The 72,089-nt window shown below is 37.3% G+C and overlaps 7 protein-coding genes across 7 annotated transcripts in view; 4 read left to right on the top strand and 3 right to left on the bottom strand.

Annotated features, from left to right (window-relative positions):
• Positions 1-1,806, top strand: part of LOC136268484 (xanthine dehydrogenase/oxidase-like) — a 23,278-nt gene extending 21,472 nt beyond the window's left edge. Inside the window, exons 28-31 of the mRNA XM_066063840.1 lie at positions 846-1,026; positions 1,077-1,283; positions 1,342-1,508; positions 1,560-1,806. Coding sequence (XP_065919912.1) covers positions 846-1,026; positions 1,077-1,283; positions 1,342-1,404 — 451 coding nt within the window. The 3' untranslated portion in view covers positions 1,405-1,508; positions 1,560-1,806. The remainder of the gene's footprint in view (positions 1-845; positions 1,027-1,076; positions 1,284-1,341; positions 1,509-1,559) is intronic.
• Positions 1,807-17,257: 15,451 nt separating this feature from the next.
• On the top strand, positions 17,258-29,551 carry LOC136268317 (xanthine dehydrogenase/oxidase-like). The gene is made up of 31 exons (XM_066063618.1): positions 17,258-17,704; positions 17,989-18,055; positions 18,110-18,167; positions 19,317-19,413; positions 19,463-19,571; positions 20,743-20,869; positions 20,916-21,034; positions 21,085-21,165; positions 21,213-21,351; positions 21,404-21,648; positions 21,699-21,795; positions 21,851-21,960; positions 22,009-22,199; positions 22,254-22,485; positions 23,149-23,454; positions 23,526-23,645; positions 23,697-23,816; positions 23,878-23,976; positions 24,029-24,092; positions 24,143-24,212; positions 24,262-24,349; positions 24,397-24,483; positions 24,534-24,725; positions 24,780-24,925; positions 24,974-25,055; positions 27,027-27,326; positions 27,583-27,635; positions 28,485-28,665; positions 28,712-28,918; positions 29,162-29,329; positions 29,386-29,551. Exons 1-31 carry the CDS (start codon positions 17,685-17,687, stop codon positions 29,443-29,445), a joined length of 4,035 nt encoding a protein of 1,344 aa, XP_065919690.1. The 5' UTR covers positions 17,258-17,684; the 3' UTR covers positions 29,446-29,551.
• Positions 29,552-33,983: 4,432 nt separating this feature from the next.
• On the top strand, positions 33,984-35,844 carry LOC136268653 (uncharacterized). Its single transcript, XM_066064047.1, has 2 exons — positions 33,984-34,717; positions 35,355-35,844. The coding sequence occupies exons 1-2, from the start codon at positions 34,189-34,191 to the stop codon at positions 35,789-35,791; spliced, it is 966 nt and encodes a 321-aa protein (XP_065920119.1). The 5' UTR covers positions 33,984-34,188; the 3' UTR covers positions 35,792-35,844.
• Positions 35,845-36,318: 474 nt separating this feature from the next.
• On the bottom strand, positions 36,319-50,152 carry LOC136268652 (CCAAT/enhancer-binding protein zeta-like). Its single transcript, XM_066064046.1, has 30 exons — positions 50,047-50,152; positions 49,926-49,994; positions 48,570-48,887; positions 48,235-48,343; positions 48,089-48,189; positions 44,349-44,504; positions 42,411-42,527; positions 42,312-42,357; positions 41,364-41,407; positions 41,219-41,303; positions 41,086-41,170; positions 40,942-41,038; positions 40,173-40,257; positions 40,048-40,127; positions 39,882-39,995; positions 39,768-39,830; positions 39,561-39,641; positions 39,258-39,506; positions 39,151-39,204; positions 39,052-39,104; positions 38,950-38,996; positions 38,879-38,901; positions 38,797-38,830; positions 38,678-38,744; positions 37,354-37,439; positions 37,270-37,300; positions 37,137-37,216; positions 36,700-36,877; positions 36,600-36,654; positions 36,319-36,552 (listed from the first exon to the last, which is right to left on the bottom strand). The coding sequence occupies exons 1-30, from the start codon at positions 50,110-50,112 to the stop codon at positions 36,358-36,360; spliced, it is 2,868 nt and encodes a 955-aa protein (XP_065920118.1). The 5' UTR covers positions 50,113-50,152; the 3' UTR covers positions 36,319-36,357.
• A 5,136-nt stretch (positions 50,153-55,288) lies between these two features.
• LOC136236120 (uncharacterized) lies at positions 55,289-57,266 on the top strand. Its single transcript, XM_066026218.1, has 2 exons — positions 55,289-55,394; positions 55,447-57,266. Exon 2 carries the CDS (start codon positions 55,523-55,525, stop codon positions 57,107-57,109), a length of 1,587 nt encoding a protein of 528 aa, XP_065882290.1. The 5' UTR covers positions 55,289-55,394; positions 55,447-55,522; the 3' UTR covers positions 57,110-57,266.
• Positions 57,267-60,021: 2,755 nt separating this feature from the next.
• LOC136269280 (uncharacterized) lies at positions 60,022-61,035 on the bottom strand. Its single transcript, XM_066064810.1, has 3 exons — positions 60,431-61,035; positions 60,279-60,356; positions 60,022-60,216 (listed from the first exon to the last, which is right to left on the bottom strand). Exons 1-3 carry the CDS (start codon positions 60,990-60,992, stop codon positions 60,203-60,205), a joined length of 654 nt encoding a protein of 217 aa, XP_065920882.1. The 5' UTR covers positions 60,993-61,035; the 3' UTR covers positions 60,022-60,202.
• Positions 61,036-69,027: 7,992 nt separating this feature from the next.
• LOC136269413 (uncharacterized) lies at positions 69,028-69,965 on the bottom strand. The gene is made up of 3 exons (XM_066064970.1): positions 69,450-69,965; positions 69,306-69,374; positions 69,028-69,254 (listed from the first exon to the last, which is right to left on the bottom strand). Exons 1-3 carry the CDS (start codon positions 69,823-69,825, stop codon positions 69,205-69,207), a joined length of 495 nt encoding a protein of 164 aa, XP_065921042.1. The 5' UTR covers positions 69,826-69,965; the 3' UTR covers positions 69,028-69,204.
• Positions 69,966-72,089: the final 2,124 nt, after the last annotated feature.

The raw sequence follows: 72,089 nt of genomic DNA, 5'->3' as shown, positions 1-72,089 counted from the left end.
TGTTATTATTGCTATTAGTTAGTGGTATGCAGTTTAGTGGGCAGAGGGGAAGTCACTACAGAGCATTCATGGTCACTCCCCTGGGCTGTAAAAATCCATTATCACCTAGCAACCAAGTGGTAGTAGAATAAATAAGCCACCACAGCAACCTTTAGGCTCCCTCCTTGTGCTTTCATCTAAACCAAACTTTATTATGGTCAATAAACTACAAGCCACATGACCAATTTGGGCTGTTTGGACAATGGGGGTGCCTGGACAGTGGAGGTGCCTGGAGAATAGAAGTCTAGATAAGGGAGCTTTCACTATCAATTGTCTTTAGTATCGGATAAGTAGGTATTTTTCTGTATTGGTAGAGAGCACTAGTTTGATCATATCATTTTCATTGCATCTGTATATAGATAAAAACACTGATTTGTGTAAAAACAAATTAAACTTCAAAGCCAATTTATGGTTGGCTTTGGGTATATATTTAAACTACAAAAAGAAGTGAAATCCCTGCAAAAGCAGCCAAACTGTATAAAAAGGGTGCGGCCTTCAAAAAGCCTGGGTGAAAAAAGTTATGAAATCAAAGGTGGCGGCCATGAAATGGCTACAATGATGTGGATGATAATAAATTTTAATATTGTCTTTATTAATAAGATTTATTATCATCAACATCATTGCAGCCATTTCATGGCCGCCACCTTTGATTTCATAACTTTTTTCACCCAGGATTTTTGAAGGCCGCACTCTTTTTATACAGCTTGGCTGTTTTTGCATGGATTATATAAATACACATGGCCTAAGAAAGCTCAGATAGAAATTTCTTGCAATCTATGCAGTAGTTATTTTGAACAATTTTGTAGTGTACAAGACCTTGATTATGACTGGGAGACAAAGACTGGAAGATATTATGACTACTTCACATCTGGTGTGGCTTGTAGTGAGGTGGAAGTAGACATGTTAACAGGAGGTCATCACATCATCTCTACTGATATCATAATGGATGTGGGGGATAGTCTCAATCCTGCTATTGATATTGGACAGGTATGCAGTACTATGCACATTACATAGTTACATTTCACATATATACATAGGTGGAGGGGGCCTTTACTCAAGGGGTTGGATTATTTACAATGGAAGAACTGATTTATCTTGAGGGAACAGCCATAAATCCTCGTGGACAAATATTTACTAATGGACCTGGAAATTACAAAATTCCATGTTTTTCTGATGTCCCATTGGAATTCAATGTGTCACTGTTGAAAGGATCTCCTAACAAAAGAGCTATTTACTCATCTAGAGTAAGTTAGAAATGTGATGTGATATGTTCCTACCATGTACACAAACATGATAATCTAGGGGTTGGTGAGCCACCATTGTTCTTGGGAGCATCTGTTGCCTTTGCCATTCGAGATGCAATAACAAATGCTCGAAAGCAAGCTGGAGTCACAGAGTGTTTCACACTAGATAGTCCAGTAACTTGTGAACGAACTAGAATGGCTTGTTCTGATCACATCACCAAACAGGTAGCATATAGTAGATATCTATACCATTGCAATATTGATGTGGTTGCTCAGTTAACAGATTTATGCAAGAAAGATCAGACTACAACAAAGTGGAACATTTTGGTATAATAAACATTTTTGAATAGATTAACCTAAAGAGTTTAATATATGCATATATACTATGTGCTTGATTTTTTTATATTTCTTAATATATCATAATATTATGCCTATATACTAATCCTATGTACAAATTCTTACCTAGAAAATACATGTAGTGTTGGAATTTAAAATTTATGAAGTTGAATCATTGTTTTCATAAGACATCTCATCTATAACATGCACCAAATACTTATAGTCTCATTGTTTGGAGAGCTCATGCAGGTGTTATTGACAGAATGATGCTTACATATGGAACACATGTTAGGCTGCGTGTAGCAGCCATTTCATCTTATGGCTTTCTAAAATGAAGGTATGGGTCATGTGGCCCTACCAATACTTTTCCAATAATATTGGAATTTGTTTAGAAAGTTATGAATTTGTACAGTGAGTTAGATGGACAGGTCCAGACTGAGGATAGAATAATGTAATGTACAGAAGTCGCAAGCAAGTGCAACGTACATAAAAATGTGCAGATAATGTTGTGATGTTGTACAGTTGATTACAATTTCTGGTAATTGTGTCTGGATAAAAAGAATATTTAAGTTGACTCTTGTAAATGGTTGCTTGAATCTATTTGACCTCTGTGTAGACAAATTATTCCTGATGAGAAAAGTTACCTGTTTCAATTTCAACAAAATTAATGAAGTATGTATGTCACTGCCAGGCTCAGGTTGTACCTTCTAACTTTACTAGTGTTGAATGTCCGTTAGTGATACTAGAGTGCATTGAAAAATTATTGCTCACAAATCTTATAATTGCTGCTTTCCTTTGTACTTTTTCTAGTTTATCAATCATTACTAGTATAGGGTGTGAATCTGCAGCTGTTTCCTGCATAGTGCCAGCATAGGTACATAAGTGAGAAGAAATGATGATACAAATTCAAAATACAGCAAAAGTTATTCAGCTAGCGAAAACTACATGATTTCTTTGTACTCAGGGAAGTGCTATGAGAGTTGAGCATAGTACACGCAATGCATGGGGAATATATTTGTCATGGTCAACAAAGTGAGAGTAAGCTTAACTGAGGTACTGAGGTAACTGAGGTTTAACACCAATAACAATTCTTTTCGACAACAACAATAGCAGACGGATCAATAAGGCCATCATATTGCTTGTTCCCATCACATAGCTAAAACTGATGCGGGGGGAGATGATTATTGATTATTAATTATACACTTGGCAGCTTCATTTGCGTATATGATTATGACTGAAAAGCCTATAGCCTAGGCATTCATTTACATACATGCAGCTGCAGATACAACAAACGCAACAAAAGTTAACCACACAAATGTATATCTGAAGTCATAAAATTAGTTCTCAACAGCTGATTATTTTAATCAAATATTTTCCACATTACCCCTTGTAAGATGGTTCCAGTCATTTATCACCCTAGTACCAAAATAGTGGATAAGACATAAACAATGAGCAGAGGGCCTGAGTGAGTTTGCATGCTATACATGACTGCTCTATTAGAGTATCTCGATCTTGAAAGGTGTTAAGACTGTGTACCTTGTTGAAAAAGAATGAATGGATTCCAACCATTTAGTTACCTCTCAGTCAGTCAGTTAAGCTTAACTGAGAGTAAGCTTAACTGAGGTTTATGTGTGGCTGTTTAGAAGTATTGTCAGGTTACTTAGCAATGGAACAATCACGTGAGACACCAAACTGCATGATAATGTAGACTAATCATATTGTTTTAATTTGGTTGACGTCAGATGAAATTCTCATTATTGTTATATGTTATATAGCACATTATTTTATTCCTTGTTTGCCGTCACTGCCCGCAGGTAGCCACACCAAACTTTAAATATTAATTTGATTATGGATCACGTGAATACCCCCCCCCATTTCATGATAGAGGAAGGCACAGAATGACTGAGAGGTAACTAAAAGGTTGGAATCCATTCATTCTTTTTCAACAAGGTACACAGTCTTAGCACCTTTCAAGATCGAGATACTCTAATAGAGCAGTCATGTATAGCATGCAAACTCACTCAGGCCCTCTGCTCATTGTTTATGTCTTATCCACTATTTTGGTACTAGGGTGATAAATGACTGGAACCATCTTACAAGGGGTAATGTGGAAAATATTTGATTAAAATAATCAGCTGTTGAGAACTAATTTTATGACTTCAGATATACATTTGTGTGGTTAACTTTTGTTGCGTTTGTTGTGCTTGTTGTATCTGCAGCTGCATGTATGTAATGAATGCCTAGGCTATAGGCTTTTCAGTCATAATCATATACGCAAATGAAGCTGCCAAGTGTACAATTAATAATCAATAATCATCTCCCCCCGCATCAGTTTTAGCTATGTGATGGGAACAAGCAATATGATGGCCTTATTGATCCGTCTGCTATTGTTGTCGTCAAAAAGAATTGTTATTGGTGAAACATCCAAGTGGCACTATCTATCGCAGATTATTCAGCAGTGATTCGAGTAAGCATTATACTGTAGCTACCTACGTAACTATGAGTGCTTATCCTCCAACCATGCCTCAGACTTACCTTCAGACTAACCATGTGTCAACATGGTTAAGTAGACCTCAAGTGGATGTGTTAAAACAATTCTTAGCACTCAGTCACTGTTAACACCCTGATTAATTTTTATCACCTCATTCGTGTTATGAGTTCCAGTGCCTAACTGGTAAAGTTGACATAGTTGGTCTAGATTATCAGGCAAGGTAAAGGACGAGGTGTAGTCAATGGTCATAGATCATAAGAAATTGCCCAGTGGTGAAACATCAGTGGCACTAGCTCAGATCACCCTCCAGTACTCAACTAGATAGTAAATATATAATAATTGTATGCTGCCGACTTACACATCCTTAGACCTGCGTAGGCAAGTGTTAGCTCAGTATGTACATGCATGGGTCGCAATTGCCGTCTAGATCAAGTGAATGCTATATATCCCACCAGGAACCTGTGAGAAGGCTTAAAACCTGGGAGGATAATGAACTTATTGAATAGTGTGTGTTAATTTTTATAAATTGACCAGTTGTTGACACTTCAAAATTGTGTGTAGGAAGCCAGAGTAGTGTGAAAACTAATTCGATAATATTGATTATGCACTGACTTGAGTGGTGGTCTAATCATAGACTAGTAGTGTTTAATAGTTGGGTTTATGATTGAAGTGAGATGGTAGATATTAGTAATCACTGAAGTTTCCTAATCTTGAACAGCAGTCAACAGTACAAATCTGGCTGGTCTTCCTACCACCAACAGAACAACTGTCAGTTGACATATAAATATGTGCCAACAACAAGCCCATTAGTGTTGTAATATATGGTGCTTATGAGTTCATGACGCACACAACTAATATTTAAAAGAAATTTCTACTGTATATACTAGCTAACTGGAGAATGTATGTTTGTAAAAGTGTGTGAATTGTATGAGATTATGTATGTGTGTGTGTGCTTTTGGACACAGTGGGACTCAAAGGAACAAAACTTGGTTGTGCTGAAGGAGGATGTGGTGCCTGTACTGTAATGGTCTCTAACTACAATCATAAAACAAAAACTGTCAAGTAAACATCACAAGAGATAAATCAGATGTTATGTTGTTATTATTAATAATCATTTCTCAGTCAATGCATGTTTGGCTCCACTATGCTCAGTTGATCGCATGGCTGTTACTACAGTGGAAGGAATTGGGAGTACCAGAACTAAAATACATCCTGTACAGGTATATCCACACAATGCAGCCATTTCTTGGTTACCATCTTTGATTTCATTTTTTGAAGGCTGCACCCTTTTTCACAACTTGGCTGTTTTTACGTGGATTTCATTTCTTTTGTACTCTATAGGCTGGCTTTGGGGTTTATTTTTACCTATGTACATTTACAGACACAATGAAGACAGTATTATAATTGTATTGGATTTGACTTTTTGTTGTAATACTCTAATAGAGTGCACATTATTTTGAGGAATTCTAATAGAACACACAAAGAATGTTCTAGAATTAGATCTATGAAATTATAAAAGTACAGAATTTTCAGCTGTGATAGCAGTGACTCAGTGGTTAAGGGTTTGGGTGTTCAGTATGGAGGTCCCGACTCCCTAGTTCAACCACTAGTAAGTCTTCTGACATTTTCATGCATTACTTTACTCCACAGTGACTGTTCTATCAGATTATCTCGACCCAACTATTTACAATTGTTTGGTTTTTGCCTTTTAACTTTAATTCTTTGTTTTTCTAACCATCAAAGGCACTGTTACAATGGCTAGCCTATGCACACACCAAATTTCAAGTTTTCCCCATAAGCGGTTTACCCTGTAGCCATAACAGAAGTTTGATTTTTGTTTACATGAATATACATTCATAGCACCATGGATAGATTCACTTCAAACTTAGTACATGAATTCACCTTTATATGCTCTTTATCTGTACCAAATTGTGAGATAACCAAATTAAGCGTTTGCATTTTATAACAAGTTTTGTTAAATCTAGGCCCCCTAAACCCCTTAAGAACAAAAACAAACAAAAAACAAAATGAACAAAAAATTGAAATTTTGGCAGCTTGTATCTCACAAATGGCTGGAGCGGATTTAATCAAATTTGCTGTGTGGCCTACCCTACCTGGGGTACAGCTATGTATGATGCAAAAATGATGTACTTTGGATAAGGGATCATGGAGCTATGCAGGTGTGAAAATCATGTTTTCTTTCTTCCTGTCATTGTGTGACGTGCTGGCTTTCTTTGTAGATCTCAACTTCACCTCCACCTCTGTACATCAAAAAACATTGTGTTCAATGGTTTCGTCCAAACACTTTACAAACATTTCTGGAAATTCAGAAATTGGTAATTGTACAAGCCAAATAATTAGATTTGTTTGCATGCATATATAGGTGTTGAGGTGAAATTTAAGAATGCTCATTTTCCTGTACTGCATGGTCTCACCTGCTCAAATACCAGAGATGAATGTATTGAAGGAAACTGATGATGGTTTACTGATTGGAGCTGCTTGCACCCTTAGTGATATTGAAGTGAAGATAAACGAAATGTGTAATCGATTACCTCACCACAAAACAAGAACACTTGTAGCTATCCTGGAAATGTTGAGGTTGTTTGCTGGTCCACAGATCAGAAATGTTGCTGTAAGTGAAGTGTAAATAAAGTTGATGATCAGTTGTGTGTGTAGGTTATAGGGGGTAACATTGTCACAGCCAGTCCCATATCTGATTTAAATCCTATTCTAGTAGCTTCTGGAGCTGTTTTGAATATCACATCCAAAATGGTTAGTTATCATACATATTTAGCTGTTCCCATACTTTGTATGTACACATGTATAGCTCCACAATACTCATGAAAGATAGATGAAAGCTTTTTTGTGTCTTATTGCAAGACAGTTCTTAAACATGAGGAAGTATTGGTGTCACTAGTAATACCCTGGACACAAGAGGTATACATCACTTAACACACTATAACATTATCATGTGATGTGTTACAGCATGAGTTTGTGTATGGTTACAAGCAGTCACTTCGTCGTGATGATGACATTGCCATAGTTAATGCTGGAATGAGAGTAGTAGTTAATGAAGAAGATAGAAAATGGCAAGTGAAGGAAATGAGTTTAGTTTATGAATGGCACCAGTTACAAAAGTTGCCAGTAAGACTCAATCGAAACTAATTGGGAGGTAACACAACCACACACTTAGTGATACATGTTTTATCTTAACTTTTTGTCATAGAGAATGGAATGATTCATTATGTGATGATGCTTGTTCCAGTTAAATTGAAGAAATGAAAATTCCTTTAGATGCTCCAGGGGGGAGACCAGAATTCCAATGTGCCCTAACTGCTTCTTTTTTCTTGAAGTTTTATTTGACAGTGAAAAATGATATCAGTAGCATCCCTCATGAGCTACTGTCAGCTACTAAACCTTTCTATAAAGAACCAACCAAGGCTTCTCTAGGTTTCCAGGTACTTTTAAGGGCATAAGTAGGGGTTTTTCCAATGGCATTAGGAAACCCACTTTTGAAATTTAGAATTCTAAGCTTCCAGCAGGAATCTAACACACTAATAAATAAGTTTAAGTGAGTGGGTAAGTGACAGCATGAAGTATAGCACAGCAATTTAAGTAACATTCTCAGGGAAGGATCTACAGAGTGGACATGTTGAAAGTGTTCTGAAATACTCTAATAGAGCACATTTAAATATCCATGTTTTAAAAGATTTTTTAACATGAGAAGTTTGTTGCAAATAATGTACAGTGTTGAACTTTAGGGTTTTTAAGGAAGGAAGGAATGTTTCTAGACCAGATATAATAGCATTATACATTTACATTATGCAAACTGAGTATTGCTAGTCTGCAATTTTTAGTCATAGACCTCCTGTATTTACATTTATCATTACATGAGTGTCAAGGCACATTCTAGATGGAAATGGTTTGGTATATAGGAATATCTAATCAGCTGTGATAGTTAGAACATTCTGAAATATTGCAATCTATATAATACTCAACCCCACCCCTTTACATGTTGTCCTTTATCATTTCGTAGGATGTTGCAGGTAGTCAACCACATGATGATGTTGTAGGAAGACCATTGATGCACTTGTCAGCCTTACAGAAGAAGCCATTTATGTTGATGACATGCCAAGTTACAAGGATGAGCTTCAAGCTGCTATCATAATTAGCTCACGTCCCCATGCTGAAATACTAGATATTGATATCAGTGAAGCTGCTGAAGTTGAAGGATTTGTTTGTGCTAAAGACATCCCAGAAGGAGGTAGTAACATGACTGGAGTAGTGGGTGTTGCAGATGAAGAAGTGTTTGCAGATAATAAGGTAGTGCTTGTACTTTGTAACAGATACTTAACAATTGTTTCAGGTGACATGTATAGGACAACTGATTGGATTAGCAGTTGCTAAAATCATCCATCAGTGCAACGTGCGGTAAAACCGGTCAAAGTAACATACAAAGATCTACCAGCTATCATCACCATAGAGGTAGATAGTGCATAAGTTTAAAATGTAACTTAATAACTGTGTGATAATTAGGATGCTATTGTTGTTGAGTCATATTATAATAAACCAATTAAGTCTCTCAGTAGTGGTGATATAGAGGCAACATTCACTACTGTTGATCATGTTTTGTCAGGAGAAGTTAGAGTTGGTGGACAAGTAAGCAATACAAGATCTAGTAATGTATACTACATATTAAATGGCATTACTGATTTTGTAGGAACATTTTTTTACTTGGAAACTCAAGCATCATTGGTAGTTCCTAAAGAAGGAGAAATAGAAATGTTTGTATCCACTCAAAGACTGGTGTACTTGTATTGGTGGGTCTATTGAAAAGAAGATCTTCACTGTTGTCACATCCGGATCAATACGGGAGATTATACGAAAGAAAAGTGTATTAGTATCCAATCCCCTACCCTGAGCTTGGTGGCATTAGTGTGTGTCGATTGTACTGGTCTCTGAACTTGTTGTATTTTGGCAATGGACTTAGCTGCTAAGGCTCTAGCTGAAGATAGATTAAGCACTAGTTCCTCATGGTAATCAATTAATTCAGTGACGTTAGGTGATCTTGTTGGCAATGTGGGGGTGATGGCAGTCAAACTCAAACAGTAAGAATGATGTCTTGCTGTGAATCATCAGGTAAAATCCCATCTGAAAGGTAGGGATTAAGAGTAGAATCACTAAATTGTTGTTCATGGAAACTATCACTGGAACTAGTAACATTGTTAAGATCTTCCTGTAGCAAAGTACTGATGCTTGCGATGTCATTACTGAAGATGTGAGCTATTTGAACCTCCTCACTTGTTCCATCATCAACTGGTGGCTTTTCTTCCCTGGTCTATGTAGGATTTCTATGTGTCTTATGCCACTCCCATATACCTTACTCCACCATCTTGCATGTTGTCCAATCAAGTTGGGTGCTCCTAATACTGCCTTCACTGTGGCATGATCTGTTATCACTGTTAAATTATGTCCATACAGGTATTACCTAAAGTGAGTAATGGCCCATACTACAGCTAATGTCTCCAGGTTAGTAATAGCATAATTAGCTTCAGTAGTTGATACTGATCTACTAGCATAGGCCACAGGGTGTAGTTTATTGTCTTGCTGGTGCTGTGACAAAACAGCACCAAGACCACTCTTGCTGGCAGCATTTGTTTCCAAGACTAAATCTCTACTAAAATCTGGGTATAATAATATTGGTGGAGTTAGTAACTTGCACTTCTTTAAGGTTTCAATAGCAACCTCACACTCAGCTGTCCATCGAAATTATGCACCTTTCCTGGTCAAAGCATAAAGTGGGTGTGCTAACTTGGCATAGTTCTGTATAAAATGTCAGTAATGTGACGTCAGTCCCAAAAACTGTCTAAGGTGCTTCAAATTAGTTGGGACAGGAAATTATTTTACCACAATTAGATTACGTTCACTAGGTTTCAGTCCAGCAGGAATGATTAAACGTCCTAAGTACTTCACTTCATCACAAACAACACTTACATTTTGTAGGGTTTAGCTTCAAACCAGCTGTTCTCAGACGTCCAAACACAATTCTCAAATGACTAACATGTTCTTCTAATGTGGCTGAGTACACAATAACATCATCCAAGTACACTGATACAGACTGTAATCCTGACAACACCCTCTGCATTAACTGTTGAAACACTGCTGGTGCATTCATTACACCAAAGGGCATCACTCTAAATTCAAACAAATCCTGGTGGGTAGTAAATGCAGTTTTCTCTTGGCTGTTGGCATGTACCTTGATCTGCCAGTACCCTGACGCAAGGTCTAAAGTAGTATAGTACTTAGACTTCCCAAGCTGATCTATTAATTCTAGGTAATGTGGTTTAGTCACAGAGTTAAGGACTCTATAGTCAACAAAAGTGGAGCGTTCCGCCCCTTTTCTTGACACGTACAACTGGACTTGACCATGGGCTGCTGGATAGCCTAATCACACCAGTCCCCTGCATCCTCTCTAGCTGTTCTGCTACCTCCTGGTGAGCAGCATATGGTATTCTCCTTGCAGCTTGTTTCCTAGGTAGTTCATCTCCTGTATCTATCTCATATCACCTCTCGTATTCTTCTAAACTAAAAACATCATGGTAATCTGATAAAAGCTCTTCCAAAGGTAAGTAGTGTCCCTCTGACAACTGCTCTTTTGTACTCCTCAACAGGTTGTTTAGCTGCTGCCGTCTCCACTTCATACGTTCACTACTCACTGGTGCTGAGACACAAAACACATTTAGTTCATCTGGCAGCTGTTGCCTCTCTTCACCATTATACTGATAATCCATTAGCTGTAGATATATAGGTAGCACTATCGAGTTAGTACAGGCTCTTGTTGTGTACAGTGAACTACTTCTGCTTCACTAACATGACCCAACTCCATGCTTTTATTAAGTTGACAACTTGAACTACTGTTGTTCACTATAGCTGTAGCATCCTTCTTTACTTCTAATAAGCTTTCTCATCAACTTGTAGGGCTTGGTCCAATGACTTTGTTAGCTCCAATAGAACTGTGCCCTTAACCTGGCTAACTTGCACTGGAACTGTGACTAAGTTATTGGCAGGTAAGCAAACAGACTTAATAAGACTTACTCTTAATTGTTGTGACAATTCCCCTGCTCTGAGGGACCACTTCCCCGGTAGCTTCACTGGGTTTCTCTGTTGCACTCTTCTTACTGGCTACTGCTGTAACAGCAGGCTGGTTCACTCTCTCCATCTGTAAGGTAAGCCCACCAGCAACTCGCTGTGCCAATTCTTCAGTCCTTGGCTGTTCCACTGGTACAGTTCTCTTGCTTATCACAGGTGTGGTATCACCTTCACAATCACTGTTACTAGTAGGTCTGGGTAATGACATCTCTGCACAGACTGAACACTAGGGTGATAGGACACTATGCCCAGTTGACAACACACCGATTCAGACAAAAGCAATTGATCTGGGGCTACCAGTTTAACATACACAGTTGTACAAATTACTTTTTTATGTGTAGATCCATTTGTCCATCCAAATTGATTGGCTTTTGATCATAAGTACAAGCTTTCAGGTCTGCAGGTTTAAGGCTGCTATCCTCCAATTTTGCTGTTTCCACTATGTGATAAAATAAATCACCTCTGATAATAGTGATGTCTGATCCGGTGTCTATTAGACCAGTTACTGGAACTCCTACTTTTACTTCTACACAGCTTGACTGCTTCTGCTTGGGAGTGTAGTATCTGGTACGTATCATCTTGTTTCCTTTAGCCTCTGGTGTAGTTTTCTGTAATTGACTTTCTGTCTTGTTCTTATGACAATCATGTGCTAGATGGTGTGGGCTGTCACAAACATAACATCATAATGATTTCTGTTTTTAAGATTTAGATTTGCTCCAACTACTTCCAGAAGATTTCTGAGAACCACTAGAATTATTTTGAAATGATCTCCTAGTTTCAAACATTATTTTGTCTGTTTTCAGATATTGTTACTTCTTCTTTAATTCAGCAAGCCTCCACTCCTCCTTCTTAGCTGCATTACAAAGCTCTTGGTAGTTTTGTGACCAGATACTGAAGGTGATTCCATTAGAGAATATGACAGGCCCTCATGTAACTGTCGATAAAGCAACATATCTGTGGTTTCAGGTGATAAATTTTCTCTACCAAATGCTGTCTGATAAATATGTTCCAACTGTCTAAGAAAGTCAGATACTGTTTCAGATGATTTCTGGTTGGCGTGGCGAAAGTCTAATGCAGTCAAGGTCTGATTCCCAGGATCTAACCTCTCTCTTAAAGCTTTAACAGTAGAATGGTGAGTTGTCTTATCCTGCAATGCTCGCCCCTTAGGTATCCAGCAAACTGCATTAGCAGCTCATCTTGTGTCCACCCATTCCAAGTGGCTGCTCTCTCAACCAATCATCAAAAGTAACTCGGCTGTCCTCACCAGTAAACTCATGAATTGGGGGTGCCTTACCATGGTGACATTGTGACTGGTTGTCACCTGATGGAGCAGTCAGTGCACAGTTCCAGTTGTTGCTATATACTCCAGCAGAACTGACAGACCTGCTGGTAAGGAAGGGACCAGATGAAATAGTGCTCACACTTGTTACCTGCTCTCCAAGCTGTGGCTGAACATTAGAACTCACCCTTGAATTGCCAGGTACATCTACCTGGTTTGACATTCCATGATGACGTTCTCTACTAAGTTGAATTGATAGTAGAACTCTTGGTAGTGTTGACTGTGTATAGATGGTTGTTGTAGCTGTGCCATGTATTCCTGACTGGAATGATGGTGTTGTTGTTACTGGTTGTCCCACAGTGCCTGCACTCCACACTGGTAGGGTTGTGATCATTAGTATCTTGTCCAAAGGGACCTAAAGGATTCACACTTACCACATGCTCTATATATACAGTTTCAGTACAACTAGACTGACTTACAGTCTGATGTATGTGTCCCTGCATGCAATCTCTCCAGCTTTAATGTAGCCAATTCTATCTCTGTTCTCTGTAGTCTAGAAGTTGGATCTCTTTCTCTTTCTCAAACATCTCACTATCACGAGCCAGCAGCTGTTGGCAGTTATCATGCCGAAGTTGAACAATTTTGTCCTGTCCTCTCTTGACCTCCTCTCTGAGACCTTGTTGTTCTGAAGATGACAGCTGCTGTTTTCTCTAAGTTTGCTACTTTTACCCTCTCCAATTCTAATTCTCTTTCCACCTCCAGTAGCTTACCACTGTGGTCTGACAATTGGAGTCTCAAACTTGTCACTTCCTCCTGGGCTTCAAATAACTGTGTCCAGATATTCACCAATTTCCAAACATGCTCCAAACAGTTTTCTTCAAAACAAAAATTTTCTGCAAGTGAGTTATGCAGTTCATTAGATACCTCAATACTTGCAATACTTTGTGGCTAATGCTATTGAATGGACAACATACTTACCAAATCAAAACTCTATCAATATAATTCCTACCAATTAAACAATATTATATTTATAAAAAATGCACATTTTTTTGAAATATAGTATACCCAGAAGCATTTTTTTGTTTTCAAGAAACTGAGACTTCAGGTAGTTATTCTTGCACTGAGATAATTATGGTTGGCTACTTAGTCATGAGATGCATGAGCCAGCTGTCAAAAAATGGATGAACTTCTATAGAAAGCATTTGCCAACATGTTATTTCCTAGTATCGTTTTATGCCACAAACTCAGTATATATGACCTAATTATTAGCCACCTTACAAGCCTCTCAGGCTGGCCACTATGTTTACGTGGTCATTTTATTGCTGTACTTAACAAAGGTAATTACATATCTACTGTGAGTAAAAATTTTGGTTAGCATTCCAGATCAATCCAGAGACAAAGACTGGACGATATTACGACTACTTCACATCTATATTTGGACTCAAATAAATACAGAAGCATTCTCAGTACGTGACCTGATTTCAGTAAGTATGTTTTTACCTTAGTCTCTACCATGAGTCCAAATAGAGATCTCTGTGAGTTTAACATTCTGCATGGCTTGTTTGACTCTTGTTTCTTTATTTTGTTTCAGCAATCTCTATTCCCATGTTTTAATCATTTTTACACTGGTATTACCGACATTATAACATATGGGGTGCCATTTGTACCAAAATTGTACAAAAATGCCTTATTTATAAACTATAACCATACTTTATAAATCAATGCACTACTTTATAAATCATGAACATATACTTTATAAATCATATGCATGATTTATAAACCATATACCTGATTTATAAACCATATACCTGATTTATAAATCATTGACATACTTTATAAACTATAACATTGATTTATATAAATTATACATGTGATTTGTAAACTATAACACTTATTTGTAAAGTATAAACACTGATTTATAAATTATAATATTAATTTATATATCAATGTACTACTTTATAAGTCATGTGTATAGTTTATAAATCATGTGTATAGTTTATAAATCATGTGTATAGTTTATAAATCATACACATGATTTATAAATCAATCAACATACTTTATGAATCATACATGCATAATTTATAAATCATCATTATGATTTATAAATTGCACATGTCAGATTAATAAATCATAAGTATATTTTACAAACCATCATCACGAGTGACTTAGTTTGGTTATTGTTGTATTTTATAAATCATTGTCGTGCTTTATAAATTTAACACATACCTTACAAATCACATGTACAATTTACTTTTGTAAACTAATACTATGATATATAAATCAATAGTGTAATTTAATAGCCATATGTTGTTGTTTAGTATCGATAGTTAGAATTCATATCAATATTGCTTAGATGTGCATCAAATGGAAAGCATTTGTGGCATGTGATCCAGCACAGGATTCAGCAAACTTAGTACAAGCTTTGGCAGCTGTTGTGAACACTTGCACTAATGAGAGCAACCCAGCAAAGTGGAGTATCACCATTACCAATGCCCCTGTCATCGTCATGGGTAACTCACCTGCCAGTAATTCCACTAATTATGCCACTCTTGCTGGCTACTCTTACATGGTGTAGGATTTGGGCTCAAGCCAATCAGTGACAACAGTGGCATAGTTGGTGGGACCACTGGCAGGGGCATCCGGCAGTAATGGTGATATACTCCACTTTGCCGGGTTGCTCTCATTAGTGCAAGTGCTCACAACAGCTGCCAAAGCTTGTACTAAGTGTGTTGAATCCTGTGCTGGATCACATGCCACAAATGCTTTCCATTTGATGCACATCTAAGCAATATTGATATGAATTCTAACTATCGATACTAAACAACAACATATGGCTACTAAATTACACTATTGATTTATATATCATAGTATTAGTTTACAAAAGTAAATTGTACATGTGATTTGTAAAGTATGTGTTAAATTTATAAAGCACGACAATGATTTATAAAATACAACAATAACCAAACTAAGTCACTCGTGATGATGGTTTGTAAAATATACTTATGATTTATTAATCTGACATGTGCAATTTATAAATCATAATGATGATTTATAAATTATGCATGTATGGTTCATAAAGTATGTTATTGATTTATAAATCATGTGTATGATTTATAAACTATACACATGATTTATAAACTATACACATGACTTATAAACTATACACATGACTTATAAAGTAGTACATTGATATATAAAAATCAGTGTTTATACTTTACAAATAAGTGTTATAGTTTACAAATCACATGTATAATTTATATAAATCAATGTTATAGTTTATAAAGTATGTCAATGATTTATAAATCAGGTATATGGTTTATAAATCAGGTATATGGTTTATAAATCATGCATATGATTTATAAAGTATATGTTCATGATTTATAAAGTAGTGCATTGATTTATAAAGTATGGTTATAGTTTATAAATAAGGCATTTTTGTACAATTTTGGTACAAACGGCATGCACCCCATAATAACAAGCACCTTAATCTGTATGGTGATATAGTCTCATTATTTGGAGAGCTCATGCAGGTGTTAAATGACAGAAGGATGCTTACATAAGGACGTGTTAGGAATTTCCTAGCTCTTATGGCTTTCTGAAATTAAGGTAGTTATAATACCTTTCCAATGTTAGTAAGTTAAGAATTTGTACAGTGAGTTAGCTATAACATATGTAATGTACAGAATTCATAAGCGAGTTTAAACATGCATAAAACTGCATATAATGTTAACTCTTAATTAGATCTTTAAAGTTTTGTAATTTTGTACAGTTTCTGGTAGCTACAATTTAAGGTAAAACAATTATTTAAACAATTATGACTCTTGTAAATGGTTACTTGAATCTAGCTATTTGAGTGACCTTTGGTAGGTAAATTATATTCCTGATGAGAGAGTTCCTTGTTTCAATTTCAACACAATTTTGTACATCACTGTCACGTCAGTCTCTGATTGTCCCTTCTAACTTTAAGTGTTGTCCAGTTCATGCTATTTAACACTGAATCATCAGACACAATCTTGTTGTACTTCTAGTTTATTAATGTATAGGCTAGGGTGACCAAACTACACAGGCATACTCTAATATAGTCTCACGGCGCCCGACCCTAAAAGTGGGTTTGGTGAAACTGTGTACAAAAAGTTTGGCGCTGCCGGAATGTTGGAAGCTCCAATCAGATCGCTCCATTTCAAATTGATTATGTAATGCGTACATTTCAAAAGATTCGCGGCTTACGGTTAATTACATCCGGTAACTCTGCCGCTTAAACTCATTGAGAAAACAGTCATACAATTCTGAGTAGCGCTATTAGTTTGGTGATGCTGTAAGCGGATCTGGTTGAATGGGTGTTGTGACGTAAACAGTGCACTTACGTAACAGTCATCCAATAAACATTCCAGAGCTCAAACTTTTTGTACACAGTTTCACCAGACCCACTTTTTAGGGTCGGGCGCCGCGAGACTAACTCTAATATCAATGGGTCACAGCTATTCAACTAAAACTATAACTCAGTGCTATGTTGAGCCCAGTACCAATGTATGCATATAATTAATATTTGTGTCATAGTCCACAAAGTGAGTTAATTTAGGTACATTTATGTTTTTAGAAGTGGTTACCGGTTTAGCAATGGAGAAATCACGTGAGGCAATGATGATGATGTAATCACGTTGTTTTAAACTTGCTGACGTCAGACGAAAATCTTATTGTTATACGTAATCCAACGCAGTTGAAAGGTTACTCGAACGTTATTGATCCGGTCTGCCGTCGAAAGAATTGTTATTGGTGAAACATCCGAGTGGCGCTATCTATCGCAGATTATTCAGCAGTGATTCGAGTAAGCATTATACTGTAGCTACCTAACTACGAGTGCTTACCCTCCAACCACGCCTCGGACTTACCTTCGGACTAAACATGTGTCAACATGATTAAGTAGACCTCAAGTGGACGTGTTAATCGAAAATCTCTTAACACTCAGTCACTGTCAACACCCTGATTATCACCTCATTCCTCCTGATTATCACCTCATTCCGGTGTTTAATATGATTTCCAGTCCGGTAAAGTTGACATCTAGATTATCAGGCGAGCTCAAGGACGAGGTTTAGTCACTGATCGTCTAGCGTCAAAAGATATCCAGTGGTGAAACATCAGCGGACACATGGTCGAAGTGAAGCTTGAGTGCGTAAGGCTGTATGAAGCCAATTAACTACCTTGTGTTTTGACAATCTTTGCAAGTGCCTCAAGCTCCTTTGATATGACCTTTTACCAGTTAGTCGGTGGAGAGCATTTAAACAAAAAATACAGAGCCTGTAAGAGTGTAAAATATAGAGGAGCAAAACAGAAGAGAAAAACATTATCTTATTTTAATACTCCTATCACTCTGCTATCTTATTTTACTCCTATCACTCCGCATGAATTTTAAAGCTGTCAAGTGCTAGTATACTGCCTTTTATGTATTGCAGGGCATGCGTAATGGAAGACGTTGGAGGTGCAGTTGGTGATGTCACTTTCTTTGTTAATGGCAAAAAGGTAGATTATAAGGGTAGCAATTATATATTTTAAGTGTATATTGAATTGACACAGATTACGTTGAGCTGTCCTAACCCAGAAATGACTTTGTTGTATTTTCTCAGAAATCATTGTAAGTGGTTAGTTAATTTCAGCCAGAGGGGTAGGTAATGAACCAAAATTGCCTACAAAATTTCTAAGATAGAAATATGAGTGCCCATATTAATTTTTATCTTTCAAGAACATTTCCAATTCATCTTTCCCCATAAAATTTAGTACTTCCAAAATTAGTAAATGCATAAAATTCAGTAATTTCATTGGATTTCCATAAATTTTTGTAAACTCCTGTTACATCCATGAGATCATCAACTTTAATCTTTTAAGTGTACAAAATTTCAGGCAACATTAACAATTTAGAAGTGACATACGAAATTTCAGGTTGTTACCTACCCCTCTTTTCAGCATCAGAAATGATGTATCACATAGTAACTGAAAAGCATGTGTTAATTTTTACAAATTGACCAGTTGTTGACACTTCAAGATTGTGTATAGGAAGCCAGAATAGTGAGAAAACCTAATTGGACAACATTGACTTGAAGTGGTGGTCATAATGGTTGGGTTTATGATTGAAAATGACATGGTAGATAATCTTTATACCACCAACAGAGCAACCATCAGTTGATTATGTGCCAACAATAAACCCATTATGTAATATCAAGAGTATATAATGTGGGACATTATATACTCTCGGTAATATACACAGTGGTGCATATTACCACTGTAAAGTTGTATGAGCTCATGGCACACACAACAAAATATATTATTTTTGAAAAAAATTCTACTGTATTAGATATGAACTAACACTATTTTCACATGGACACTCAAAAGTGAGTTCAACCAGGGTTGAGTAACCCACTTTTAACCCAGGTTCAACCCACTTTCTGTTCACAAACAATCGTCAGATGATGGTATTCATTGAGTGGTAATTGTCTTCTAAGCACTTTATGTATTCACCAAAAACTGCAACTCACTTTTACTTTGCAGACCTGAGTTCAACCCCTACTGCTTTCATACTACTTTATAGGGTTGAACTCGCATATGATATTTTATGACTTCGAGGTTCAGCCAGGGTTAAAAAGCTCATATGAACACGTTAACCCGGGTTAAAGTGACCATATGAAAAGGTATAACTGGAGAATGTATGTTTACATAGTATGATGCCTATGTATCCTGTACAGTGTGAATTGTGTGAGATTATGTTTGCGTGTGCCTTTGGACACAGTGGGACTCAAAGGAACAAAACTTGGTTGTGCTGAAGGAGGATGTGGTGCCTGTACTGTAATGGTCTCTAACTACAATCATAAAACAAAAACTGTCAAGTAAACATCACAAGAGATAAATCAGATGTTATGTTGTTGTTATTAATAGTCACTTCTCAGTTAATGCATGTTTGGCTCCACTATGCTCAGTTGATCACATGGCTGTTACTACAGTGGAAGGAATTGGGAGTACCAGAACTAAAATACATCCTGTACAGGTATATAACTGTTATACTGTGTAATGATCCTCTGATACACTGTTCACAGCCATTTCTTGGCCACCACCTTTGATTTTACAACATTTTTTATTCAGGCTATTGAAGGCCGCACTAAGAAGAAATGTAGGTAAAAATAAACCCCAAAGGCAGCCCATAGAGTACAAAAGAAATGAAATCCATACAAAACAGACCACACTGAGAAAAAATGTTATGATTATTGAAAACAGAGCTTATAATTATATTGTTTTGCTTGACTTTTTAGTACTCTAATAGAGCGCACATTTATTTTGAGGAATTCTAATAGAACTCACATAGAGTTTTCTAGAATTTTTATTGGTAGATCTATGAGTAAATTTTAGCTAGAATTTTCAGCCATGATAGCTCAGTGGTTAAAGGTTTGAGTGTTCAGTATGGAGGTCTCTGGTTCAAATGCTGGTGAGTTTTTTGACATTTTTATGCATATTTTTCACCCCACGGTGACTGTTTTATTAGAGTATCTTGACCCCACAATTTACAATTGCTTGGTTTTTGCTTTTTAACTCTGTAGCTGTTACTTCTTTGTTTTTTCTAACCATCAAAAGGCACTGCTACAATGGCTAGCCTATGTACACATCATATTTCAAAATTTTCCATAAGCGGTTCACCTTGTAACCATAACAGAAGTTTGAACTTTTTTCACATAAATATACGTTCATAGCACCATGGATGTTAATCAGATTCATTGTGAACTTAGTGCATGAATTCACCTTTATATGCTCTTTATCTGTACCAGTATTTGAATTACGTGTTTGTGTTTTATAACAAGTTTTTGCAAAGTGTACAAAATAAAATCTAGGGCTCCCTAGACCCCTTAAGAAGAGAAGAAAAATGAGGAAGAAATCAAAATTTTGGCTGCTCATATCTCACAAATGGCTGGGGTGAATTTAATCATGTTGCTGTGTGGCCTACCCTACCTGGGGGACAGCTATAATGCAAAAATGGTGTGCTTTGATTTCCTTTGAAGAAGGGACCATGGAGCTATGCAGGCATGAAAATTGCATTTTCTTTCTTCCTGTCAATATACACACGTGGTGTGACGTGCTGGCTTTCTTGGCCATACAACACACTACCATGTGTGTATAACTGTTATACTGTATAAGATCCTCATATTTTCTGATACACTGTTTATTAGGAACGAATTGCAAAGGCTCATGGATCACAGTGTGGATTTTGTACACCAGGAATTGTAATGTCCATGTATACCTTACTGAGGAATGATGTTATGCCAACTGAAAAAGAAATGGAAAGAGCTTTTGAGGGTTTGTTAGTGAGTTAAAAAGAGGTCACTATATCATTTCCCCTTAGGTAACTTGTGCAGGTGTACTGGCTATCGACCTATACTGGATGGGTTTAGAACATTCTGTTGTAAAGGTGATGGTGGAAATTGTGCTTGTAGCAAAGATGATAACACTGGAGTTATAGAGGTACACGACATGCAATAGAATCATATGCATAAGAACTTATTGTACTTAAGGGACCTTATGCACTGTTTGACCCAACTGAATTTCAACCACTGGACCCAACACAAGAGCCAATATTTCCACCAGAATTAATGGTAACTAGTAAGTTTAATTCACAACTATTTCAGTTTAGTTTGTGTAGATCTCAACCTCACCTCCACCTCTACACATCAAAACAGATCGGGTTCAGTGGTTTCGTCCAAGCACTTTACAACGACTACTTTCAATTAAAGCACAATATTTAGAAAAAGTTAGAATTGTAGCAGGAAATTCAGAAATTGGTAAATTTATAAAAGCCAAATATACTAATGAAATTTTGTTTTGCATGGATAGGTGTTGAGGTGAAATTTAAGAGTGCTCATTTTCCTGTATTGGTCTCACCTGCTCACATACCAGAGATGAATGTATTGGAGGAAACTGATGATGGTTTACTGATTGGAGCTGCTTGTACCCTTAGTGAAACTGAAGTGAAGATGAAGGAAATTTGTAATCGGTTACCTCACCACAAGACAAGAACACTTGTAGCTATTCTGGAAATGTTGAGGTTGTTTGCTGGTCCACAGATCAGAAATGTTGCTGTAAGTGAAGTGTAATGAAGTTGATGGTTGATGATCAGTTGTGTATGTAGGTTATAGGGGGTAACATTGCCACAGCCAGTCCCATATCTGATTTAAATCCTATTCTAGTAGCTGCTGGAGCTGTTTTGAATATCACATCCAAAAATGGTTAGCTATTGTACATGTTTAATTGTTCTCATACTTTGTATGTACACATGTATAGCTCCACATTACTCACGAAAGATAGACGAAAGCTTTTTTGTGTCTTATCGCAAGACAGTTCTTAAACATGAGGAAGTATTGGTGTCACTAGTAATACCCTGGACACAAGAGGTATACATCACTTAACACACTATAACATTATCATGTGATGTGTTACAGCATGAGTTTGTGTATGGTTACAAGCAGTCACTTCGTCGTGATGATGACATTGCCATAGTTAATGCTGGAATGAGAGTAGTAGTTAGTGAAGAAGATAGAAAATGGAAAGTGAAGGAAATGAGTTTGGTTTATGGTGGAATGGCACCAGTTACAAAAGTTGCTAGTAAGACTCAATCCAAACTGATTGGGAGGTAACACAACCATACACTTAGTGTTACATGTTTTATCTTAACTTTTTGTCATAGAGAATGGAATGATTGTTTATGTGATGATGCTTGTTCCAGTTTAGTTGAAGAAATGAAAATTCCTTTAGATGCTCCAGGAGGGAGACCAGAATTCCGATGTGCCCTAACTGCTTCTTTTTTCCTGAAATTTTATTTGACAGTGAAAAATGATATCAGTAGTATCCCTCATGAGCTACTGTCAGCTACTAAACCTTTTCGTAAAGAACCAACCAAGGCTTCTCAAGGTTTCCAGGTACTTGCAGTGGCATAGGGAGGGCACTTTTAAGAAACCCACTTTTGAAATTTAGAATTCTAAGTTTTCAGCATGAACCTAATGCACTAATTTGTATAGCAGCACAAAAGTGAGTGACAGCATGTAGTATAGCACAACTTCCGTGGAAGAGGGGACATGTTGCTAAAAAGATTGAGATACTCTAATAGAGCAGTCAAGTATACTCTAATAGAGCATCCATATACATATCCATGTATTTTAACAGATTTGTTAACATGAAAAGAAAGTTTATTGTTGTGAATAATGTACAGTGTTGAACTTTAGAGTTTTTCATCAAGGAAGGAATGTTTCTAGATAAGATATAGTAGCATTATAAATTTACATTATGTATACTGAGTATGAGCTTATACTTCTAGCCTAAATTTTTTAGTCATAGACCTACTGTATTTACTTGTATCATTAAATGAGTATACTAGACGCATTATTGATGCACTTAATTGTAGTTAGCACATTAGTATATGAAATATAGCAATCTGCTGAGTTTTAAATCAATTTATAATACTCAACCCCCCCCCACACACACATGCCTGCTGGTTGCTGTTAGAAACCCCATTCCCCTATCCCTTAAAAATCCAGGCTATGCCTTGTACTTGAATAATTATATTGCCCTTTGTCATTTCATAGGATGTTGCTGGTAGTCAACCAAGTGATGATGTTGTAGGAAGACCATTGATGCACTTGTCAGCCTTACAACAAGCTACAGGAGAAGCCATTTATGTTGATGACATGCCAAGTTACAAGGATGAGCTTCATGCTGCCATTGTAGTTAGCTCACGTCCCCATGCTGAAATAATTGATATTGATATCAGTGAAGCTGCTGAAGTTGAAGGATTTGTTGACTTCATTTGTGCTAAAGATATTCCAGAAGGAGGTAGTAACATGACTGGAGCAGTGGGTGTTGCAGATGAAGAAGTGTTTGCAGACAATAAGGTAGTGCTTGTAATAAATCTGCATATATACATTACCAGTGTACTTGTGATGGATACTTATCAATTGTTTAGGTGACATGTATAGGACAACTGATTGGTTTAGCAGTTGCTAAAACTCATCCATTAGCACAACGTGCGGCAAAACTGGTCAAAGTAACATACAAAGATCTACCAGCTATCATCACCATAGAGGTAGATAGTGCATAAGTTTAAAATGTAACTTAATAACTGTGTGATAATTAGGATGCTATTGTTGCTGAGTCATATTATAAACCGATCAAGTCTCTCAGTAGTGGTGATATAGAGGCAGCATTTACTGCTGTTGATCATGTTTTGTCAGGAGAAGTTAGAGTTGGTGGACAAGTAAGCAATACAAGATCTGGCAATGTATAATGTATATTAAATTGCATTACTGATTTTGTAGGAACATTTTTACTTGGAAACTCAAGCAGCATTGGTAGTTCCTAAAGAAGAAGGAGAAATTGAAATGTTTGTGTCCACTCAAAATGCTAACAAAACTCAAGTAATGTTAGTTAGTCTTACCAGATTGTCACTATCCTTCTACACATATATAGTTATTAGCTGCTGCTGCATTAGGTGTTCCAGCTCATAAGGTGTCAACTCGTGTCAAAAGACTTGGTATGTAGCTCGATAACTATTTTCTTAATCACTTCAACTTTTTTCTACAGGAGGTGGATTTGGTGGTAAAGAGACACGAAGTTGTATGTTCTCTACTTCAGTAGCCATAGCTGCTAACAAGTAAGACAATCACTTGTATGTTCTATTAGAATTATTGTATATCATACAGACTGAAGGTACCAGTACGTATAATGTTGGATCGTTATGAAGACATGATGACTACTGGAACACGTCATCCTTTCCTTGGTAGATACAAGGTGCGTATAATGACACTTTTATTGTCTAGTATGTTATTGTACTCCAGGTTGGTTTTGCAAGAGATGGAAGACTATTAGCACTTGATTTAAAATTGTATTCTAATGCTGGAAATTCAGTTGATTTGTCTCATCCTGTGAGTCAAAAAGATGAGCTGTAATCATGTACTTTATGGCTGCAGTGTAGGTTTTGGATAAAGCTATTATGCACTGTGAAAATGCCTATCACATTCCTAATTTGACTGTTGTTGGTTATGCGTGCAAGACTAACCTTCCATCAAACACAGCTTTTCGTTCATTTGGCAGACCACAGGCTATGTACATAATGGAGTGTGTTATCAGTAATGTGGCTGATGTGTGTAAACTACCTGTACACAAGGTAGAAATTACACATTAACAGTGTCTGTATGTACTACTGACATTACCTGGATAGGTGCGTGAACTAAACCTGTATCATGATGGTGATAGAATTCCAGCAAATCAAGTTATTGTTGATTTGCATCTTCGACGATGCTGGAGTGAGTTGATGGCCAAGATTAAGTATGATGAACGTACTGCAGCTATTGAGGAATTTAACAAGTAAGTAAATATTAGTATACAGTGATCGTCAATGGTTTCTTTTTACAGGAACAATCAGTGGAATAAACGAGGAATTGCAGTAGTTCCCACACTTTTTGGAACTGGATTCTATCCAAAATTTATGTGTCAGGTTAGATTACATTGTAGTTAATGCATGAGAAAATCTAAATCAATAGAGGATGTGCACTAACTTTACAACCAAAAACAGTCTAATAAAAACGTGATGTTTTTTACGTCACAACAGTGAACAAATGTATTGTAGATATGCGTAGAAAGTGTGAATCGCAAAATGTAGACCAGTTATGAGAGTTTATCCAGCGAGATAGATTCCTTTATGTGTATAACACAGAGTAACTGGAAGGAGGAGCCCCATCCGTAGTTCATGTGGCGAGTTATAGTCTGAGCCGCATTTGCTACCCATACTTTTGTATGGAATTCACGATAGTCATTCACTGTAAAAGAATTTTTTGGGCGTGCCGCTAATCTTATTATATTGATCATTTTTTGTTCAGATACAAGTAATAGTATGTGCATATCCTCTTTCATAATCTTACAGTACGGTAGTACTGTGTAGTAGGAATCATGATGGTTGCACAATCAACTTGACTATTGTACAACTGAAAATTTTGAAGAAAGGAAAATTTGACAAATCCACACTTCACCAGTGTTGACGATATTATTAAATGTTGACAGAAATCATGGATCTAAACATGTACTTTTACAGGTACTTATGGATATTTGACAAATTAAAAGTGGACGAATTTACTTTGTCAATATTCACAAACTTTTTCTTTCATCTGTCATACAGTTTGAAGACTACAGGCTTGATTTCATGTCACTTTGGCCCAAGACATGCCTTTTTTGTCAATTGCAGCAGCTATATGCATAATTTTTTTTCATTTCAGTAGGGATCATAGAAATAAAATGAGGTAAGTTGTCTATAGCTAGTGCACATTTAATTCGTACTTTAGTCACATACAGCCTGTCAATAGTATAGGAATTAAAGTGTAGGCGACCTCCAATAGGCCTTTTCATTCATTTATAGCAGTGGGATGCTGTGGTTAGATTGTGATGAGATAATTGTGGCCAGATTTTCAAAAAAGGGTCTTCCATCCAATTTACCAACATTGATAATCCATAACTTCAGATAGAAAAAAGTTATTGACTTGAACTTTGGTCAGCTGTGAGCAAATATAGCTTGATGAATGGATTCAGGTTTGTATGTAACTAAGTTATGGTCTTCCAAGTTAGTAGAACTGGATGTGTGCCCTTTTTTTGTAAATTCGGTCATAATTGGCCTATGATGTGGATTCCGGAATGCAATGTTGCTTTCAATGACTAATATATACATTACATTGATACTGGCAATGTTTATGCCAGTGAAGCTGCTGTATATATCACTGACCATTTAGTATGAATAGGTAAGTGTTGATGAGTGGTGGATTGTTCCTTGCAGTGCTAATTCACAAGTAATTAGTGAGATTATCAGTTTAGGCTGTCTCAACTTTGTTGCCATGTTAGGTGAATGCTAAGTATTCCATTAGAGTGTATCAATCTTCACACCCCACTCTAAGAAGGATGATTTTGGTGAGATGTCATTCTGTTAGTCTCCTTGGCAGACCATAGTAGGGCATCAGCCTCTAGCCCCTTCCACCCCATTTCTGTTGCTTATGATACCGTTTAGTGGTTTATTCTGTAGGAGTTAGATGAAACTGGAGCATTATGCAATTAAAAGTCAATAAAATTGTTATTGTTTATGAATTCATGCCGAATTGGTAAATTATCTAGTGTAATTGTGTCTGATATAATTTCAGGCAATCTGGCTGCACATTTGCATTAGTAGCAATTATTTTAAGGTGTGTGAAAAGAACAACAAAAATAAATTTAAAATACAACAAAAGTATGCAAAATTTTGGGAGTGGCTTTGTTCAATTTTGTGTGTGAACTGCTCTACCCAGCAGACAACATCACACAATATTCAAATAAGGAAACACAAAGCTACTTATGCATGAAAATTGTGTTTGTTGTGTGCTGACTTTCTTGGCTACATGACACTACCTTGTGTCTTACTTGTATATGTCATGTGATCATTCTAATGTAGGGAGGAGCTCTAGTACATGTGTATACTGATGGTTCAGTGTTATTGGCACATGGAGGAGTGGAAATGGGACAAGGACTACACACCAAGATGGTACAAGTGTGTGCCAGAGCCCTGGGTGTACCCCACAGTAAAGTACACATTAGTGAAATGGCCACCAACACTGTGGCCAATGCAAGTCCAACAGCAGCATCAGCTTCAGCTGACCTATTTGGCATGGCTGTGAAGAAAGCTAGTGAGAAAATTAAAGAAAGGCTGGCTCCTTATATGGAAGCCAATTTGAAAGGGACATGGGAAGAATGGGTATGTTCATACTGTATAGCCTAAATATTTCAAGGGGGAATATTTTCACTGATTTCAGGGTTTTGTGGGTTATCAGCAAAAATTTTATCTTTGAGATATTTAGACCTCCATATAGTCTAATACATTTTGGGAGTGTTTGCAAATCCACGAAAATTTCATTTGTAGCAACATTGCTCAACTTCGAAATATTTGCCCCTCGAAATATTTAGGCTATACAGTATATCGCATGTAATTGTATTTATATAACAATATGTAGGTGACTGCTGCATACTTAGATATGACAAATTTGTCAGCACAAGATTTCTTCAAGTAAGTGTATGTATTCACAATTACAGTGTTTAGACAGGTGAGTGTGTTCAGATTATACTGTAGCTGTACATGGTTTAATTCATATGCACTAATATCATCAATGCTTTGTGTTGAATGGACAACACACTCACCAAATCAAAATCTATCAATATAATTCTTGCCAATTAAACAGTATTATTTATTATAACAAAGTACACTGATAAAAATGCACATTGTTTTGGAATACTAAAAAAAAACCTGAAACATCAGGCTCCCCACCCAGATCAGGAATGGAATGGGACACATTGTAAAGTTTTAGCTCAGCGAAGCAATGGTTTCTCTCATGATGGTAACATCAATTTAGTGTAATAGAACATAGAACTTTAATTTGAGCAAAAAACTTGATACACTTTATGTAATAAAGCAGTCAGGCAATAATAGTAACTACTCTAATAGAACAGTCACTTAAGCTACAGAGCAAACTCCTTTTCAAAATTCCTGTATACACCCCCGATACTCTAATAAAGCAGTTATTCTTACACTGAGATATAATTAAAGTGTTTGGATTGTTGAGATTTCCTTAACTAAGGATCAACAAGTTGTGTGGGCATGAGATGCATGAGCCAGCTGTCAAGTATTTTACAAAATAGTGAACTTCTATAGAAAGCAGTTGCCAACATGTTATTTCCTAGTATTGCTTATGTCACAAACTGAAACTAGTCAGTGTATTTGACTGAATTAATAGCCACCTTCCACAAACCTCATTGTACTATAGGTCACCACAGTTACGAGGTTATATTGAGAGCTGTCCTTAACAAAGCTGATTATATATATATATATATATCTACTGTGAGTAAAAATTTTGGTTAGCATTCCAGATATTGATTACAATCCGGAGACAAAGACTGGAAGATATTTTGACTACTTCACATCTGGTGTGGCTTGTAGTGAGGTGGAAGTGGACATGTTAACCGGAGGTTATCACATCATCTCTACTGATATCATAATGGATGTAGGGGATAGTCTCAATCCTGCTATTGATATTGGACAGGTATACTAGTGCAGGTATATCATATACTCATGGCTGGTTTACACAGGTTGAAGGAGCATTTGCTCAAGGAGTTGGATTATTTACGATGGAGGAACTAATTTTCTTAGAAGAAACCTCTAGAACTCCTCGTGGACAGCCGTTCACTAACGGACCTGGAAATTATAAGATACCTTGTTTTTCTGATGTCCCATTGGAATTCAATGTGTCCCTTCTGAAAGGATCTCCTAACAGTAGAGCTATTTATTCTTCTAGAGTAAGCTAATGTTGAAACTGATGCATTCACGTAAATTGATTGCTCTTCACAATTTTTAAAACCAAAATTAATTTTATGAAGTCTACAATGATTTTTCAACATTGTAATAAATGATTAATACATACTATGCGTGACCCAGAAAAATGTCAATGCTTTTAAATCTTGTATGGTGTTTAGTGGCAGTAAGCTTTATTTCTTAAATGCTTATAGCTCATTGCATTACGATGTATGTAAACATCTTAGGCTGTTGGTGAGCCACCATTGTTCTTGGGAGCATCTGTTGCCTTTGCCATTAGAGATGCAATAGCAACTGTTCGTAGACAAGCTGGAGTCACAGAGTGTTTCACACTAGATAGTCCAGTAACTTGTGAACGGATCAGAATGGCTTGTCCTGATCACATCACCAAACAGGTATACACATAGGACAATAGTAAACATAATATACATAATGTTATTGTTGTTTTAAGGTATTCAATCAGTGGGGAGCAAATTCTGGTACTGCTAAGAGATGGAACATTTTGGTGTGAACATACACGTTGTGTTGAATACTTGTAACCTTTTTAAATACTATAGAGTGTGAAATAATATTTATTTTATTTATCCATTTTATTATTAAATTATGTTGTGTTTAAACATGCAACCTTGTGAGTATATAATACTACCCTATCCTACACACTATGGTTTGTATGTTGCTAAAGTAACAGGGCTATATATACACATGATACTTGTTGCCAACTGTCCAATGCAGATCATGTGAATTGAGGGATTCATGCTTATCATCACTACCATTATGTATATATATAAAAACCTGAGGTAGAGCCATATATTGCAGCTACTCAGAGGCAGCTCCAGGGGATTTCTGAGGTTTCCTAGTTGTGTACATGGTACATAGCTAGATATTATGCTGCAAAGCAGTAGCTAATTATTTGATCCTATAATGTAAACATCAATGTTGCATAGATTCCTTTTAAGCTCTTTATGCTCATAAGTAATTATTTTTCTGAGTTGGAATGATCGAATATTGGCTGATTGTTCTATTAGAGCATGTTGAACTTTTATTCAAGAACTGCAGATTTGATACCTTTTTCAAACCTGCTGGAATAAATTCTGTTCCTAACATTGTTATTTTTCACCATGGCCCTACCAATTAAGTGCAATGCATTTCATAATAGCCAAAACTAGATGTGGGTGGTGGACAGGAAACAAGGGATTGATTTATGTTGCCGCAGCTTTAAAGAATTTTGGTGAAAATTGTTACCAGATTCAAATTCTTGAGGATGCATGCCTCCAGACCCCTTAAGTATGCGTGCAACAGGAAGTCTGGAAACCTGTGTACCAAAATTCCTGGAGAGCTAGACATCTGCAGTTTACCTCGAAAGCTGTTAGTATTACAAAAACGTCTTACTATATAACATATACACTAGACTAGTGGAAAACGTCTGTAAATAACAGTGGTCAAATCATTTACACATTCAACATATACTAGTATAAGATCATGCAGGCACTGATCAATATACAAAACATGCATATGGTTAATTTTTTAAAAGTTTTGTAGGTGTACATGTTGAGCTGAGCCCTGAGAAAACCGCTAAAAATAAAAAGTGAATTTTTCTCAAGAGAAATAGCATTTCAGTCAATTAGATGAACAGTGGTGACAATTGAGGTGTCCAAAGCAGACATGTGCAGTGTTAATGCAAGTTTAGGAAAAGTTTGAAATAGACTATGCACTTTTGTGGCTTCCACACAGGACATGTATATACGGGGGGAGTCTTTGCTTGGCCATAAAAATTAATAATGTATTGGATATTTGGATGAAACATTTTTAGTGGGTCAAACTGTAATACAAATGGGCAAAATTTCAAGAACTTGTTCACTTCCATCTATAAGTTATTCAATGTTTTTGAAGATGCTCACTGCATACATACTAATGTGTTCCCTAGACAATTATTAGTTTAAGCGTAGCCAGAAGAATTATCAGTAGAAGTTTAACTTTTCATCATGACATAATTCAAAATGTTGGGCATAAAAATGTGGAAAAGTGCACTCAAGCAATCATTACGATTTCAGTGTACTAATTTCATGTGAAAATGATATGAAAAGGCTACCAAGGATTGTGTAGTCACAATTCATAACAGTTTCATTACTGTATGTCTCAACAACAGCGCAGTTATATAGTAATGATAATGATATTTCACAATTTTAAGAGTTTTCAGTACAAATTTATTAGTTTTTTAATTACTACCACAGTCCTGCCAAATTATATATGTGAAAAGGTAGTGAAATGAGAATTCACAACACCTAATACACTTAGTAGTTTAGAACCCAGTAGTGTAGTGTAGTATAAATACACCTCCACCATTTTCTAAGTCAGTTAGAGATCAGATCTAAAAAGCTCAGCTTTGCCTCAGATTTTTAAAACCATGAAAATCCTCGTGATTGGTCTCTAACTACAAAATTAGTGAAATTGCAGTACAATAATTTAAAACGATAAGACGCAAACATACTAGTGTGAAATCAAAACAATATTTTGTATACATAAACCACTGCTTAGGATGTTAACTTGTATAGTTGTATCTGCTGCTTGTTCGCTACATTTTTCAACCTAATCAAAGCTGACATTGGGTATTTTTAATAGCCTGAGCTGGTTTGATTATTTGGTGCACCTAAAAATGAAAAACATTTGCATGAACTAGTTGGGCAAAATCACCAAAGCTTCACTTGTGGTAGTTAAGCTTCCTCTATAAAAAATATATGTAAACAATTTATTTACTGTACACATATATAGCTAGTTTGGAACTTTTTGTTGGACTGAGCAGCAAGCATGCAATCAAATCCATTGACACATTGCTAATATTACTCTATGCAGCTGCTATATGTACACAATCTCTTCTTGTCAACAGTAATTCACTCTGAGGTATATACTTGGGAGTCATGCATGAGCTTGGGAGTCTGGGGCATGCCGCCCGGAAAAATTTTGAAAATACAGGCTGAGAAGACTGAAAAGCTGAATTTGGTGACATTTTAGGCACTAAAATTTTACATTAGACTTTTGCTACTGAAATGCTAGACTTTTAAACTGTAATGTTCAAAAATCGTGGACCTTTTTTTACTGAAAAAAGTGGACCTTTTTACTGGACCTTATTCTTCAAGACGGGGGTTCTTCCATAGATGAGGTATATATTATCTTTGTTATAATACACTTCCATTTTTATAGACCTTCAACTGAGCTCACAGCTTTCAGGGGCGTAGCCAGGATTTTTTAAGGGGGGTTCCAACACCAGCATTGAGTTACCAGAAGCAGGGGCCTGGGGGCACAGCCCCCAGCCGCTGAAAGACTTTCAATATTTTAATGCATCAAAACTCAGCAAATTGCTATATTTTATGCAAAAAGTACATATAAGTGCCCCTGGGATGAAGCTAGTACTATAGATAAAGCCACCTAGTGGAAACAGACAGCGTAACACATAGAGACCAGGGATGGATCCAGGGGTTTTCAGAAACCGGTCACGATTGGATTGAGATACTCTAATAGAGCAGTCAGTCACTCTATTGTAGCAGTCACAGTATTCAGAGAAGCAGTGTAGCAAGCTATAAAGTTGTGAATAAAGATTTTTATGTGCTTTATCAGTGATACAAATATTATTTAGTGGAGAATAACCATTCTTAGGAGGTGTCGACCCTTTTTTTTGGTATTCACCTAAAATCTAGCTGTATTTTTTGATCAGAAACCAGTCACCCAAAATCCTGGAGCCACTTATGGAGACACATAATAGTGATCTGTAAGTGATAGTTATATCTCACTGTGGTATAGAAACCATGAATCCACTGATACAAATGGAATGACTTACAATCAAAACAATATAGCTATACAAATATGCATAGCATAAATTCATTTTGTATAACACAAATGATAAATTATTGGAGGTCTATATCTTTAAACACTGCACACCAAAGTTATAGCAGTATAAGGTTATGCTAAGTTTTGCATTTAATGTTAGAATGTCTTCAAAACTTCGTATGGACATATGGATATATAATGAATGTTCTATTAGAGTATACCTGATTGCTCTATTAGAGTATAAACCTGATATTAGAGTTTATAACTGACTGATCTATTAGAGTATATCGGTCTTTTTCACAGTTTTTAAGAGGGCTCACGTTACCTCTGTAAATCCTTCCCTGAGAGATGAATCATGAATGCAAGCTTTATTAATTGCTGTGCTGTGTCATTACACTATATTACTCACTCATTTTGTCTTGCCACACTAAAATTTAATGGTATTTTAGGACCCTGCTTGCAGAAGTCTAAATTTTACAGTGGGGGAGGGTCCTGAACCCCTCGGAACCCCCCCCCCCCTCCCTACGCCCTCCTGGATAAAATTACATAGAAGATTAGCAACAGGAGAACTTTTCAAAGGTACTGTCAAATGCCAATCTATCTCAGGAACATTAAAATCGCCACACAATATCAGTGGAAGGTGAGTAGACACAGTAAAAGAAATTGAAGACATGAACTGCTGCAAATCATCTGCAGAGGAACCAGGAGGAAGATAAAATGTTACAAAGTTAACTTTACCTCTAGAGGTAAGCAGTTCAATCCAGAGCATTTCACAATCAGACTCAAGGTCTTTTCTATGGAATGAAATAAGAGAGGACTTAACCAATACTAAAATTCCACCACCATGACAATTTCTGTCTTTTCGAAAAACAGTGTATCCATTTGGGCTAATCAGGGCATCAGAGATAGACTCGTCAAGGAAAGTCTCAGTCAATGCTACAACATCAAACTGATGAGCATGCATAAATGCCATAAATTCCAAACGTTTGGCGATAATACTCCGAGCATTAAAACACACACAAGACAATCCTGGCTGAGGCGTGATCTGTGGATGAGGGGCAGAGTGACATTTAGAACAAAACCAAGGGTCATCACTGGGATCTTTCAACATTAAATCGTGATCATCTACTGTTAAAGAGCAATCACATGACACATGGATCCACTTGGCACAGCCATTATCTATATATGGTTAAAGTGCTTTGTCAGGGAGTTTTTAAAAATAATTATACTATATTTGGCGCGTGACTGTATGTTCGCGAATGTTCAGGACGGTTCGGGAGAAGACATTGGGTCATGGATTTTTTATAGAAGTCTAGTGCCTATATAATAAATCTCAGGGCCGATCTGCTGAAAAGAAAACTCGGAACAGTTCAAATCATCAGCGAGATCGAGGTTCAGATCAACGAATGCAAACACGACAGCCCTGTGCTGGATGTCTCAAGCGATTGAGCAGACGACTTTTAAGAAGGCTTTCGTTTTGTCTACATCCAAGACATATAACGTTGGTGACAGAGCTGCAAGTGACTCATTAGTATATAGTCTCCTTGGTCTAAAACAATACGGTGTTAAGGTTGACCCTGAACCTTCAGAACAATATTGCCATGACAATCTACATCGAGATCCACCCAACTATATGCTCTGGAGGAAAATCGAGGACTATGATGTTGTGTTGTATGTGATCACAGGAAATTGTGATAATAATGTTACAAGTTGTATCAACTTTCTGGCAGGTAGAAGCAGTTCATTGAAATCAGACTGTGACAAATTTGTTACAATTTTTCTAGACTCACATAGAGTGGCAAAATCTGTTCCATCATTTATGAGACAAAGTGAATCTTATTGGCTATCTTCACACAGCCTAAACTATGAAGATGAAGAATTTTCACGCCTTTGTGAATATCTGATTTATGGGAGCTGCAGGAGAGCCCTGACATCATCACAGCAACATAGTTATGAATCAGGTGCAGCATGCATGCTATAAAACTTGATGATTTCCAATCCATAACGATTGCATGTAGCTAGCCTAAATGATAATCATCAGTGTTGGGGCAATTACTTTTTAAAAGTGACTAGTTACATAATTATTACTTTTAGTTACAGTCCCATAAAATAAAGTAACTATAATAATATTACATGTTATATTACTTTGTGTCCATAGCCTTAAGCTGTCACGTGTGAAACTACCACCTTATCATGTGACATGATTGTGTTGTTGGGCAATGTGTAAATCTTGGTTATAAACAAGGTGATGAAAAAGCTTCATGTTACTTCGTTGTGGCTAGGCGTTACTCAGTGCATAACTAACAAAATTAGTAACTTCGTTATGTAATATTAGACTCGTTACAGTAACTATATTACTTAGGTAACGCATTACATTTGTAAGTAAAGTAACTTGAGTTATATTACCTGTTTTTATTGCGTATTTCGTTATATTACTTAGTTACCACAAAAGCAATAATTATTACATAACGTGTTACCCCCAACACTGATAATCATTTTGGGCATATAAACTTTCTGAAGTTTAATACATAAGCATACACCAGTTTGAACATTGCTTACTGGAGTCTAACTATGTATGCCATGTTCTTTTCATAATAGGATGGCCAATATATGGAAATCACCGGCCACTAATTGTCAAGTTGGTCATTTGCCTGCCAACTACTACATACACGGCCCTAGAAGCCGAGCCTGATGTAGAGCAAGCTAACTGTGTTTTTATGTGTCTCAAAGACTGTACCACACTGGTGAAGTCCTTGCCATCCTGCAGTATAATGTTCCAGAAACTTGCTAGAAATATGAAAGCAGAGTGGGAGGCAGTGGGCAGAATGCTAGGAATTGATGAGGCAAATTTATATACTATTCGACGAGACTATGCTCACTCAGTATGTGAACAAGCTTACCAAATGTTTTATCTGTGGATGACTAAGAACGCCTCAAAGGCAACGATCGGGGCATTAACTACAGCACTGTATGATGCTGGTTCCTTGTACTGGAATCTTTTGAACATTCTAAATGATTATAATTACTATTGGTAAAACTATAATTATTTATTGTATATACTATTAATTTATGTCTGTGGAATATTGAAGGACGAGAAAATTTACATTTGAGTAGGAATGATAGAAATGAAAAGCTATGAATCAAGATGTGATATCATCTTGATTACAGGGCTACTAGCAATAGTATTTTCTCTATATGATCCCTACTCAAATGTAAAATTTCTAATTCACATCTTTGTTTACTTTTTATCACATACTACCATGTCAAAGGAAAACATAGTGAGTGTTAGACACATTAAAAATTACTAGCAAGACTACATGCCAATTACTGAAATGCAAAGTACTATGAAGACACATGATATGTCTGGACAGTAACTTTGCATACAGCTGCATTCTTACTTCTGTACTCACAATCTGCACTCATCAACATGTATCCACTATCTGGCTGTTCACAATAATGTGTGTTATTGAGGTACATTATAGACCACAAATACACTCATGTATATACAACTATACAATCACTTGCCATTTAAAGCCATTCATAAGCTAGTGAACGTGTAATGAAATGTTTGGGTACACAATTAATTTTTTCATGTTATAATTTATTTATGCTTCTTGTTCTTATTTACATTAACCTTAGATTTAGTTCTATACCCAGCCTTATATGGTCTTTTCTTCTTCTGCCATTTTCCTTTAGTTCTATTTTCTTCCCATGAAAGCTGTTTATGTGAAGGATGTTTCTTCCCAAGATGTGTCATTGCAGCACCTCCACCAGACTCATCAAGCAAATGAGCAAACTACACAATAGGAACATGGTAACATCTTCTAACTTTGAGTTAACTACCTCATCAGCATCAGCTAACATGGTTGATGGGTCAAACGATGATCCCATTTTAGTTCTGTGAATAACAAGACTACTTGAGATACTTGTTTGCATTTGATACCTGGATTTCTTTTTCTTTGGTTTAGCTTCTTCCAATTCATCATCACTTTCTTCAGAAGTTAAATTTTCAAACAACAGTTTCTCGTATTCAGCATCAGTAGGCTCCTTAGCCGGGGCTCCATTTTCAGTGAAGCTCTCCACACTCATAGCGTCATCATCCATATCATCATAAGAATATTCTATTAAACATCACAGTATTAATACATCTAGTAAATAATAGTGTACAATACATGCATGCACATAAAAGCAAAGAGTAAAGCCTACGGTAGCTGTATGAAACACGGTGTCAAGTGAGCAACTGGGAATCACCAAGGTTCAAACTGTAGTTAACAGGCTGGTTCTCTAAACGAGATGCCTCACTACAAACAAACACACTGACTCACATACACAAGTGTATACGTCCACACACAGAATATGATACTTTTCTTTGCAACTAACCATTATCTTCTGATTCGCTTTCATCACTTTCTTGTTTCTTTCTTTTCTTTCTTGGTTGTTTCTTCTTCTGATCCAGTTCTCTGTGCATTTAGTACTATATACGATTGCCACAATTGTTATATATTGCTGTTACCTTGCAAAATCTAAATTGAGACTTTCATCCACTAAAACAAATTATTCATTACAAAAGTACAAGAGTATATTATAAGCTACACACTCTGTTCATCCAGATCTCCTCCTATTAGATCTTCATCTTGTATTTTCTTGCTAAGACTTCTCAGTGAAACTTTGCTGATAAAATACCTACGAAAATCAACACAATGATTTACAACAGGAAAAATAATGGGTGCTAGGAAAGAATTACTTCCAGTAGATTTTAAGCATACAAGTACAAGAAAAAAATTAGGAATTTTAAATTAGAGTAGGGACAGTGTATAGTACTGCATTAAATTTATTGAAAGAAGCTGGATTGGAGTAGCTAGTACGTAATGTCCAAATACAGTAAATCAATAGGAAGTGAATATCCCTACTGTGCTACACTCAGTGCAAGGTCATGACTACTAAATACCCTGCTTTTCACAAAACCACATTATTAGAGTTAATCACAGCACTATACTATGCAAGCAAGCAACTAGCATACATAACACATCACTACATAAATTGCTAAACTGTAGTAAGTTACTCTGTGCTGCTTCTTTTGAAGGCATTGTTGCTCCGAATATTACCTCAGAGAAAACACACAAAGCAATACTAACTACAAAACCTTTAGCTAACGCTACTTTTGCTATGCTGGATTCACGTAACTAAACAATGATAGTGTTGGTCACAGGCAGCAAAGAAATGCGTTTAGAAACACAAGCAACTTGGACAGTTAACTTTGCTGGAAAACAATACCTACAAATCACTAAACTATATTCTCTTACACTTGTCTAGTTCGCCACGAGATATTGAACAAGTTGCTCCTGCTGAACAATACCAACTACCACTTCGAAAATCACTGAGCAAGGTGTTTTCAAATAGTTTGGTACTATGCCACATGTATTCGAGTAGTTTGATGCAATGTACACCCGTAGATGGAAGCCCTACTGTAGTCTATTAACACTACCAGCGGAGAACCTTGACTGATGGCTATTGTAAAGAAGGATAAAAGGTAACACAATAGCACGACCATTGTATGTTTATCAAAGGTTTTTCTTAGAAACGTTTCTGTGGAAGAATTAAGGTTGTAGCTGTAGCCAGTTTTCTGCTACGCTTGACTGAAGGAGTTAGGCAGGCAGTAGAAAATTGCGTTGAACATTTTTTTTTAAATCCGTAGCAACTTGACAGAACCGTTTTGGGTCGATCTCAAGACACTTTTGGGCTTAATTTTACCCAACTGATACTGTCATGATGTGAGGAAAAATTGAGGCAGCTTTTGGATTATATTATATCACGGGCCACGCCCACACCTTCGCTGTCCCTACTATGATACAGTACACTATGTCACCTAGATTTTCTTAGAAGTGCATAAGATTATTAATATAGCTGCACATATTCCTTACTTGTAGAAAAACATTTCGTCTTCTCTCACTTCGTTCTCTTTCAGTCTTACGAACTCCCCAGAATTTACTAAAACAACAGATTAACACATTGTACAGCCATGAATAAAGGCTTTTCTCACAAGGAAACTCTTTTCTTGAATGCTTCGGTGTTGGCTATAAAGTTATAACATAAAAAATAGAAATGATCAGTCACTTTTATACCTGCATAATTGATCCTCCATGATCTGATCAAATAACACATCGTAAAATGATATAGGAAATATCAGACTAACCTGACTGTTTTTGCTTGGGGTTTTTGTAAACAAATTTATCCAAAAATCTTGTAAGGAATTATAAATACATCAAGACCGAGTAATAATTATTCCTCAACTCACTTGACTGCAGTGAAATCTTGCAAAGGGTCGCCTTTATAAGTGATATGGTCTCCCTATCAGTCATGTAACATGTTAGCATAGTATTAAGTATGAACTAACTTTAGTTAATGTTGCTGCAAAAGTTCGCACTGAAGGGTGGTAGTGTTGTGACAACTACAGTGTAATCAAAGAACTTAAATAAAATAAGAGCATTTGGTTTAACTAACCATCACTAATTCCCACAAGCAGCTGTGTTCTGCCTTGCAGTAAAGTGGATTTCTTGCCGTAGGAAGGTACAAGATTTTTTTAGAGTCTTCAAAGTTTTCCTCTTGAAGGCCATCAGCATCAGTATCTTTGTCTTCTTCAGTCTGAGTCAACTGAACTACCTCTTCTTCTAATGGAACATCTTTGAAGTGTTCTTCTTCTCCTTCAGTTTCTCTGACAAACGGCCACAAAGATGATTTAAGTTTTAATATCTAAATACCAAAAACAAACTGGCCATGTGTAAACAAACACTATGGGTAAATAACCTCTGAAATCAGAAATAAGCAGCCACATATAAATGGAGGTTGATGGGTGGAGCATATTTGAAGAATTCTTTTTAAAAATGCCTATACACAAAGCATACACATAGTTAAAACACAATACAGAAAAACTATTTGACTTTTGTGGGGCAAAATTATTTCGACCATTCTATTAGAGTATTTTTTCATGTGTGCATATAGAGATAAACTTGCCTTTATTCTGCTTAAGGCTGGATCACACTTCAGTGATTTGAACAAAACATTAAGGAACATTGCCTGAAAATTGTAACCTCAAAATACCAACAGTAGATTTGTTCTTTGCATTACTTGTCCCTTGGAATGCTTCAAGTCTGGATCCAACAACTTGGTGTACAGTGCTCGGTAGAATCTGTCAGATACCTCCTGTCTGGACTCCATTACTTGATAGAGTAACATAAGTGACTATATATTGCACGAGTTGAATTCACAACAAGGATTATTGGTAACTGCTTACTTGTATGCTTGTAGCAATAGGAGAAATGTGTACGACTTTGAATAATGTATTTAGGTGTTCTTCATATGATTTTAATTCACCTGTAACACCATAAAATTATTTATTACCAATAGGTAAACACGTACTCTTAATGAATGGAAAAGCTCTATTAATGCCAGTCAGTAATGCACTCAACATTTTGGCATCAAGTTGACCTTCCTGTATGTAGGTCTGTGAGGTTGATAAAATATTGTGAACATTTATACAAACAAGTATACACACACATAAAACACATGGAAAATACACATGTAACACCACACCACACATGAACACACCAGGAACGTAAATAATGAAATACATCACAAGATTCCATGTTTGAATAATATTAGTGTACAGAGTTGCATGCTCCCTTTTCCATAGGATTTGATGTACTACATCATTCTTATTCACAACTGGGATACAAAGAATGGACCACCACTCCATCGTTTTGTGTGAAGGTAGTGAAGCTGTTTCATAGGAAGGCTGTCAAGTCAAAGGAACAGCTTGAGATAGTCTACTGGGGTAATTTCATGTCACTAGCAAATGTAGAAAGGCTGTCCTCCCATGCCCGTGCTACCATTCTTCTGTTGTGCCATTCAACTTAATTTCCATAAATTCGCTTCGTTGTGCCGGTATTAATCATGACATACTTGAGCAAGCATCTCCATATAAGGAATTTTTAAAAGCTTATTTTTTTATAGTACACAGCAGTCACATTTGAATTTCACTGTTTACGGAGTTACATGCTCCATTGTCCATAGGATTCGATGCGCTCATGCACACATACACCACACACACACACACACGCACACGCACACGCACGCACGCACACACACACACACACACACGCACATACACACAGAGTGATGTTCTTACCTGAAAGAAGACAAAATACACTTTCACCAAGTGCTCCACAAGTTCCTGATTGTCACTACTCAGTACAAACTGATTGATACAACAAACTCCATAATACCTATAACAACATAACAAATGTATGCACGATCCAACACAATAACATACTGTGCTTTAGACTGGATATTTGGTCGACGCATCAACTGTTCGATCTCCTTCAGAACTATCAACTGCATCTTGGGATGTTGGCCAACTAAATGATAACATATTATTGCACAAAATCACATTCCTGCTCACATACCAAGTTTCAGTAAAAAGAAAGCAGCTCTGGAAGCAACACTACGCTCAGGGTCTCCTAGCTTATTAACTAGTTGAGTGAGAAGTTTCTACACAGTAAGAAATGATGATGGCTGTTATCTTGATGAACATATTAACCCAACACACACCTGTTCCTGCTCTGGTTTTTGTACCAGCAGATCATACACATTACCTAGTATACAATAGTAAGAATGTATTCACCACTGTTACTAACAAAGAACAAAGTCCCAGAAAATGAAGTTTAATAAGGCAACAATTGTATATGTCATATTGGAGCTACGGAGCTTTGATTTGATGTGGACGCAGGCATAAAATAGTTATAAAATTATCGCATTTTTGTACATGACGACAACAGTTTGTGTGAATTCTTCACATATACAACATCACATCTGCTGGCATAACAGGAAATACCTAACCAAGCTATTTGTGAAAGATGAAATACTGTATGATGATAACAGCGGCATATAAATCAATATGTAATAAATACCACATCATCAAATTATAAAAAATGGGTCACAGGTGTCAATAGTTGTAACATATCTACTTGTTATATTAGGTACAGCATGTGAGGGAATGTGAACATTATAAGTTGACTTTATAGATCAAGTGCCCTAAATGACCACTTGCATAAAAAGACCACCCCCTATCCAACCTGTAAAGCATAATAGCACATCCAATAGTGACAAAGATTTAGACATTTATAATTTCTCACACGAGTCCCATTAATAATTTGGAATGAATTATATAACCTAATAGGCATGCATGCAAGCTAAAGCAAGATCTGTGAAAGTTTGTATCCTATAAAAATTTGTACACGTGTGGTATCAGGAACTCTTGCAGTGCCCATGAGCCAGGGCTGTAAAACTGGCCACCAGTTACTGTACAAATAATAACTACACGTGGTGATGTATGGAACTAAAGGATGATATCACTAAGGAGAATAGGCATTAAAATTTTTAGTGAAAATATAACTGGTTACACATCAGTAATTCCAGTTAACTGGTCCAGTTAACTGGTCCAGTTTCACAGCACTACTTTTAATATTACACTGTCAATACTACATTCAGTTTACTTACCAACTGTTTTGTTTCTTATATTCATCACAGTATCATGAGATAATGACTACAATTTTATAGCGGTGAGTAATTAGGTTGTCTACCAATATTCCTACTAACTTGTAGTACAACGACGTAAGTAGAATATCTTTCTTTCAAGTTGTCCTCAAAATACCAGCACATCAATGTCTTGTCCCTTTCAATGTTGCTGCACTGTGTTAGCCTCTGTAATGGTTGCTAATGGAGAAAGCAAGCAACAAATAAATAATATACATGCATGTATGATGTATTTATGGTTTGTGTGTGTGTGTGTGTGTGTGTGTGTGTGTGTGTGTGTGTGTGTGTGTGTGTGTGTGTGTGTGTGTGTGTGTGTGTGTGTGTGTGTGTGTGTGTGTTTATGTGATAGTAATGTGGATTGTCATGCGTGTAATGTGGTGTTATTTAAACACCTTATCAGTCAGCATTTCCCTGCAGTGACCCTTGGGTAATCGCTATTAGCCACGTAACACTGATGATGACCACTGGCAATTAATGACCACCAGGTTGGATTACTATATGACAAGCCCAGGATGCCACCTGATGGTATATCATTGGCACACTCCAACCTAGAGCCCAGTAGAGGTTTGACAAGCCTTCACGTGATAGCACCTTAAGTTTGCAGACACAGCTTGGTGAGTACACATGCTGCTAATGGAATTCTACTGGTTTCTACGTGGCTACACCATCCAGTAAACCAGGTTAGCAATGGCAGTGTGTGTGTGTGTGTGTGTGTGTGTGTGTGTGTGTGTGTGTGTGTGTGTGTGTGTGTGTGTGTGTGTGTGTGTGTGTGTGTGTGTGTGTGTGTGTGTGTGTGTGTGTGTGTGTGTGTGTGTGTGTGTGTGTGTGTGCCTTTGCTGCTGTTTGCCTCTCCTCCTTTTGGAAGATCTTGTGGTGACATGCAACCAGGCAAAGCAGGAGGAATGAGTGTACATGTGAGATTTCTGGTATCACTTATCAGTGAGACTAGGTACAGTAAGACCTTAAGTGCCCATACCATCATTGGTAATGCAGTGTATAACTTCCTATGTAACACTAGTCTATCATCTGCTTAGAACACAGTGCCTAGTTTCTGAGTTCATATAACTATATATACCACTTTAGCGTGGGCGTTCAAAGGCGCCGCTCGGTGTTTAACTCACATATTGCCCGGGCAATATCATGGGAAAGCGGTTTGCCAATGACTTTGATACCAAAGAATCGATGCGCTTTGACTCGTTATATTGAGCGACATAGAGCTTTGTATTGTGGGACTCGGTTTTGTAGAGGTTGCTAAGCTTAGTACATAGGCTAAGATAGAGTAGTTGGTTGTTACTAAAGGATAATGAAGGCACAAAATAATTGTTTGGGCGATTGTGGATGCGTATTTCTACCCACCGCGTATCAGCCTTTGAACAGACCACGGAACAGCAAAGCTACTACTGCTACGTTGAAATAGGTTAGTAACTTACAGTTCTAAGTACTTAACTTAATATAATAACTTACTTACTGTCCCAATAGCGAAGTTAGTTGGCTTAACTTAGTACAAAAATGATAACAATATAAACTCCATCCCACAATCGCAAGTTTTCTAACATTGCGTGTTGAAGCATAGTAACGTATTAATGACGTTTTAACGTATGGACAACGTTTTGATGGCTATTAGCCCACGCTATTAAAACCACAATCGATCTTCAGATGCTACTGTATAAAACAAATGGGATGAGTTCTTCTTAGTTCTTTCACCTATTAGGTGAGTGCGCCCCAAGTGATATATATCACTTGTACCATGGCTGCTTGGGATTTTGCTGACATATACACCCGCAGCCCTCGTGCTTTGGGTGTATATATCAGCAAAATCCCTCGCAGCCATGGTATAACTATTACATATGCACAGTAAAGGTTTTGCATGTTTTCACTGTGTGGTATCTGCATGTGTGGTGTGTTTGCATTTGTGTCTGTGCATGTGTACATGTAGACAGACAGACTGATAATTGAGAATCTTTAAAAATGGCATTAATTTACATACACACAATAACCTGCCTGAGCTAGCAGCTTCAACTTTCTATCACTTGGTAGTAATATGTTCAGCCATAGCTCCTGTAGTGTATCAACTGCTAACACTGCTTCCCTCTTGCTCTTCTTCTTCGCCATAGCCAACAGAGCATCGATGGCTCCCAAGTGGTGTAGAGGTGACTCCTGATTAAAACAACTTTATACAAATTTCTTGTGAAACATGAAGGAGAGTAACACCACATTACAGGTGCAGGGGCGGATCTAGAAATTTTCAGAGGGGGTTTCAGGTTCTCTGGAATTGCAACTTCAGCCTAGCTGCAAGTTGAAGACCAAAAAAAAAAAAGGCCACTATGTGGTTTTGAATGCTGTGAAGGTGATTTCAAAGGCAAAAGTATGAAGTTTTGCCAATAGAAAAAGCCATAATATAATACAGTATGCATAACTCTTTGTAACTTTTATCACCCAGACGAATCGTAGGGCAGAAACCCCTCTAAAACCGCCCCTGAGGTGATATCATACAGTACGATAGTTACTGTATAGTAGGGACCACAAAGGAGTAGGTGTGGCCCACAAAATAATATCACTCAAAAAACAGCCTCAATTTCCCCTGACAGCGAAGAGGCAGTATTAGTTAGGTGAAACTAAGCCCAAACAAGCTTTCAGATTGACCCGAAACGTTTTCAACAAGTTGCTATGGAATTTTAAAAATAATTTATTTAATGAAATTTTCTACTGACTGACTAACTGGCTGAGTAACTGACTAACTGGCTGAGTAACTGACTAACTGACTGATGCCTTCAGACAAACGTAACTCGATAACGGCAAAGGCTACGGGTTTGATTTTTTCACTGTTCAACATCGCTTCGGCCTGACAGGTGCCTTTTGGCATACCGCAGTATGTACAATGCATTCTTCATGGACTTACCAGTGTCGTCCTTTGTGTACCATTTTCATCTTTAATGACAACGAAAAGTGTTGGTTTGGCAATAGCACGTGATGGTTTCTCTTCGTAATGGAAATCGTCTGTATTTGTCATAGTGGCTATTTTGATAACAGAGGTGCTTTTCAAACAGTTCTTGATTCGTACGCTGTGTAATGGGTTGAACATAACTGACAACGAAGCGTAATGGATACTTCACTTTTCAGACGATAATTGCATAACTGGGGCGCGGCACCATTTCTTTCTTTCAGTATGCGTGGATTGCAGAGGTACTTTTCGAACAGTTCTTGATTCGAAATGCTGCGTAACGGATTGAGCATAGCTGACAATGAAGCGTAATGGATACTTCACTTTTCAGATGATAATTGGGGCGCGGTGACATTTCAGATACGGTATGCATGGGTTCACCAGTCATAATAATTATATTACAAAAAAAGTTAACAAACAAGTACACAGAATTTTCAACTAGAGTAGGGACCATAGCACATAGATAAAAAGTACTGAAACAAGTTGGAGTAGTGCACGATATTAAATCACAGTAAAACAATAAAAAGTGTTATATCTCTACTGTGCTCAAGATACTATAATGGAAATGTACAGTAGGGATATAACACTTTTTATTGTTTTACTGTGATTTAGTATCGTGCACTACTCCAGCTTGTTTCAGTACTTTTTATCGATTTTTATCGATGTATTATGGTCCCTACTCTAGTTAAATTTTCCTGTGTACTTATAATATATTAGGGATCACGCAGTACTGGGCTTTTTGACTGGCTTTTCAAGTCAAAAATGTCACCCAAAACTAGCCTAGATGTTCCCTCATGACAACTTGGAAGTATTGATTAGGCACAGTCAAGCTGGCCCCAAAAATGTCTTCAGACCAATCCCAAACCCTTCCAAAAGGTTTCTACGGAATTTAAAAGAAAATTCTATTTAACAGAATTTTATTCTGACTAACTAACTGATGCCTCCAGCCAAACATAACTCGACAATGGATATACCTACGGGCTTGATTTCTTCCCTATTCGATGTCGCTTCGTCCCAAATGTGCCGTTTGTAATGACTGACTGTATACTATTGATGATGTAACTATTGTGTCATGTGACCTTGTAATTGGTAATTAACCTTTGGCTGAGGTGCTCTTGCTGTATGTTATCTGAAGTGAGAATAAGTTAATTGTTATTCCTGAATTGTTACATGTACAATACACGCATCATGGACTTGCCTTTGCCCTCCTTTGTGTTCCAGTTCTTTGTGCTGATAATGTAAGGTATTAATTCGCGATAGCGAGATGCGGCTTCCCTGTGGTTGTGTTGGTATCTCACCCGTATTTTCCATAGTGACTGGATTGATTGCAGAGACACTTCTTGCACATACTGTTCTTCGTTTGTAATGCTGTGTAGCAGACTGAAATAGGTAAAAACGAAGCATAATAGCAACCGTTCAATTTCAAGTAGTTAGGGCTCAGTGGTGACTGGATTGATTGCACAGTTGCTTTTCCTACTGTTCTTCATTTATAGCACTGTAAAATGGGGTGAACATAGCTGATAGTGAAGCGTAATGGCTGCTTCACCTTCACGTCAGTAATTGATACCTGGGGCACACGTTAAGACAAAAACATCAACTCTGGTGCCATCCTTTCTTTTGATGTGGTATGTGTGGGTTCACCAGTCATAATAATGTTACAAAAAAGTAAACAAACAAGTATAAGAAAATTAGGAATTTTAAGTTCGTAGGAAAAAAAGTAGGGAAACAAGGGAGATCGCCTACACCTGCAGATATACTAGTGCACATTTACATGTCCACTAGTGTATCTGCAGGTGTAGGCGATCTCCCTTGTTTCCTTACTTTTTATTTCTATGATCCATAATTGAACTTAAAATTCCTTATACTTGCATATACAGTCACTGATACCCTTCCTATCATCCTATCCCCTTATCATATCATCTGGTTATATACTCCACAGTAACTTATCCACTTTTCCACAAATACCTTACAGGCTAAACAAGCCACTAACGTTATAACAAGGCAGTGACTGCTACGTATATGAGAGGCTAAATTCTTTGCTGGCATTTATAGATGTTCTACAGGTGACCACTTACAATACATACTGTACATTTGTATGGAAAAATATTTGGGACCTCGTGACAATGGCCATTATACAAAGGTGACCACTTAATTCAGGTGACCGTTAATTAACACATGTTGCACTGTATAAGGAAAACAATTTTAATTTTAAGTAAAAATCACAGAAAGATGCGCCTGCAGATATACCAGTAGTCATTTAATCCCTGTTTTAGTTATATAGCTTGTTATTGCATATTTTTTACTATTGTATTATTCTTTAACCTTGATATTCTAGTTTTAAATTGGATCAGCAGAAAGCAACTTATGAAGCATTTTCAAAAGGTATGCAACTTTTCCTGTGAATAATGCTTTTCAAGGCAGATCAACAGTTAGGGCTATCTTTCTAATATACCATTTCATTTGCCATTGTTTAAGGAGTAAAATAGTGGCGAAAGACTAACTTAAGTCAACAAAAACACACTAGTGTGTCAGTGAGATTCCAAGGTATGTGCTATATAATGCAATGGTGTGTATATTGAAAACAGCCATGAGTAAAGTAGGGATTAAATGTCCACTAGTAGCTACATCTGCAGGTGTAGTAGGTGACCGCTTCACTTCTACATATGACCCCTACTTGAATTTTGAATTCCTACTTTTCCCTTGTACTTGTGTACATGCCAGCCTGCTGGACTGTTGCACAATGAGGTCACAAAGTAGTGACCAATTCAGACAGGGATCACCACAACACACACAATAATACCTGAACTAGTAATGTACGAGCTGACAGTTTATCAGCAATTGTTCCTGAGGTAAGCACATTCCTCAACCACTCACTATCGGATTTCTTCTTTGTATTTCTCACTACAACATAATACGCAATAGTACGTCTTCACGACATAATCGTACCTTCCTCATAGAGGGCTGCTTCTCTCTCCATCAACTCAGCTCCTACTGAATGAAGATGTTCAAGTACATCAGGTGACACTGAAGTAGCAACTTCTCCAATTGACTTAGCCTAACATGAAAATACCCTTTTAACATTAAATTTTGCAATACTAAAGTGCAATGAAACAAACAAAAGTATAAACCCATATGCAAAAAAATGAAATAGGCGGGATTTTAACAATAATAATGAAATAGGCGGGATTTTAACAATATAATAAATCCGTGCATGTAGATAACAAGAGTACCACTACATGTAAATTACACTAAACAACATCTCATTTAATTACACACATTACCTGATCATACCACCTGCCTTCCATCGTTCCACTACCAATCAACAACTTGTTACGGTGTTTCCCTTTGATATTCTTCAGAGCAACTTCAATATTACTTGTAAGAACCTTCACTTCAGAGGAGGGTACACCATTGTTCTCTTGTTGTTTCTTGTTGAGTTTTTTATTATCTTTTTTAGTTGGAGGTTTCTCTTTCTTTGCTGGAGGCTTGCTTTCTTGTGATGAGACAACAATTGTCTTTTTTTCTTTTTTCTTCTTGTCTTCAATGCCTTCTTCTACAATAACACCATCAAGCCCAATGCTGTCAATAAATTGTGCAATCTAGAAAAAAATGGGATAGTCTACAGTTAAAGAAATTTTGCAAAGATGTAATATAAATGAATGGGATGAATCAGTCATGGCTACCAAGTATATTACCAGTGAAATTAATAGAATACAATAAGCTGAAGCAAAGAAGATCATCACTTGACATACAAATTTAATCCCTAGCTACTTTTTTGTCAACATAAAATAGCAACACTTTACAAAAGCACCAAACACTACCTTGTGCTTTTCACCACCAGTCATGCAAATGATCAATGGATGATACAGTAAGATGTCATAAAAATGGCTTTGATATTGTGGGACTTCAAAGACCCCAATTGTTACACAGTCATTGAATAAGATAATATGTGACCCGCTGAACAAAAACCAGGAATTTGAGGAATGTACGAAAATGACTGGTTTTTGCTCAGCAGGCACATACAGTTAAGTATAATGAAGTGAAAAAAAGAAGCTACTGGATAAAAGTAAATTCTTAATTATTTCTCTACAGAAATGCACACATTTGAGTCAGTTTGAATTGCAAACATGTAAATACGATCATAGTAAAAACAGTTCTCCCCTACTACACCATACAGTGAAACCTCTAAAACCCAACGGCATCCTCACTAATCTTAACACAATTATCTTGAACATCAGATTATAGAATATTAATTTGTGATAATAGAATGTAAATGTTAACAGTCCATACCAACATGCTACCAGAACACTATAAACAAAAATCTCTATTATTTCACCAATGATTTTTTTCTGGGATTTTGCAACTAAAATGCAAAAATCATTTTTTACACATATCTGCAAAAATTTCATCCTTCAAAGATTTCCACTATATACTGATCATTTCAAAACACAATACGAGGTGCTCAACAAACCATTTATTCAATAATTGTGGATTGCTTTCTTCTCATGGGGGTGTGTAGTTTTAAATAAATCAGTGTATGGTGTTATGTACAATTTAAACAGCCAGACAGTTTTAATCAAGTGGGGTCATACTGGTGATGGCAAGTCTTGTTTCTAGCACTTATCATGTAGCTATACCTCTTGCTGGCTGATCACTGTTCGGTCTGCTTGAGATTTGCTACTGCTCTGCAGCAACTTTAGATCTTTCTGTTTAACATAATAAAATACTATTTAACAACAAACAACGAATAAAAGCTACCTCGGTACCCCCTAGAGGCGCTATCAGATCTAGGGTTAATTCTTCCTCGTTAAATTCTTCGTCCATGTGAATTATTCTAATTAAAAAACACCATGGCGGATCTCGCGTGACCACTGAGTGCACTTAAAGGGCGCGCGCTAGTTGATTGTGACGTAGGTAAAACCATTGAGTACCCGGCGAGGTACCCGGATGGCCGGGTAGGCCGCATGATATTGCAATCTCTTTATCACTACTACTACTACTACGCTAGTCTGGCTATAGTCTCGTCCCCACACCGTTTTTTCCCTTTTGTGGCCGGAGAAAAAAACCCGGAAAAAAATGAAGAGGCTAACTGAGCCATAGATTATCATGAACCATGGTAGTGGTTCATAATAGAGATTGCATGTTTTTTTCCAAAATCACTCAACTAAACACTGCCTTAGGAATCTTTTCCAACCTCAAAAGAAGCCTTAGAAGTTAATTTGGAAGAAGTTTAGGTCCACTAGCAAAGATGAAGTCAAATTGACAGAGGACTCGACTCGATAAAAGTACATCCATTTTGAACCATTTTCAGGGCTTCCCACAGGGGGGACTGGGGCATTTTGTCCTGGGCCCGTTGAATACCTGTTAAAAGATCAATATACTCTAATAGAGCAGTCAAGATCTATGCAGCAGTCACCGTATTCTTCAGAAGAGCAGTGTAGTAAGCTATGCATGTAGTTATAAATAAGGAGATATAGTTGGTGAGGGGCAGCTATTGTCATTGTTGGCTCATAATGACCTTTTTTCTGAAGTTGTGATTCAGAGTGGAACCCTCCTTGTACATGCCCCTATGGCCCCACTTTAACTCTTTGCCCTGGGCCCCTTAATTTCTCTGGGTGGCCCTGACCATTTCGTTCTATTTTTTCCACAGGGCTAGAGCAAAATGTGAATACTTTTTGGGGATAAAAACTTCGTAACTTTCCTTCCTATGTCTTTCTTCATGCCCATGACCTATTATTAAATACATATTGCAATGTTAACATTCGCTTTCAAGCTAATTTGCTTCTTTTAGGTTCGCTTTGCCATTGATCTTCTGACTTAGTTTCTGCAAGGGTAATCAACATGTTAATATGTGTCGATTCTATTCACATTAACATGTTCATTGGAAACCTTATCATTACCTAACCACAGTATATTAAGCTCATACCGGAGTAGCAATGTTGTTGTTACTTGACTTATTGTGATCACCTAACTGAAGCTATACTACTGCTACCCACAGCATGCTATACATTGCCTAAAGTGGGATATATCAAAGCTGTGTAATACAAAGTATACATTCAGTAGTAAGGAAACAATACATTAGTGTTTGATAACACTGATAGTATTAACTAACTACTAATGTACATGATAACTGACTTGATACTGAGTAATATCAAGCACCACCAGCACCTCTAAATATTATGTTAGGTATCCATATTTATAAAAAAGTAAACAAACTAGTGGAAAAAGTAATTCAAAAAAATTAAAACATGGGAATAGAGATCGCTGAAAAAAGTAAAGAAACAAGAGTCAAACAAGCCAGCATGTTAAATACACAGAAATTCTATTTGGACTCAAATAAACATTTCTACAGAAGCATTCTCAGTACTTATCTGCTCCTAATTTATAGGAGAAAATACTGTTTTTTTTCTTAGTTTCTATCATATCCATTGAGTCCAAATAGAAATCTCTGTGTTTTTAACATGCTGGCTTGTTTGACTCTTGTTTCTTTACTCTTTTCAGTGATCTCTATTCCCATGTTTTAATTTTCTTTACACTAGTATGTATTCCCTACTTAATATATAAGTTATGCACAAGCATACACAGAGAAGTAGAAAAGGTAGTTATGTAGGCTGAATTCTCTATAATTTTTATCCTCTATGATTTTCAGCTCATTCACTCTGTAAGATCAAGATACTCTACTACAACAGTCAAATACTCTAATAGAGCAGTCAGACAGATACCACTGAGTCAGACTGCATGCATTATTTGATTATTATTATTTACCTCAGTATAAAAGATAAACATACACATAAATCAAAAATAACAATTATATAATCTTAATTATAGATCTTTTGAATCAGGGACTTTGGCTAAGTTACAGGTCACAAGATTGTTCAGTCCATAATGAGAGAAAAAAGAAAATCGATACGAGGTCTTGGACAATGAGAGTGGTTGCAGATTAAAAGGGTGGTAATTTCTTGTCTTGTTAGACATAATACTCTTAATGCATAGTATATGTAAGTAAGTAAATAGATCAAAGATTATTTGGCCAGTCGCCAACAGAAGGAGGTGATTGTGAGAAATGAGGAGTCTGAATGGTATGATGTGATTAGTGGTATCCCTCAAGGGTCAGTTTTGGGACCTCTTCTCTTTGCTATCTACGTTAATGATTTACCCGAGACAGTTAAGAGTTTAATTTTCTTTTTGCTGATAACACTAAAACTGTTTCTATGTATCACGTGACTTGTGACTTAGATATTGTTCAACTTCAAACTGATGCTGACAACTTTTTTGAATGGTCAAAGACCTGCTTATTGATATTAACAACAAATGTAAAAGTATGAGAATTGGGATATCAAGTGTTACATCTTACAGTTACCTTATTGATGGTGAACCCCTTTGTAGTACCAGATCTAGGAGTTGTGATTTGCCAAAACCTCAAATTTCACCAGCATGTGCAGCTGTAGCAATCATATTCTGGGACTAATTAGTAAGTGCTTCTAACACCTTGATGTTGACTCCTTACCAGTTTTATATAAGACTCTCATTTGTCCTATTGAATATACAAATTCTGTATGGGGCCACATTATATCACAGATCAGAACATGTTAGGAAAAGTACAGAAGAGAGCCACCAGACTTGTACTTTCTTTGAGGTAATTGCCCTATGCTGAGCACTAATCACACCTCAGACTGGTAATCTCTGTACTATAGAAGGAAGCGAGGAGACATGATTTTAGTGTATCAGGTCTACTTAATGTTGATGCTTCATTCTTCTTCTCCCCAGCTACTTAACACATCTACAAGAAGTCACAATTAGAATATTATAAGGAGACTTTTAACAAGTTTGGAAGGGCCTACACAATTTCGAACAGAGTATACTGGAATAGTTTACATTGTTAATGCTGATTCATTAACCTCATTCAAGAATCTTTTAGATGAAGTAGGATTCACAGGCTGTGCCTTTTTCCAGAAATTAATACTAATACTAAAACGTACGTATCTCACAGACATTCTGGGATATGAGCATGATGCTGCATATATACTGTAGTGACTTGTATTAATTATGTAAGTAGGTTATAGTTAATAATTGTAATGTATTATCATGATGTAATGGCAAGTGATGAACTCATGGATGTTGCTTGTATAGTGTGTGATTTAGAACATTGATTTGTAATATTGATGTATGATTACACTCCAGCAGAGTACGACAGAAGAAGGATTCGAACACCTGCCACCAATACCAAGCTTATAGCCACTTACCAGATTTTCATATTGTAGTATTAAAGAGACTCCATCACACTATATGCAGTGTGCATGATGCTCCATTATAGCTACTTATAGGTGATATATTATAATTAAATGTAAATGGCAGTGGCCATGGCTATATCATGGATTAGAGGGTAAATCAGTTGAAATGCAGCTCAGAAATGTGTAGTACATTTCACTCAACATAACGACTGCCTGCTATCATGCTTTTTATAAACTGTGAATCAAGGCCTAATAGTTTAGGAAAGCACAGGAACTGAACCACTAGCTATATAGTCCCATAGATATAGCATTATGAACTTTGCTACTACTTGTCGTATCATTTTGCCCACTGTTCAATATAGTTTTACATCATTGTAATGCAGCCTATGTTTAGCGGAGATGTTGAATTATTTATTTATAAATGTGTAGCTATGATGATGTGAATGCTTGTGGACATACAATGTGGACCTTTTGCTGGGGCTACTGTAACCTTGACTGTAACAGTGGTCACATGATCTCAGTTTTAGTAGCTACACTTGGCAGTGTCTTGCCATAATAGTTAGACTTAATTAAGACTTTCCACATGTGTGCTGATGAGATGATGGTGTTCTCCTTTTATTGAAAAATAATCAGTTGCCACCATTGTGTGCTAGTTTGGCATGTGATGAACACATCATCAAGCTATATGTGCATATGCATGTAGGCCCAAACAAAGCTACACTCATCATGGTAACTACAGTGTATAGCTCTAGTTAATACAACAAGGCCACAGATGGACTATTAGCTCCCAATTGAGTGTCCAGATTTATAAGCATGCAGGTCTCCTTATTTTCAAGTGTTTACAGCCAAGTAATTCCTGTGTACTACTATTAAATGTATAATCTAGGAGTTGCTGCAGGAAAGTTTTGCTGGTTGTGGGCATAGGTAGCTAGCTATTATCAAGAGTAAAATGGAAAGGGATGAGGGAGAGATGGAGAGATGGAGAGTCTCCATTATTTTGATATACATATTACCACCAGAGAACAATACCATGAAACACCTATGGATAATCCCCATGAAAGTCATTTCATGGATATTTCATGGTAATATCCATGCCATGAAATACTCATGAAAACTGAGTGGAGATTTCATCAAGGCACTGACAAATTATTTCATGGTACAAGAAAATTTTCATGGTTGCAGTGCCCATGAATTGTCAAATTTTCATAGGTAGTGTCCATGAAAACTACATGAAATTTCATGGTTTACCTCATGGCATTTTCCTAGGCTGTTCTCTGGTAGTGTATAATATCTGTGCCCTGCATGGGGCTGAGGACTAATAGCTACAGAGTGAGTAGCTGACTACGTAATGACACTCATATAGGCTACAAGATCTAGAGCTAGTGTTCACACTATTAGCTAACGATAAACTCTATATAGCTACTATAGTACTAGCTTTTATGGTGGTAATTCTTCAGCAAGAATTTTGCTCCAATTTATAGCTATTTAGACTATTTTTCACTCCCGGGGGCCTTGCCTCCCGTCTTATTTTTTCATGACTCACTGCAGTAACACCTGTCACTATTGTCAGAGTCCACACACAAAGATAAAGCTACCAAACCACAAAGACCTATAGCTAACCGCAAGCCATTCAAAGAGCCGGAACGCCCCTGCATGATCCCCTTTGTCTGCTGTTTCCTAGCTACACGAGAAGCTACTATGTGTGAAATATGGACAAAAACGAAAATTATGGAGATCTCCAAAGTATACTATTGACTCTTCCAACAGAGTTGTTAGTCTATATATTCACGTTTTTACCGACTTCACGTGAACGTGTGAACTTACGGTACGTTTCAAGCAAACTTCGAACAGTGAGTGAAACACCATCATTGTGGAGTGAGTTTGTTTGGCCTTATTACCACTCCGGTGATGAAAGTTGTGTTAATAGTGTATTGAAGGTGTGTGGAGTAGCTATCAAGAAGTTATCTTTCCCTGATCACGTGACACCAGCAACACTTGTGAACATGACCAAATATTGCAGCAATGTTATAAGTTTGAGTATACCAACGACCAAGTTAGATCCTGAGCAAGTAGGACAAGTTGTACAACACTTGGGTTGTCTACAGAGGCTGGACATTCAATGGAACTTTGATATTAAACAATTGCTATTGCCGCTAACCAGTAGTTTTAAAGAGCTGACAGTCAGAGTTCAAATAATGAAAAGTGGAGACAATTATGAAAGAGAATCTATTGATTCATGGCTCCAGTATTGGATATCAGATGGATTTAGACCACAAAATATTAGTATTGTTACAGAGCATGCAAACGACTTCTTTTGGACCCCACTTTATGATAAACTGTTGGAGACATGGACAACGTCAAAGTTTCTACCTGGATGTAATGGTCAAATTAAATTTTACACCACCACAAAAGCTTCTCTTCATCTTTTCACTGTTGCACCACAGTTTCAGTTTGAGTTTGGTGAGTCAGCTTGTCTTCCTCATGTGAACGCCAGTCAATTTGGATTACTAGGATTAAAAAATGATTTATTAGTACTAACTAACTGTACTCGTTGTGGTGAGACTGTATATATGGCAAAGATAGACAACTATAAAACTTTCTTTTATGAAGATCAACTTGTTAATAGTAATATTGCTAACCTCAATTTTTTGACTGATTTTAATCTTTCATATGAAATTTCATTTAGTTCAGAACACTTGGAACAGCTAGCTATAATGTGTCCTAACCTACAGAGGCTAAACTTGTGTTGTGTTTGTTATTGTTTGAAGAGTTTACAAGGCCTACGTGCTATTGCTAGTCACTGTCACAGCCTACAAGGACTAAACTTGATGGACATACCAGTTACAGAGGTGGAGAACCATCTTCAATTGTGGGAAATACTGAGTGACATGCAGTTGACCCACTTAGCATTGGATTTGTGCCTATTTGTATCATTTGTAGATAAAGAAACACTAATACATTTGTACAAGAAATGTACATGCTTAGTGGCATTAGAATCTTCTGTACCAAACTGCCAACAGTGCTGGAATATTTTCACTGATAATAGTGTATCACTGTTCTCCTATTTTCCAATGCTCACACATTGTGTATTTAATGTTGATCGCCACTGTTGTGGAACTGGTCTTCAAAACATGATCGTCAGCTGCAACGAACTAAAATGCCTATATTATTTTGATCGTTTTGGTAGACTATCTCTGTCATTAGCACACAACAGTAATTTACAACAGTTATATATTAATGCTGGTCGTACTGATATCCCAGACAACTTCATGAGTTCATTGTCAGCTCATGGTGGACTGGTACATGTAGTGTTGTGTGTGAGATCAGTGACCAGTGAAGGCATTACTGTACTTGTAGTGAACTCTCCTAAGTTAATGACATTTCATGTAATTATATACCAACTACTTTGTGATAACATCGGGACAGGAGTCAATGTGAGTGAGTTTGAGTCTAAAATTAAAAAAGATTTTTCATATAGACCACTGTTCAAATTGGAAAGATGTAAAATAATACAAAGAGATCTTGCCACTAATATTGACCAGCAATACTATGAACACAGCACTGATTTGCTATCATTGTGGCAGTACTAAACAATTACAGCTGGCCAGGTATATATACGTAACAGAGTTATGTTTTGATTTAAAATATTTTTATAGCTATACTACTACACATTATTTTGTTAAATATTTTGTATCATTTCCTATTTCCTGTACATTGATACACAATGAAACATTTTATTGCAGTAAATATTATCATGTGTTTCTTGTATTCCAAAACATGTGATCAATATTACATGAACAAGACATGTGATCATTATGTTCTAGGAGATTTCATAGTTAAATAGTTCTTGGGAAACTGAGGAGTGTATTTCTTAGACTTGATATAAAAATTGCTACTATGAGTGAAGTTGACTAGGGGATCATGGTTATATTCTGTATTTAATTTGTTTCATGGATCAAGTTGTAGAGAGGCAAGAGGGCTTCATTAACAGCTAGGATGGATGATCAACAACAAGGATACTATAAATGAAATAGCACTTTACCATTGATGTCTGCATGTATCATAACAATTTTGAATGTGACCTCAAGTATTTCTGATATAACCATATCAGCCTTTTTATTTGCGTGTATGCTTAAAACATCTCCCATAGATGGTAACAACATACACATATCCACTGCTAAGTGGGTCAACTTCATGTCACTCAGTATTTCCCACAATTGAAGATGGTTCTCCACCTCTGTAAATAGTATGTTAATCAAGTTTAGTCCTTGTAGGTTGTGACCATTATAACAATCATGTCAGTTCTTCAGACTAGCTGGAAGTCACATAAGTGAATGTAGGGAAGCGGATCAAGGGAGTGCTGAGGTTTCAAGAAGTTGATCAAATAGTCAATTTGACTAACTAATGTTTAATTTTGTTTTTAAGCTTTTTTGCTATAAAATTATTTTCTGAACACATTAGCCTAAATAGGTTCCTGAAATGTTAAACATAATGTTAGCAAAATAGGCAAGAGTAATATGTCATGCTATATACATAAATGTTTACTTGTGAAAAGAGTTCATGAATAAAAGATCAAGGCACTCTAACACACTAGTCTGTGACTCTAATAGAGCAATCAGGTATTTGTAGGAAATTGTTTTAATCTGAATGTTTTATTAGAGTGTCTAAGGGTCTCAATGATCTAAAACAATTGCTTGGGAACTGGGGCATAAATATTGAACATAATTATGCCAGTCTGACGCTAAAATTTTGAGCACTGCAACATAGTAAATTTAAAAGCATAACAGGATGTTGCCTGATTAGCCACATGATTATTGTCACATGGTCCCATGGCTGACTATATATTTTGAGTACTGTACATACTAGCATTGGTCTATAACAAGATGCATCATGTCTCCAACTTTACGTTTAAATTTTGTCCCAGACCGGCAAGAAAGCACACCTCCTATTGCATTGTACACATTATTTCAACTAAGTTGAGACTACAGACTTCTGTTAACTGGTGCACATTTAAAATTTTTAAATATCTCAGTCGAGCATTAAAAGCAGACAGTCAGTAGAAATTAAAATTCTGTAATTGTGTGCCCTTGTATGCCTGGCTGTTTCATACTATATGGGTGTACACTCTAATAGTCGTTTCCTCATTATGTAATAGTATAAAGTTGGAAAGCAGTTACTTAAATTTACCTTTTTCCAGTGCCCAGTTGCTAAAGTGCAGCAACTGCTGTACCTATTATTGGTCATTAGTGAACTTACTTTCGATTTGTGCCAAAGAAATGGAATGGAATACTATGCTGGAAGTGCACGAGATCAGAGATACTCTAATAGAGCAGTCACCTAACTACTCTAATAGAACAATCAGTGGAAGTATGCAAGTAGGTTCTGCTGTGCAATTTATTCAATCTGTCTCCATTGACAGATGTATCATGAATCATGATGGTGGTTTCATAATAGGGATCACCCATGTTTTTTACACCAGCAATCCTTGCTTGTTTTATGGCCATTTTCAGTGATCTCATTCCCCTTTTAATTTTTATTCATCTAGTCTATGCATAATGTAGTGCATGATTCTACTGAAATGTTTTCATTAAAATTTTACTGATATGTCTACTTGTTATCTTAATGATAGTCATTACCATATAATATTATAGGAGTATCAAGTACACATGTACCACTGAAAATGTTCCTGATTTAATCTCAAAGCATTCAAATTTTCCTGTGGGAAATGCTCCCGGCACTCTAAAGTGCACCCTCACTTTAGAGTACTATTCTCTGCCCCTGAACTGGTAGCTAGCTATGTCCCACTAGAATCTCTATAGCAAGTGCACTCAGTCACTGGACATAACAAGAATCTTTAACAAGTGCTGTCCCAGATTATGTAACATATGTATCCTTCCTCTGTGATACATTAATTCAGTTCCATGTGCTGATCATTTCTACCTAGCTTGTTGTGTTGGGTGACTGTAAGTTGTACACAAGCACAAATTAACTTCAATGAACCTTTTTACTAATATAGTAAAGATGAAACAACTACAGTCATGTACAATACATGTCAATTTTTAAACTGTGCTACTACTCCTTCACTAGCAAGTTGCATGCCACTCTTGCATTATATATAATTCACAGGCCTTGAATTACGGGCTGTACTTATGTTATTTGTTATGAGTACACTTAAGTAGTGAGCATAGCCAGGATTTTCATCAGAGTATTTCTGACACAGTATGCCGACATGGAGCACATCCTCAAATAGAGCATACAACTCCAGCTAGGCTATACTCAAGATTTTTAAACTAACACAAATTATTCTATTTTAATATTAAAATTGACTACATGCTTTGTATTCAGTTACAAATCAGTAGCTATAATTATAAATATTTCATTGATGGTCATATTGTCCATACAACTCACAAATGGTAGCCATAATATTATATGCTGTCCATGCATATGTTCCACGTGAGCTTCTCCCAATCCCATTATACAAATAATGTAAACACAAGCAGAACTATGTGCACTGAAGTAATTATGTCATAAGCAATTTTACAATATGGCTAAACAAGATGTTACAAGGAAAATCAAAATATTTTACATGTGGAGGTCTGTGTACAAGGAGCTGGATAGAGTCAAAATACTGTTGGAGGGTGCAGGTCACATAATGAGTCCTTTCCTTAAAGATTCAGCCTTCATTAGCATTTGGTTTCTACAGTAATATATGAGGGCACACATGTATGCTGGTCAGAGCTATTTCATTTTCTGCCTAACCTTTAAACATTGCCATGTCCACTGGGGTCGTCTTTTCTTTTGTACCTCCAAAATGCAGCTGCTCAGCTGGTTTCGTTTCTACAGATGACACAAAAACGCCCTCGGTACATTCTAGAGATATGAAATTCTACTCTTTTAACTCAGTAACTCACCCTCAGACTGTACCACAATCTCAGTTAGCGAAGTGGACTCAAGGCATGGAAGGTCTCCAGTCGTTGGAGACGCGACGGTCGTTGGCTGGCCACTCAGTAACTCACCCTCAGACTGTACCACGATCTCAGTTAGCGAAGTGGACTCAAGGCATGGAAGGTCTCTAGTCGTTGGAGACGCGACGGTCGTTGGCTGGCCACTCAGTAACTCACCCTCAGACTGTACCACGATCTCAGTTAGCGAAGTGGAATGAGGATCTCCAGTCGTTGGAGGAGACGAGATGGTCGTTGGCTGGCCTATTTCATCTCTCCGTGTTTTCTTCCGAGTTTTCTGCCGAGCTATGGCCTGCTCTTCTCCGTCAGTCTCCTTCATGCTACTATCCTCAGAGGATGACGTGACGATGACAATCGAAGCAGGAGGGTCCTCGGAAAGGTCCTCGGGAAGGTCACCAGAACAGAGTGAAACTGCGTCTTCCGCGTCAGAACCAATAAAACAGCGCCAAAGCCGACGAGGCCATAGATTATGCAATTGCCAGAACCATCTCGATTGTCCTCCTTGAGCCATTTCTTCTTCTATCACCAACTGAGTCACCAACTAAGCTATGACTACGACAGGGCCATACAGCAGTTTTTAAAGGACAGCACCTCGGACCTTGCGCATGCGCAATGACAAGGGATTAAAAAATTGTTCTGACACCTTTGCTCCATGTAATGTCTACTTCTTCCAGTGGTGCCAGCCGGCTGGCAAACTGCAAAGTTCACTTCTCTCGTTCCTGGGACTGAAGACAGCAGCATGATAATATAATGTTTAATTTAAAAGATGTTAGTTACTGCATAAGTGATGACAACCATTTAATAATATTCCAATATTGTAGCATTGGGCAGAGTTTGCCCCAGAATGGTAGATTGCAAATAAAACCCTACCAATGCAGTGTGACAGGCAGAGTGTTACAGTAGCTAGCTAGGAATGTTCTACTTCTATTGTATATGTGCTACGGACATGAAACAATCAATCTGTATGTCACACAAATAACATGTTTCAAACTACAAGAGGGTATAACTGATTAATGATAAAGTCAAATCAGTTGATTCATGTATACTTTATCGTGCCCTTCATCATCAAATCATCATACAAAGCCTTGTACACTAAATGGGGACCATGGAGGGTATGGAAAATTGTCCTTATTATCAAGGAGTAGACATGTCCTTATTAGGAGATCCCTGATTATTGTTCCATCTGAGCTGCACCTAACCTGTTTGTTATTTCATATTCCATATTTGTAACATGTCATGTAGTTGTGTGTAGAGTACACAGGTGGAATATTCAAGTTGTCAACACTCCATTATGACCTCCACTGTAACCCGAGTATATAGCTCCTGGACCAGTATCTCCCTGCCATCTAGCTGTGATCCTTTACTACTCACTATCTCACTGATACTGTGTGACAGATCCATACTGCACAAATTCTTAATGGGACATGATGGGTTCTTGTAAGTGTCCTTTACCATAATATATCAGCTGAATGGAGTGTCAATGACAACCATTCAATGACACATCAAATTCCTTGTGAGATATACACTATATCTGATAATGAACATTAGCAAATTATAATTTAATGACAGTTATTATCATGTAATGTGTCTATACAAGGAAGGTCTGGGCAATGGTTAGTAAAGGTGACCAACCATTTAGTAATTGTAAATTTCCAAATTAACAATCACACTAATAGAATAATAGTGGGAAATATTAGTGAGAAAATCAGTCAAATTAGTATTTTAGGACACAGTAAGATTTTGAGTATAAAAGCTGGGAGACTATAGCTTTATATAATCAACTCTCAAATAGTATATATAGCTTGGATGACAGTAATCCCCTGATCCAGCCCAACACTAATTCACTTTACTAACAGCTTGTTGCCCCATGATAATAATGAAGCACAATAAACAGTGAAAGGGAGACACAACACTCCTCAGTAGTGACTCTATTATATACTTACACCGCTTCATTTCAGTTCAATTTTTGATTGTTCTCAAAACATCAGAACAGTGCAGTGATCCCAAACAATCAACATTGGTCACACGATTATTGATCACAGAATATCTCAGTCTGATGTAGCCACACAACCCAGACTCACAACAAAACAGATAGTACGTATAACATCACCATAACACACAACTGGTTCATGTGTCACATAATACATCAACAATGGGATTATACTGTCATAGACCAGAAGTGACAAAACATCACAGAATTACTGCTAATTCCCATGAGCTCCTTTTTCCAGACTACAGCAAATCATATACGTACATCCATTAGTAGCATATAGAAATATCACACCTGAAACTTTTGTTTGAATTGTCACCATATAAAGTGTGACACATGTTGCTATTTTAAAAACAACACTTTACTTAACAAACTACTACTATAATATGTGACACTTACAGTGTGACAAAGGATTGGTAGTTTGATGAGAAAACTTTACTGAACATTAATAGTATCAGAACTTTTTCAGATGGTCTGCACACCATATAAGGCTACACACATACATGGAATCATAACAATAAACATGTTACAGAAGTTAAATATTAAGATGGTGTAATAAGTTACACAACAACTCTAATAGAACATACACACATCAAGATCAGAGGAACATGACATGTATTACACTGTTGAAGATATGTTTACAGGAATGTGTTGTGTTTGTTGTAGTAATCATGTAGCTTTGATGTTTCTGTAAACAATTCTTTTTGTGAACTTTCACCAACACTAAACAAACACATGAAATGTCATTATCTTCTCACACACAACACTACATGTATCAGTCCACCATGAGCTGACAATGAACTCAGAACTTGTCTGGGATGTGATAATGAGGTATACAGTACAAATAACACATTTCCTGATGTTACAGCCTCTAAGTTATCACCAATGACATACGAAAGAAATACCTCAAGATAATTAGGCTTGTACAATTGGTATATGATCTGCTTGTTTCCTATTCATCATCTCCCATGTGCAGGTGGTAACAAATCCATTGCTATGTGAGTCAACTTCATGTCATTCAGTATTTCCCACAATTGAAGATGGTTCTCCACCTCTGTAACTGGTATGTCCATCAAGTTTAGTCCTTGTATATAGGTTGTGACAGTGACTAACAAATTCTTTAAAAACAATATATATCACTTTCAAATGTTGAGACGTGCAGTAACATGGTTTCCACTGACCAGTTCACCTCACAACTCTTAGAGTACAATATCTACCTTAACAATATTATTTTGTACTCCATTTGATTGTGTATACATGATCATAAAGATATTTAATAGTAACAAGTTTCCATATCAAAACACACTCATCTTGTGAATGAAAACTCTGTCTTTGACTGATTTGCTAAAGTCTATTGTACCCATGAAATTATTTCACCTTGATTATAGGATGAAAATGGTCACAGATTGTTGTAAGGCTACTCCAATTGGAATTATGTTTCTGGTCCACTACTCAAGTCTTTTCCTGAGATCGAGAATGTGAAATTAAAAAAAAAAAAAAACATGTTAACATTACCCCTAGCTAGCTCCCCATTGATTTATTTAAAAATTCAGACATATGTATTGGCTGCAACAAAATTTGTCATTTAAGGGTCACGATCATTTTGCAATTATTAGTGAAATATTAAAGAAATTTATCAGGTACCGATAGTGTGTAGATCAACTACTCTAATAAAACAGTCAGTAAACCATTAAAATACTCTAATTGAGCAGTCATTTCATTGCACTGAATGGACTAGAAATAATAATATATGCTAAGTGAGGTACTACTTCCTCACCATCAGGAGATATTTGTTTGCCAACCTCAAGCATGATCACTTGTGCCACATGATCATGGTCTTCGTTTGTTATTAAAAAACGTCGTGGTGATGGTACAAAAATCAATCCACAGTGGCAGAGGCTACAATATACTCATTGTGACCGATCCTTCTTCAGCTTGGTATCCTCAGAGTTCGTGTTAAACAAATGGTGAACACCTGAGCATCATTTTGATCACGTGATTGCATTGTAATTTAGACTAGGAGTCAATCCTCTCAGTAATGATTTTAGTGGAGCCCTGCATGTGAATAACACACTTATAACTATGTACACAGCAAAAATACAACACAGCTACTCACACACACACACACACACACACACACACACACACACACACACACACACACACACACACACACACACACACACACACACACACACACACACACACACACACACACACACACACACACACACACACACACACACACACACACACACACACACACACACACACACACACACACACACACACACACACACACACACACACACACACACACACACACACACACACACACACACACACACACACACACACACACACACACACACACACACACACACACACACACACACACACACACACACACACACACACACACACACACACACACACACACACACACACACACACACACACACACACACACACACACACACACACACACACACACACACACACACACACACACACACACACACACACACACACACACACACACACACACACACACACACACACACACACACACACACACACACACACACACACACACACACACACACACACACACACACACACACACACACACACACACACACACACACACACACACACACACACACACACACACACACACACACACACACACACACACACACACACACACACACACACACACACACACACACACACACACACACACACACACACACACACACACACACACACACACACACACACACACACACACACACACACACACACACACACACACACACACACACACACACACACACACACACACACACACACACACACACACACACACACACACACACACACACACACACACACACACACACACACACACACACACACACACACACACACACACACACACACACACACACACACACACACACACACACACACACACACACACACACACACACACACACACACACACACACACACACACACACACACACACACACACACACACACACACACACACACACACACACACACACACACACACACACACACACACACACACACACACACACACACACACACACACACACACACACACACACACACACACACACACACACACACACACACACACACACACACACACACACACACACACACACACACACACACACACACACACACACACACACACACACACACACACACACACACACACACACACACACACACACACACACACACACACACACACACACACACACACACACACACACACACACACACACACACACACACACACACACACACACACACACACACACACACACACACACACACACACACACACACACACACACACACACACACACACACACACACACACACACACACACACACACACACACACACACACACACACACACACACACACACACACACACACACACACACACACACACACACACACACACACACACACACACACACACACACACACACACACACACACACACACACACACACACACACACACACACACACACACACACACACACACACACACACACACACACACACACACACACACACACACACACACACACACACACACACACACACACACACACACACACACACACACACACACACACACACCATTTTTATGATGACATTGCATAAAACTAAGTAGTGGCCTCCACAACAGTTGATCTCCACATATAGCATACCCTTTGTGGAGGGTATACTATGTATGACAAAATAGACCAATGATAATTGAAACCAAAATTGGTAGCTAGCTGAAACCTGGGCCAATAAGACAAGTATAGGTAAGATTTGTCCTGCTAGGATCCTTTAGCAGATAAACAACCCCGAAGTAATAATCTCCAAGGAGGATAGCAATACACATCTTAGTTATTTAGACAAAGACCTCTGTAATTGGAATTCTGTTGGTAACCTGCAATTTGTTTGTCAAAGTTAAGTGGCTAGGTGTCTTACTGGGTACTGAAGACACCTGTGTGCATGCAGGTGCCCATGGAATAAAAACCTACATAGCTACGTACTTTGCAAATATTGAAGCATTCTCTGAATGTAATTGTCTAATTGAAATAATGACCAACATATCAGTACTCTTATAGTGAAGGATGCCCCAAATTGGAGAAAGACAACAAGACCACATGCCCTGAATGTAGCTAGAAAAGTTTTGTAGATGTCCCAGCTGAAGGAGTGAAAGATTTCAAGACTAATTTCTTCATCGGCTATCATGGATGACAGTATCCTGAAAAGTTGAAGGAGAGGAAGACGTCCATTGTGAAGCTTGTGTTGAAGATGATCCAGTAGTGACATTCTGTCCCAAGTGTGTGTTGTTCATGTTTCAATCATGTGACTATGTAGCTGAGACCACTCACCAACATGATGTCATCATACCACTAACTGATCTTTGTTCCAAACAACAAGACATCAAGGTGAGCCCAAAGAAACAAGTTGTCATGTGCAATTCAACTTTATGTCACACACAATTGAAGATGGTTCTCCACCTCTGTAACTAGTATGTTCATCAAGTTTAATCCTTGAAGGTTGTGACCATTATAACAATCATGTCAGTTCTTTAGACTGGAAGTCACAAATTAAAGGTAAACTTAGGTGGGGAAGGGGTACTAAGGTTTCAAGAAGTTGATCAACAGTCAAATATAGTTAATTGTTAATCATGTTGACCATAAGTTCAGTTTTGTTTTTAAGGTTTTTGCTAATTATTCCAAGCAAAATTGCCTATATAGGTTTAAGAATGTACATGTCATACTATATAAATCTTTGCTGGTGATAAAACATCTACAAACTCTAATACAACAGACAGTAACTCTAATAGAGCAGTCAGGTATTTGAGAATTGTGACTGGATTTTGAAAATACATTCCAAATTGCACATCAAGATAAACGGTTTAGAGAATTCAAGCCAGCATAACTCATCAAGCACGCGCATGGAATTTGCACAAAAGATGCATCTATCTATTACCTCTTTCAGACCAATTCCAGTACTTGTAGCTGCTTGTAGAGTTTTCCACCAAATAAGATAGAAAATCTGAGCAGTGGAGGTGTGGAGGGGTGGATAAGAAATAGAGTTCAAAATAGATGGAGTTCAAAATGGAGGCAGACCATGACTGGAGTCCAAACACGAGATTACAGGGTTGTGCTGACTTCTTAGTGGCTGATATGTAGCAAAATCAACAGAAAAAATGTCTGGCCAACATTAGTAGGCCATCCACCAGTAAACTACTGATTTTTTCCAGGCCAGGTCCTTCACAAGGCCAGAAACCGCCATTCGAGCTCTCCACACTACCCAGAAAAGACATCTGTTAAAACCAACCTCAAGTAGTTTGAGTAGTACCAAGCAAGGATCAAAACTAGTAGTACGATAGTGTAGCTATCCACTGGTGATGTTAGTTTGATTTGAGATTGGTTCAGTTTTGTAAAATCTGGTCACAATTGACATGAATGCTTTATTAGAAAATAGAAAAGCAGCCAAACTGAATATAGCAATGATACTTGTAATAATTCAACTTCTCAGTCATGACCAATTGAAGTAATGCGTATAGGAGATATACTTCCTTGGTCTGCATGAGGCTACAACTATCAATGAACAGCTCAAAATTTTAAGAACATGTATGCCAATGCTAGTAATACATGTAACTACCAACCTTCTCTATAGTCAGCCAAGAGCTCAGATTTGAAACAGACCATCTACTGGCTTGTTCTAAAACTTAATAACTCAGTCATGCAAGCATTGGCTTCTCATCACCCAACAATAATTTGGGTGAAGACAAGTCACTCAGTGCCTGTTGTGACCTAAAATATACACAGGCTATAAACTCAGTTACAAAACAAGACAGGTAACATCATATAATTGACTAAGTTGGTCTATGCACTGACAAAAATAGAATGACTTAGGATGAGCAAAAGACTTACTTCAATTGATGTGTCAATACATGCATGTATATTGACATTTGAATTAGCTATATATGGACACCTCTATGGTGTATATACTTGACTGCTCAGAGTACCTCAAACTTTCCACCAAGAGAGCCCATTTCCCCTCTCCATATCCTTCCCTGCAGGAATGAGTATCATGTATGCTATACATAAACAGTGAAAATCTTTTCATATAGGTGAGAGGTTTCCAGAAGCCTTTTGGAACCTATCCCTGCTTACTATGTTTTAGTTCTAAGAGGGTATTAATAATTGTAGTCTATCATAGGTACAGCTACATGGAATTTTAAATTTTTTACTGTTAGCTATGTTTTACTAGAATCTCTGTAGTAAGTGCACTCAAGTCATTGTGACGTGGGTGCACACATGTAGACTTCAGTTTCATGCCAAGAGAATATTACCAGATACCAGATCTGCCTGTGATATAACACTGTTGCAAAGAGCTGGGTAATATTTCATGCATATCTCTCCTGACTCCTCTCAATTCTGATTATGTACTAAGTCCCACATGAGTCTTCCCAATTTGCAAACATGAGTAGGATTATGCATATACTACTAAAGCAATTTTACATTTACAAACAGTTTACATGGAGGATATACATGCATGGTGATCATAAAATTAATATTGTACAAGTGAAGATCCACAACATTACACATTCCCGGTGTATTGTCAGTACAAAGAGACATCCAGCATTGTTGAGGGTGTATGGAGGTCATGAGTCCTTTCCTTCACTTAAAGATCCTTTGTTAGCATCTGGTGACTCTGAGGGCACACGTGCATGCAAAACTATGTTCAATTCATTCTCTACCTAACCTTTAGGAATTGGCATGTCCGCCTTGTCCGTTGTACCTCCAAAATGCTGTTGCTCAACTGGTTTCGTTTCTACAGACGACACAAAAATTCCCTCAGTAGCTAGCTACGTCACAGTTCTACTCCGCGGTCACGGTAATAACTCACCCTCAGGCCGTGCCACGATCTCATCAGTTGGCGGAGTGGGACCAGAGTCAGTCGCTGGCTGGCCTGTTTCATCTCTTCTCGGCTTTTGTGTTTTCTGAGCTGTGGCCTGCATCATGATGGTATCGGTAGCTACGCTGCTTGACTGCTCTTCTCCTTCAGTCTTCTTCATGCTACTATACTCAGTGGATGACGCGTTGACAGTCAGATAGTCCGAAGGAGGGAAGCCATGATCACCAGAACTACAATAAACGGTTTCGGTGCGTGGCAGCAGACAACAGCAATGCCAGAACCGCCAAGTTGAGAACCGCACACAGCACTGACAGCAGCAATGCCAGAACCGCGCCCAGCAGCAGCAGTACTGTTCTGCTTGATCCATTTCTTCTTTCTCTCTTCGTTATCACCAACTGGGTTGTGATCGCGACTGGGCCATCCAGCGGCTTATAAATTACAGAGTCTCAGCCTGTGCGCATGCGCAATGACTTGTTCCTTCCAGTGGTGCTAGCCTGCTGGCAAACTGCAAATCTGCAAAAGTCAATAATTATATATTCCTTTTAATTACTTCTTTTCACTTTTTATCCTGGGCATATTGTCAGTTCATCTAACCTGTTTGTTATTTCATATTCCATATTTGTAACATGATGTCATGTAGTTGTGTGTAGAGTACACAGGTGGAATATTCAAGTTGTCAACACTCCATTATGACCTCCATTGTAACCCATGTAGTTCCTGGACTAGTATCTCCCTGCCATCTAGCTGTGATCCTTTACTATTCACTATCTCACTGTACAACATTATCCACACATTCAAATAATTGAAGGGTCAGTGGAAAAAGGCAACCTATGTGCCATTTTAGATTTCCCATTTTCTAAAAATTAGAATAGCCATGTGGATAATGTTGTCACTGTGTAAACAATGAATTTAAAAGTTTTTTTGGCAGTCTCAAATCAATTTTTAACAAATATTACAATAATTCAATTACTGGGTATGTCCCGAAATTGTCACAGTGTTTAATGCCCACCATGTGGTCACCTAAATTTTGAAATGGCACTTGTCCCCATTTGCCACTGGCCCCTTCATATTCTCAATGGGACATGATGAGTTCTTGTAAGTGTCCTTTACCATAACATATCAGCTAATGACACATCAAATTCCTTGTGAGATATACACTATATCTGATAATGAACATCAGCAAATTATAATTTAATGACAGTTATTATCATGTAATGTGTCTATACAAGGAAGGTCTGGGTAAAGGTGACCAACCATTCAGTAATTGTAAATTATTTTCAAATTAACAATCACACTAATGGAGTAATAGTGAGAAATAGTACTAAGAAAATAGTATTTTAGGACACAGTAAGATTTTGGGAAAGAAATTAAGTTATGACTGAATAGTTTGTGTAAATTGGCAGGAAGGTCATCACATCAGACAAATTGGCTAGAATTGCCTAATATCACTGAGAGATCAGCAGGTATAAAAGTTGGGAGACTAGCTTCATATAATCAACTTTCAAATAGTGTAGCTTGGATGACAGTAATCCCCTGATCCATCCCAACACTAATATTTACTTTACTAACAGCTTGTTGTCCCATGACAGAAATCTAGCACAATAAACGATGAAAAGAAGACACAATACTCCTCAGTATAGTGACCCTATTATACTTACACGTCATTTTCACTTTGATTATTTTTGTAATAACGTTACATTCATCAGCCTCCTGTTCAGATTCCAATTAATGAATACTCAACAAGTTACATGCATGCGTGCCATAAAGAATGCTTACCATAATACATAATATATAGCACTTCCTCCCCTCTAAAAAAATTACAACATTTGAGAAATTACAACGATTGGGAGGGGGGTATAAGTAATCGAGAAAAAATTACAACAATCAAGATATAAATATAGCGAAAGGGGAAAATGTAACGTATGCATTAAAGTTCAGTTCATTTCTTCAATCAACCTTGCAGGTGGATGACGGTTTCTAGTTGGCCACAATGTCACTAACTCCTGTCCATGCGAATCATTGAGGGAATTGTTTTCTACTTCTAAAGGTACAAAAGGTACTACTTCGTTGTTTGTTGTAGTGGACTCATCCTGTTTATCATGCTCCTGATCAGCTTGTTCATTATCAGGAGTTGAATTTCCAACATCTAAAGTGCTGGTACCAGGCAGCAGGTGATCAACATGTGCTTGGCGGGAATGTCCATCTACAGACACTTCATATATAGTTTAGAGGACCCAATACCTTGGTTATAATTCCCTTTCTCCATCGATCAGTAGCATTGGGGCGCAGATCATGTACTATGATATTGTCATTGACAGCAAAAGTTCGAGGTTGTTTGTCACCCACTTACATCTCGGCAGCTTGCTCCAATCGCTGTGAAGTACAAGGGTGTACTAAAGAAAGGCGAGTCCATGGCACACGGTTGAGAAGCTCTGCTGGAGTTCTGGTATGCTGAGTGTTGAGTTATATGTGGCCAGAAAACGTGCGATGTGCGTATCCAAGGTGGCATCCTTGGTCACCTTTGCTTTGCTCAAGGCATGCTTGATGGTCTTTACCATATTTTCTGCCAGCCCATTGGAAGAGGGATGGTAAGGTGGCACCCAGCAATGCACAATGCCATTAGCTGCAACA

Source organism: Dysidea avara, chromosome 10, assembly GCF_963678975.1.
Source record: "Dysidea avara chromosome 10, odDysAvar1.4, whole genome shotgun sequence".
Classification (NCBI taxonomy): domain Eukaryota; kingdom Metazoa; phylum Porifera; class Demospongiae; order Dictyoceratida; family Dysideidae; genus Dysidea; species Dysidea avara.
The sequence above is the reverse complement of the archived record's forward strand: the minus strand, read 5'-3'. Positions and strand labels throughout refer to the sequence as shown.

Bases quoted from the DNA above. Each gene is read 5' to 3' on its own strand.
- LOC136268652 (XM_066064046.1), bottom strand. From the start codon at position 50,112: ATGGACGAAGAATTTAACGAGGAAGAATTAACCCTAGATCTGATAGCG. The intron at 40,258-40,941 runs GTAAGAACATCA...TCAACCTCACAG, and splicing joins TGTATTTTGTCTTCTTTCAG to ACCTACATACAGGAAGGTCA. The intron at 38,745-38,796 runs GTGAGAAAAGCC...CTGTTGTTTTAG, and splicing joins TTCAAGAAAAGAGTTTCCTT to TAAATTCTGGGGAGTTCGTA.
- LOC136268317 (XM_066063618.1), top strand. From the start codon at position 17,685: ATGGTCGAAGTGAAGCTTGA. The intron at 21,035-21,084 runs GTACACGACATG...ATTGTACTTAAG, and splicing joins ATAACACTGGAGTTATAGAG to GGACCTTATGCACTGTTTGA. The intron at 24,350-24,396 runs GTGCGTATAATG...ATTGTACTCCAG, and splicing joins CTTTCCTTGGTAGATACAAG to GTTGGTTTTGCAAGAGATGG.
- LOC136268653 (XM_066064047.1), top strand. From the start codon at position 34,189: ATGTCTCAAGCGATTGAGCAGACGACTTTTAAGAAGGCTTTCGTTTTG. The intron at 34,718-35,354 runs GTGCAGCATGCA...TTTTCATAATAG, and splicing joins GCAACATAGTTATGAATCAG to GATGGCCAATATATGGAAAT.
- LOC136269280 (XM_066064810.1), bottom strand. From the start codon at position 60,992: ATGGCTCAAGGAGGACAATCGAGATGGTTCTGGCAATTGCATAATCTA. The intron at 60,357-60,430 runs GTGAGTTACTGA...TGTCATCTGTAG, and splicing joins GATTGTGGTACAGTCTGAGG to AAACGAAACCAGCTGAGCAG.
- LOC136269413 (XM_066064970.1), bottom strand. From the start codon at position 69,825: ATGGATCAAGCAGAACAGTACTGCTGCTGCTGGGCGCGGTTCTGGCAT. The intron at 69,375-69,449 runs GTGAGTTATTAC...TGTCGTCTGTAG, and splicing joins GATCGTGGCACGGCCTGAGG to AAACGAAACCAGTTGAGCAA. The intron at 69,255-69,305 runs GTTAGGTAGAGA...GTGTGCCCTCAG, and splicing joins GGACATGCCAATTCCTAAAG to AGTCACCAGATGCTAACAAA.
- LOC136236120 (XM_066026218.1), top strand. From the start codon at position 55,523: ATGACCAAATATTGCAGCAATGTTATAAGTTTGAGTATACCAACGACC.